Source organism: Prionailurus bengalensis, chromosome E2 (genome assembly GCF_016509475.1).
Source record: "Prionailurus bengalensis isolate Pbe53 chromosome E2, Fcat_Pben_1.1_paternal_pri, whole genome shotgun sequence".
Taxonomy (NCBI): Eukaryota; Metazoa; Chordata; class Mammalia; order Carnivora; family Felidae; genus Prionailurus; species Prionailurus bengalensis.
In genome coordinates this window covers 3,477,192-3,544,683 of record NC_057352.1, presented here as the reverse complement: position 1 = coordinate 3,544,683, position 67,492 = coordinate 3,477,192, and the positions used below count along the sequence as shown (strand labels likewise).

At 58.1% G+C, this 67,492-nt stretch overlaps 3 protein-coding genes across 16 annotated transcripts; 1 reads left to right on the top strand and 2 right to left on the bottom strand.

The window, feature by feature from the left end:
* Positions 1 to 8,468: 8,468 nt before the first annotated feature.
* Positions 8,469 to 21,053, bottom strand: RDH13 (retinol dehydrogenase 13). The gene is made up of 7 exons (XM_043598324.1): positions 20,839 to 21,053; positions 17,255 to 17,373; positions 15,554 to 15,709; positions 12,901 to 13,005; positions 11,760 to 11,972; positions 10,831 to 10,932; positions 8,469 to 9,567 (listed from the first exon to the last, which is right to left on the bottom strand). Exons 1-7 carry the CDS (start codon positions 20,901 to 20,903, stop codon positions 9,341 to 9,343), a joined length of 987 nt encoding a protein of 328 aa, XP_043454259.1. The 5' UTR covers positions 20,904 to 21,053; the 3' UTR covers positions 8,469 to 9,340.
* Positions 21,054 to 32,887: 11,834 nt separating this feature from the next.
* On the top strand, positions 32,888 to 44,078 carry EPS8L1 (EPS8 like 1). Of its 6 annotated transcripts, none has more exons than XM_043598319.1 (20): positions 32,888 to 32,985; positions 34,162 to 34,263; positions 35,436 to 35,476; positions 35,931 to 35,989; positions 36,565 to 36,726; positions 37,012 to 37,161; positions 37,751 to 37,833; positions 38,213 to 38,474; positions 38,738 to 38,864; positions 39,049 to 39,137; positions 39,245 to 39,319; positions 39,423 to 39,571; positions 40,140 to 40,281; positions 40,388 to 40,416; positions 42,242 to 42,368; positions 42,464 to 42,577; positions 42,742 to 42,841; positions 43,021 to 43,195; positions 43,551 to 43,683; positions 43,765 to 44,078. In XM_043598319.1, the coding sequence occupies exons 2-20, from the start codon at positions 34,247 to 34,249 to the stop codon at positions 43,849 to 43,851; spliced, it is 2,121 nt and encodes a 706-aa protein (XP_043454254.1). In that variant the 5' UTR covers positions 32,888 to 32,985; positions 34,162 to 34,246; the 3' UTR covers positions 43,852 to 44,078. The 6 variants fall into 6 exon arrangements, with proteins under 6 accessions (XP_043454254.1, XP_043454257.1, XP_043454252.1 ...); XM_043598322.1 differs by having other exon boundaries at positions 32,923 to 32,985; positions 34,207 to 34,263; XM_043598317.1 differs by lacking the exon at positions 32,888 to 32,985 and adding an exon at positions 33,000 to 33,118.
* A 2,173-nt stretch (positions 44,079 to 46,251) lies between these two features.
* PPP1R12C (protein phosphatase 1 regulatory subunit 12C) lies at positions 46,252 to 67,285 on the bottom strand. Of its 9 annotated transcripts, none has more exons than XM_043598310.1 (22): positions 66,950 to 67,285; positions 62,511 to 62,641; positions 62,303 to 62,421; positions 56,882 to 57,041; positions 53,724 to 53,868; positions 53,554 to 53,628; positions 52,250 to 52,323; positions 52,047 to 52,174; positions 51,511 to 51,584; positions 51,096 to 51,254; positions 50,939 to 51,006; positions 50,197 to 50,331; positions 49,858 to 49,948; positions 48,364 to 48,438; positions 48,225 to 48,285; positions 47,980 to 48,065; positions 47,838 to 47,878; positions 47,667 to 47,754; positions 47,402 to 47,506; positions 47,183 to 47,233; positions 46,978 to 47,028; positions 46,252 to 46,888 (listed from the first exon to the last, which is right to left on the bottom strand). In XM_043598310.1, exons 1-22 carry the CDS (start codon positions 67,268 to 67,270, stop codon positions 46,802 to 46,804), a joined length of 2,325 nt encoding a protein of 774 aa, XP_043454245.1. In that variant the 5' UTR covers positions 67,271 to 67,285; the 3' UTR covers positions 46,252 to 46,801. The 9 variants fall into 9 exon arrangements, 7 of the variants coding, with proteins under 7 accessions (XP_043454245.1, XP_043454247.1, XP_043454244.1 ...); XM_043598312.1 differs by having other exon boundaries at positions 47,980 to 48,062; XM_043598309.1 differs by having other exon boundaries at positions 47,402 to 47,878; positions 47,980 to 48,062.
* Between the last annotated feature and the right edge of the window lie 207 nt (positions 67,286 to 67,492).

Genomic DNA, 67,492 nt, shown 5'->3' with positions numbered 1-67,492 from the left:
GCATGGCTCCCTGTAGTCGCCTATCCTACTCTGAATTTGTAGAGCGCATGAACCCAGCTTCCTGAATTCCCACAGCTACGTCTTGTTGAAATTGTTGTTTTCTGCTTGGGTTTGTACTCCCTGGGTAGATGTCCAGAGGATACTTCTAGGCACAATGCATCAGCAATCATGTGGCTAGACTTGTTTGTTTCAGTCTTTTGGATACCACAGTCCTGTATCGTGTGTTAGTATTAGTCCTGTACAGCAATATCTCAGAGTTATTTTGTGTATTTATTCACCTTCCCTATTTTTTTTTTTTTGATGAACAGGCAAGATAGGTGATGGCTACTTCATCAAGAAGTAGAAGTCCTAAATATATTTTAATAGTCAATCTTTAAGCATGATTTCAGTTCCAAGGCAGATTTCTTCCTTTTTTATTGGGTCCTCTGTAGCGTAAATCTGAAGGTTAGGTTATTATCCATCTTTTAGAAATGAGGAAGTGGATGCACACTATTGAAAGATGTACTTTCGTGGAGCACCTGGCTGGCTCAGTTGGTACAGCATGTGGCTCTTGATCTTGGGGTTGTGAGTTCAAGCCCATGTTGGGTATTAGAGCTTACTTTTTTTAAAAAAATGTAATTTGGGGGGCGCCTGGGTGGCTCAGTCGGTTAAGGATCAGCACAGAGCCCGACGTGAGGCTTGACCTCATGAACTGTGAGATCATGACCTGAGCCGAAGAGCCACCCAGGGAACCCCTGTATCTGTATATTGAAGAGATATCATCAGGGAGATTCTGCTCTTCAGAGGTCCCTAATGGTGTAAGGGATGGGGACAATTAATGGAAAGACTGCCCCTAAACATGGTCACAGCTTTGTGCCCTCCCTCCACATTAGGGATGGGAGGTGAAGGTCAGTATGGAGGCACAAAAATTGAAGATAGTTTGTATATGAAAGAGAAACAGAGAGAAACAGAAAAAGAGCAAAGAGAGGGGAGATTGAAATTTCCTATGCCTGATACAGTAAAATTGTGAAGGGGGAATACAAAGCCCTTATGTTCCCTCAAGGGCACCAAGCCAAGTACTGGCTCCATAAAGTTGGCGAAATATAATTTTTTTTGAGAGAGAGAGGGCCCAAGTGAGCAAGGGGTAGAGAGAGAAGGAGAATCCCAGAAAGGCCACCAGAAAGAGAGAGAATCCCAGGAGGGCCAGAGGGAGAGGGAGGGAAAGAGAGAGTGAACGTGCGCGAGTGAGCGGGGCAGGGGTAGAGAGAGAGGGAGAGAGGGAGAGAGAGAGAGAGAGAGAGAGAGAGAGAGAATCCCGAGCAAGCTCCACACTGTCAGCACAGAGCCCGACTCAGGGCTTGAACCCGCAGAAACCAAGAGTCAGATGCTGAACCGACTGAGCCACCCAGGTGCCCCCAAACATACAAGTTTTCTAAAGAAATGCTCTAAGAAACAGGACAGACATTTCCCCCCGTATTTTCAGCAGGGAGACTTAAGCTCTTGATTGTAATCAGTTATAATTGCCTTCACGAGGTCAGATATCCCAGGCATCCCGAGGTTATGCTCCCAATTTGGTGCTAGACCAGCAGCCTCCGCGCCTCCCCCGGAAGCTCCCTGCTGGCTCCGAAGTTCGGCCTGGAGAGGTTAATGTCTACTGCTCCAGTCCCAGCACACACTTCCCCCTGGAGGGATTAATGGCTACTGCTCCGGTCCCACCACGCAATCTCCAGACCTTCACCCCTCTGCCGCTGGTAAGCACCATGCTCTTTTCTATCTCTATGAATCCGGCTTCTTTAGAAATGCATGTACGTGAAACCACACAGCGTTTGTCTTTGTGACTGGCTTCTTAGCATAGTGTTTTCAAGGTTCATCCGTGTTATAGCAGGTGTTAGTGCTGCCTTCCTTTTTGAGGCTGAATACCATTCCAGTGGACAGAGCAACTACGTTCCCTTTATCCCTTCATCTCTTGATGGACGCCGGATTGCTTCCACCCTTGGGCTGTTGTAAACCTGTGAAACAGGTGATGCAACAGTGGGGCAGTTCTTAGGTGCGTATCAACTGAGTTTTTGGGTTCTTGTTTCCTGGCTTATTTTGGTGGCTGTGTCTGATACATGTCTGCGCCTGTGTGTTTCTGTAAACAGGGCTGGCTCTCTGGGATGATTTGCACGGCTCCTGTTAAGCGTATGCCTAGCTGATGCTCTTGGTTGCTTCTGGAAAGATTTTTAGTACAAGCGCGCCCTCCGCTGTCAGTGTAGTAAAGTGCAGCTTTTTACTAGCTGGCTCGCGCTGGGAGGCGGAGAATGGGGAGAAAGGTGATGTCCTTGATTTGTTTTTCCCCTTTCTTCTTGAAAAGCCTGAGATCCCCCTTTCTCCTTTTCCCCTTCGATATGCTATGTCCAAAAGCTGCCTCTCTCTGCTTGTACCGCTCACAGACTGCAGTTGGTGCCCTGCGGTCAGTGCCCTGACCTGTCTGAATGCTTTTTTACTATTTGCACAACTTTCTCTTTCTAGCGGTGGTTTTCGCCCAATTTTGGGCCTGCCAATAAGCACCTGCCTCTGTCTTTTACACGGTTTTCCTCATTGTCTTTGTGGCATCCTCGTGATACAGCCAGGTGATGAGATTATGTGCAGGTATTTTTTTTTTTTTTTTTAAAGAATGTTATAGGGGCGCCTGGGTGGCTCAGTCGGTTGAGCGTCCGACTTCAGCTCAGGTCACGATCTCGCGGTCCGTGAGTTCGAGCCCCGCGTCCGGCTCTGGGCTGATGGCTCAGAGCCTGGAGCCTGTTTCCGATTCTGTGTCTCCCTCTCTCTGCCCCTCCCCCGTTCATGCTCTGTCTCTCTCTGTCCCAAAAATAAATAAACGTTAAAAAAAAATTAAAAAAAAAAGAATGTGATAGATCTTTGTGTAGTGATAAAGATCTTCAAGGTCTATTTCTTGCTAAATGAAAGGAGAAAATGCAAAAAGTACATGACAGGATCCCGCCATGGGTATGCATTATTTTCCTTTTATTTATTGAACTTAATTTTATTCTAGGAATACATTCACATTGTTCAAATATAGAAAGTATGAAACCAGAGAGCATGAGAGCTTGCTCACTGGAAATCGGTGAGGTTTTCCCTCTGGCTTTTACTTGGCATTGTTTTAAAGTGTAGGCATTCTCTTCTGTTCTCATGCTAAGATGTGGTTTGGGGCTGTTTTGTCATTCTGCATTGTTTTCATTTTTTCCACTTATTTTGAAACAAACTCACGGAAGAGGTGTTTTTTTTTTTAAGTTAATTTATTTTTTTTTAATTTTTAAAAAATATTTATTTTTGAGAGGGAGACAGAACACAAGCAGGGGAGGGGCAGAGAGAGACGGAGACACAGAATCCAAAGCAGGCTCCAGGCTCCGAGCTGTCAGCACAGAGCCCGACGTGGGGCTCGAACCCACGAACCGTGAGATTATGACCTGAGCCAAAGTCAGACACAACTGACTGAGCCACCCAGGCGCCCCTACATAAGAGTTTATAAATACAAGACAAAGAAAAAATTTGTTTGCTGAACCATCTGAGACTATGTTACAGACCTGATTCAACTCACCCAAATACTGACTGTATTTCCTGCAAAAAGGACATTCTCCTAGTTGACCACCTTCCAGTCCTCAAAACGGGAGTATTAATACTGACCTGCACTGTCTTTGGCCGTCATCGGGGAGACCCATCCATACTTATGCAATTGCCATAGTCTCCAGCTACCCAGAAAGCCTAAAATACTAGATAAAAATCTTCATCACAGGTGACTGACCCTGATGTCCACGGACTCTCCCCAACTTCTTACATGTACGATCCATCCGTCGTGAGCTGGGATCTGCCACAGTCCGGGAGAGACAGTAGAGCCAAGTCTTGAGGGGAACGGGCCTCCTCTCGGGAGACACCTGCGTAAGAAGGAACTGTGACAGGTGACAGGTGCTGGTGTCTCCTTCCCAGGGCATCTCGGGGGAATTTGGGGCTCCAGATTTTCAGGTTTGTCCCCACAAATGACTGAATCCCAGATCCCAGAGGGTCCCAAGGCTGCCTATTTCGCCTCCTTTGAAGCCCCGCACCGTCAGGCTGAGACCCTGGCCTGATTTCAGCGGGGTCGCCCCCTTCCAACTGCTCTAGAGGACTCTGGATTTCGTGGCACGCCTTCAACGGGAAATTGCCGCTCCGGGCCGGTCACTCTGTTCCTACGGTTCACGTCGCCATCAGGACAGACCGCCCCTTGCCATGTGCGTGGTTTCCATGAGGATCTGTCAAGTTCTAAAACCACCGAGTCCCCCGGCGCCTGCCTTTCACCCACACGCCCTCCCAATAATAGCACAGGTGACAGCAAGTGGCTGTGATGTGCCGAGGCTGGTGCTTAGATCCATGGTCGTGGTCATCCGCCGGCGGCTCCTCCCGTTCACAGCCCAGAAAGGGGTCCGCACGGGTCTGCACGAGGGGTTCTCGACTGGAGGTGACTTCCCGCCAGGGGACATCTGGCTGTTTGGGTGGTCACACCGGCAGGGGCGGCAGGGTACCACAGGCATCCTGGTGGGTAGAGACCAAGGATGCTGCTCAACATCCCACAGCGCCAGGCCCCAGGTGCCCCCCTGCCCCACAGCCAAGAATTATTCAGCCCCAAATGTTAACAGCACTGGTGTCGGGAAGCCTGCTTTTCGTCCATTACTTTCTTGGCATTCCCTGGGGGAAGGAGGGGTTTTAAGGGTTTTGAGATGAGCACATAAGCAGAGATGAACCCATTGGACAAAGAGAAGCTCTCCATTCTGTGCCACCGAACAGAACGCGAGAAAGAAGTGGTCCAAATGGGCATCTCGTGACCCCAAAGACACTGAACTAGTGTCCTCTGGCTGTCATTATAAATTAACCTCAACTCGGTGGCTTAAAATAACATCCAGAAGTCCAAAATGAAGGTGTCAGGAGGGCCGCGCAACCTTCAGAGCCTCGAGGGGCGTCTGTCCTGTGTCTCCTGTGGCAGCTTCTGGGGTCCTCCCACTCCCTGGTTTGAGGCTGATGGTTCCACCCACGGCCCTGTCTGCTCACGGCCTCCTCCTCTCTGCTCTGTGTCCCCTCCCCTTCCATCTCTTGTAAGGACACCTGTCGCTGGATTTAGGGCTCCCCGCCCCCCAGATAATCTAGAACGATCTCGGGATCCTTCACTTCATTTTGTCGGCAATGTAACTTTTTCCAAATCAGCTCAGATTTGGACAGATCGTTCAGGGGTTCACGCTTTGACGGGCTAGAGGCCCAACCTCGGGATGAGGTTGACTCTGTCGGTCAGATAGGCAGAAGGAAGCTTGGCTGCATCACTGGGCCCAAAGCCTGCCTTACTTCTGGACTTGTGCTGCTATGAAATAGTGTCCCTTCTTGCTTGTGACTGGGGTGAATATCAGCCCAGCTCACATGCTGCATGTCTGCTCTCATAGCAGGCATGGGCGGCCCACAGAGCCTGGCCGAATCCCCAAAGCCCGAACAGCAGTCTGAAGGGTTTGACACGGTCGTGGGTTTCTTTAAAACAACAAACAAAACAGGGGCGCCTGGGTGGCGCAGTCGGTTAAGCGTCCGACTTCAGCCAGGTCACGATCTCGCGGTCCGTGAGTTCGAGCCCCGCGTCGGGCTCTGAGCTGATGGCTCAGAGCCTGGAGCCTGTTTCCGATTCTGTGTCTCCTTCTCTCTCTGCCCCTCCCCCGTTCATGCTCTGTCTCTCTCTGTCCCCAAAATAAATAAACATTAAAAAAAAATTAAAAAAAATAAATTAATTAAATTTAAAAAAAACAACAAAACAAAAAAACATCCCCAAAGCATTACCCTCATGATTCGTTCTTAGTCTGCTTATTACGTTGCCACCATCCTCTCTGTGGACTTGTGTGGGTTTGAAGTTTTTCTAGGCCAGTTTTGATCATCTTTCATCTATCTGGGGGCTATGTTTAGAGTTATGAATCACCTCAAGGCTTTCAGTAAAGTAGCGGGGGTTACGTTATTTGTGAGTCAACGGCTGCGGTCCTTGTGGCTTCTCAGTTCCCGAAAGGAAGCGGATGTTGCTTGTGAGGGTTTGTGGCTAGAATCAACCCCGGGCCGAGTTGGACTTGTCTCCATAAGAGCTAGGTTCTTGTGGGAGCGGCCACCCCAGTGGGCTGGCCTTCATGCTCTTTCCATTTAGGCCTGTGGCCCCCTGCCACGAATGTGGGCTTCTGCATCAGACTGGATTCCAACTCTTCTTGCTAAGGCACTCCAGGGTTCATTGGCTGGTTGGCCGGTTGGTTTTAAGTCAACTCTACGCCCAAAGTGGAGCTCAAATTCACAACCCCAAGATCAGGAGCCTCACACTCTTCCAACCAATGCCAATTTTGCTTTAATAGAAACAGGAGGACTTGATGGGAAGTGTCAGGGAAGGTCATGGTCCTGGGAAAAGCCGAGGAAGCGGGTTTTGGAGAGGATGGGGCGCCAGGGAGAACGGTGGCTGCCCCAAATCCCGAGAACCTGTTACTTTACGTGGCAAAGGGGCATCGAGGGGGCAGATGGAATTGTTGCTCTTGAGCTGTTGTGAAGGAGAGGTGGTCCCGGATCACTGGGCAGGCCGAATAGCCTCACCAAGTTCCCTAAAAGCGGGGGAGAGGGAGAGCCAGAAAGATGACCGTGTGAGGACTTGGCCTGTCATTGCTGGCCCTGAAGGCGGAGGAAGGGCCACGAGGCGAGGAATGTGGGGGCCCCTAGAAGCAGGAAAAGGCAGGAAGCAGATCCTCCCCGTGAGCCTCCAGAAGGAATGCAGCCCTGGTGACATTTTGACCTTAGCCCAGAGACCCATTCTGGACAAACCTTATCGGTCTTGGTGTCAGCCCCATCGAGATCCAGATTCAGGGAGAGGGTCTGGTTGGTCTTGCTCGAATCACCTCCACGTGCCTGCTGCCCAGATACACAGAGATAAGGCAACCCGATTGAGAAACCCACCCAAACTGGGCAGCAGGGAGCCAGGAAGTCTGTGCAGGAGCTTCCGCTTGCCGAGCCGGTGGAGGCGCAGGGAGTGACGTCCCCAGAGATAGCACGGCTCCGTGCCCTTTGCCCTGTGGGGCTCTGCCCCCCCGGAGGCTGCCTCACCCCTGATCTACTCACAGAGAAGTCACAAACCCAAACTGAAGCACCTTCTATAACATACCTGGCCAGGACTCTTCAGAAGCGTCCCACTCAAGAAAGAGAAACACGGTTCAGTTTAAAGCGGATTAAGGAGACAGGACAAGTGATGTAACGTGTGATTCTGGATTGGCTACTGGGCCAGAAAAGAATTTCGGTGGTTTTCTTTTGCGCTGTAAAGGACATTACCAATGATAAAACTTCAACGTCTGTAGATTAGATATGAGATCCTAGCATCGTCAGTATTATTTTCTGGGTTTTGGTCATTGTACTGTGGTTATGTTAGCGAATACTGTCACCTCCGGGCAAATCCTACACATATATTTGGAGAGCCGGAGGTTTTGAGGTTACGCTCAGACTACCGGACTACCAGAAGTACTTTCCCTGAGACACACCAGAAGGGACTCTTAAATACCGAGAACAAACAGGGTTGCTGGAGGGGTGTTGGGGAAGGGGAGGATGGGCTGAATGTGCAAGGGGGCATTAAGACCACTGGTTGGGATGAGCACTGGGTGTTATATGTAAGTGATGAATCACTAAATTCTATTCCTGAAAATCATTACACTGTATGTCAACTAACTTGGATGTTAAATTTTTTTTAATGTTTATTTATTTTTGAGACAGAGAGAGACAGAGTGTGAGCGGGGGAGGGGTAGAGAGAGGAGGAGGCACAGAATCCGAAGCAGGTTCCAGGCTCTGAGCTGTCAGCACAGAACCAGACGTGGGGCTTGAACTTACAAACCGTGAGATCATGACCTGAGCCGAAGTCGGATGCTTAACCAACTGAGCCACCCAGGGGCCCAGGATGTAAATTTCTTAAAAATAAAAAAAAGAAGTATTTTCCCTGATCCCACAGGGAGAAATACACAGATTATATGAGGATACACACACACATATGTATGTATGTGGGGGGGGTGTATCCCTGTGGTGGACAGGCTTTTAGGGTAAATGCCCCCCACCAACATGATTCCCACCTCCTGGTGTTCACACCTGCTCCTGGATTGCTGCACTGAGGCCTCAGTTCCTCTCTGGCCATCCCGGCCACTGGGATGTCTGCACAGGACAGCTCACAGCTCCTCTCGGCGAGGCAGGGCGAAGGCCAGCACGACAGATGCCGATCAGTAGCCTGACCACAGAACCGGCTGTTCTGTCAGCTTGGCTGCATTCTTTTTGCTGGAAGTGAGTAGCTAGGTCCAGCCCTCTCTCAGAGGGTACGAAGGACATGAACAGGGGGAGGTGGGGATCGTTGGGGTCCATGCTGGAAGGTGCCAACCGGAGTCCGTTCATCCCAAACATACCCTTCAGCTGTTGTGGTCTGATGTGGTAACAGAAAGAAAACTAACTGTACTTCTAAGGCTTTGGGCCGTCTTTAATGCCTTTCCACTCCCTCCCTCGGCATCGTTGGCATCTGGGGCACAATCATGCGCTGTTCTGTGGACGTGGAACGGCATCCCTGGGCTCCCCACGTACCTCAAATGTCACATTTTTTTAATGTTAAAGTATTCGTATCTTGATTACCGAGCTTTTTGGTGCCAGCAAGGAACACACAGCTGCCACTCACCACGCCGGGCGATAACTCACCCACCACCATACCATCCTAGGAGGTAGTCAAGTTATTCTGCACATTCTACAGTGGGAGAAACCGAGGCTCGGAGAGGTGACTGCGGGTGTGCACGGTCCCGCAGGGAACCATGAACTTGATCCTGTCGGGCTGACAGCTTTCCCAGGGGTGTACAGTTCGGCACCGTGGCCGTCATTGGCTCTCCTGCCGCGGCCACAGCAGAGGGAGCGGACTCCTCCCTCCGCAGTTCCCAGAGACATGCACAAGGCAGGCGTCTGATGGCCCCGTGCCCCTGCCGGCCGATGGGCCAGGTGTGCACCTGCAGCCGGGTCCACTGTGCCTGAGAGGAGGCAAGAGCCACGAGGGATCCCTACCGGATGGTGTGGACGTAGCGGCCATTGGTCCTTGAGCAATACTGCCACCTAGGGGGCGCTGCGCGCACGACAGCCTTGGTCTTGAGGCTCACACGGCCAACACTGCCACCTAGAGGGTGGCGTAGGCGTGGCAGCCAGAATTCCTTGGCAAACACTGCCACCTAGAGGGTGCTGCAGACAGAGCAGCCAGCCTTGGTCTGGCTGCGGCATCCAGGTGATTCAGCCTCCCGCGTGCTTTTGACACCTGCTCCCAAAGGTTATTCTGGGAGGGGCTGTCCCCTCACTGAGGAGAGGAACCCCCGGACAGCTCCAAGCCCACCAGGCGGGCACTTTCAGCCCAAAGCCTCTGGGCTACCTCCTCATCCTCAGCTTCAGGGGCTGGAGGCTTCTCTTTGAATCCATCAAAGTACTTTCCAGAAACGCCCTCCAGTTCCTCTGCCACGGCCAGGTACGTGCTGGGCTGGGCTGCCAGCTGGGGGCTCTTGACCAGCAGCCAGAAGATGGGCCCTGCAAGGAGCCACGGGGCATTCAGTCCACACACGTTCTGGGAGGAGGACACAAACAGCCCAACGCCTCCACCACGATGCCCCAGGCCCACAGAGGCCAGAAGTCGGACCGCAGGCCCACACGGCCCACCTCCAGGCCTTTGCCTCCGAGGTTCCCTCCACCAGGGGTTCCCTTCCCCGGCACTGCCCAGCCACCTTTGGGCCAGAGACCAGCCCCAAAGCTGCCTCCCCCAGCAAGCCTCTCTAGCTTTCCCCAAGAACACGGGAGCTCTCCCTCCTCTCCTTGAGCTCTGAGTCCTTACCCTACCTCCTCTTGCTTAAAATAACTTTTATTTATGAAATGTCTCCAGCGCCAGCCTCAACTTAGAATCCTTGATATCCGGCACCCACCCACGAAATGTTTTTCAGGGCTAGTTCTAAAGTTCTAATTATTCAGCCTAAAGCTGGGTCAGACCCTCTGCCGGTTCTTTTAAGGGCCATCTCATCCTCACGACTATGAGGAGCGTGCTGTTATGGCCCTCGCTTTGTCGTTAAGGAAACAGGCTCCGGGAGGGGAGGATGCCTCCCTGGGTGGCAAAGCTCATTTGGGGTGAAGCTGGAGCCACCCCAGGCACAACCAGGAGTCTGCTCCATGGTCTCCTTCTCTGAGACCCGGTTTTCTCATCGAGCAGGATCTGGCCTGTTTCCTGGGGCTATTTCCAAGGATGGCAGGCTGGATCCACATGTACCAGTAACTCGTTCTCAGTACCCCGGAAGATACGAGGGAGGGGGCAGAGCCAAGCCACGGAGAGAGTCTCTGAGCATGAGATACACTCTGAAGGAGTAAAGAGCTCGCCCTTCACCAAGGTGGGTGGGCACCGTGCAATTAGTTGAAGGTGCAAACGGAACAAAAAGCTGGAGGAAGAGCCAATTCTGCCCTCTCTTTGCTTGAGCTGGGACATCCGTCTCCTGCCCTCAGACACCAGGGCCCCTGGCCTTCGGGCTGGGACTGACACCAGGGCTCCCCTGGTTGACAGGCCTCTGGGTTTGGACCGGGATACACCACCACCTCTCCTGGGCCTCCAGCAGACAGAGGGCAGATCACGGGGACTTCTCAGCCTCCGTAAATGCACGAGCCGATCCCTCACGACAGGTCTCTCCGAGCATCTGCATATATCCTATTCTGTTTCTCTGCAGGGTCTGACTGATACGCTGAAGGGAGCTGGGCCCCAGGCGGGGCGGGCAGGGGTTCGGCTAAGGGCCCGCAGGCCAGGAGGGGGCTTACCGAGCGTGAAGCTGGAGAAGGCAGAGCTGTGCATGCCCGTGTGTCTGCCCAGCTCCGTCCTGGCCACGCCGGGGTGCAGAGCGTTGACAGTCACACCCGTGCCTGATGGGAGAGGGAAGGAGAGGGACGAGGGGGTGAGCAGACACCAGGTTCACGCCCCACCTGGAAGGCTGATGCCGCCCGCCCTCAGCTCCAGGGCCATCCCATTCCGCGTCCTCCCCTTGAATCCACATCACCCCCCCCTTGCTCGGAAACTTCCACAGCAAGTGGTTTCATCTTGCAAAGCAGCTCTGTCACGTAACTGCCTAGAGCAGGGCCTCCCGAACCTGAACGTACGTGAAAATCCCCCGGAGGGCCTGAGAGCCCCCAGCTGCCGGGCTCCACCCCCCCACCCCCTGAGAAATCTGAGGCGGTGGCTCGGGGTGGGGCCTGAGAGGCTAGTTACAGCCAGCTCCTGGCTGAATGGGCGTGGCTGGTCCACGGATGCTCTCTGAGAAGCAAGGGCACAGGGCGGACCTTCCGACTTCGGCCCCCTGGACACTGAGGTCAGATCGTTCTTCATCCTGTCCGCGGCAGGAGGCTGGGCGGCTGCATGCCAGCAGCAACGCTCCCCCCACCTCCACTGCCCCAGCGGTCTTCAGATACTGCCGAATGTCTCCAGGGGTGCCGACTCACCCACGGTTGAGGACCGCTAGCCCAGAGCACCGAAGGCTTAGGCGCCGGTGCAGGATGAGCCGGGGAGGATGCCACGATGGATCAGTGACGTCTGCTTCGGGCGCCAGTGAACGTGGTGCCGTGCGTGTCCCGCCTCCACCTACTCTGTTCTGGGACCCGTGCTTGACCTCCCATGGGCCCAGCGTCACAGGAGGACTGTTCCAGGCGCAGAGCCAGAGGAAGAGAGAGGCCGGCGAGGCTCGCCACGCACATACCCTGCAGCCGCCGGCTCAGCTCCTTGGTAAACAGGACGACAGCCAGCTTGCTCTGGCAATAAGCCGCTTTAGTGTCGTACGTCCTCTTCTCCCAGTTCAAGTCATCAAAGTCCACGTGACCTGCGACGTGGGCCAAGGACGAGAGGTTGACGATCCGCGAAGGGGCCGAGGCTTTCAGTGTGTCCAGCAGCAAGTTCGTCAAGAGAAAGTGACCTGGATGCAGGACAACAAAAAGGCAATTTTCCCTGAATTCTTACCTGGCACATAGGACCGTACTGAGAACATTACCTTGTGTGACCCTCCCAGGAACCCGTGGCTCTGGACAGGGGCCAGATCCATCCCCCAGGGGACCTCTGGCAACACCTAGAGGTTGTGGTCGTCACAACTGCGGAGAGAAAAGGGAGGTGCTCTGGCCATCGGGTGGGTGGAGGCCAGCCAGGCACGCTCCTAAATAAACGTCCTGTAGCGAGCAGGGCGGCCCCGCAGGAAAGAAAGATCCAGCCCAACATCAAGCTCTGCACGAATCCTATGAGGTCGGTTGGGGGACGGACCGCCTTCCGTCTCCCCAAATCCTTCCTCCATTTCTCCTTCAGCGATAGAATTTTCGGCTCTGCCCAGGGCTGCCCGGTGAAGGACTACATTTCCCAGACTTCCTTGCACCGGCATCGGTCATGTGACTGGGCCCCAGCCAATAGGACACCGAGTGATAGTCACGTGAGTTATGACCCTCCAAGACCTCGGCATGTGGTCTTATTTGGAGAGAGGGGTCTTCGCAGAGGCAATCAAGTGAAAATGAGGTCATGAGGGTGGGCCCTAATCCAGTGACTGGCACCTGCCCAGTACCTAGTTCCTCCTCGCCCTTGCTAAGGGAACCCCTGTTGCATTCAGGGTGACAACAGGTGGACAGAGTAACTGAAGGGCAGACAGACTGGAGGACAGACAAGGGGTCAAAAGGCCGAGACGGACGACGGATCTGAAAGACTGGCGGAGCACCCGGCTGTCAGCAGGCAACTCCCTGAGCTGCCGGTGACCCCACAAGCGGCCGCCCAGCTGCCCTTGAGAGTGAGGAGGACCCACAGAGGATCCCATTCACATCCCAGGCCGACGTTGACCCCACACAGCCCGCACCCCGAGGCCTCACCCAGGTGGTTAACGCCAAACTGCATCTCGAAGCCGTCCTCGGTGGTCCAGTGGGGGCACCGCATCACAGCCGCGTTGTTGATCAGGATGTGCACGCGCTCTTTTTCTGGAGGACAGGGGTGAGGGCAAACGTGTCAGTCCCACGCCTGCGTGAAGCACGAGCGCAGCTGGGGGGACAGCACCCCCTGCCCTGGGCTGACCATTGTCCCCCAGACATTCACGCCCAGCCGGAGTCTGGGAACACAGCCTGATTTTGCAAAGAGTCTTTGCAAAAGTTATCTAGTTAAGATAAGGTCATCGTGGGGCCCTAAACCAACAGGACTCAGACAGCAACCCGCGGGGGGAATGTGCTGTGGGGACGGAGGCAGAGACTGAGCGATGCGCCTGCGAGGACCGAGGGCCACCTCCAGAAGCTGGAAGATGCAGGAGGTACTGTCCTGTCTCAGGAACAGTGCCGCCCTGCTGACACCTCGATCCTGGACTTCTGGCCTCCACAACCGTGAAGAGACTGTGATCTCAAACCAGTTTGCTATATTCTGAAAACAGACATGCCCCACCTGCAGCTCAGAGACGTTTTCTGAAAAGGGAAGAGGCCACATCTGCAGGGGCCTCGGGGCCTGAAACTGGGGGGTTACTCGTGGGAACTCCAGCTCAGCAGGCAGCCGATTCCCAGCCCTGCCTCTCCACAGGCACAAGCGGCCATCCCTCCCTGGGCCTGTTTCCTTGTCTGTAAAACGGGACGAATAACAGCACCCTCCTCCCTGTATCAGTCAGCTAGGGCCGCGTAACAACGGGCCACGGAAACATACTGCGTCCCAGCTCTGGAGGCGGGGAGTCCAGGATCATCGGGTCTCAGGATTGTCTCCTTTTGAGGACCGTGAGGGACAATCTGTTCCTGGGTCTCTCCCCTCCCGTAAACAACTGTCCACCTTCTGTCTCTTCCCTCAGCATCTGTCTGTTGTCCTCACCTCCCTCTCTACAAGGACTCCAGTCATACCAGAGTAGGGTCTACCCTGCTGCCCTCACTTTCACTTGGATACCTCCGTACAGACCCTGTCTCCAAATAAGGTCACATTCTGAGGTCCTGGGGGCTGTGATCCCAACACATCTTCTTTTGAGGGGACATAGTGGAACCCACAACACTCTCAAAGTGGTTTTTAGGTTCAGTAGAGACAACAGACTAGTTATCCAGCACCTTGTAAACAGAGCCTCTATTTCGTTCTTTATCTGATGGTGGATGGGGTAGCACAGAACTACCTGGAACCATCAGACGAGGGTTCAAATCCCCTGGCTCTACCCTGGCCAAGGCACACAGCTTTGCTCTGATTCATTTCCCCCTCTGTAAAAAGGGAAAACACTAGAACCTGCTGGGTAGAACAGGGGAGAAAAAGCACCACATGTATGACATGCTCCCATTATATCAAAAAGGCCCAGGGCAGGTATATATATCTGCTTGCTTTAGAAACGCACTAACAGGGGCACCTGGGGGGCTCAGTGGGTCGAGCGTCCGACTTCGGCTCAGGTCATGATCGCATGGTTTGTGGGTTCGAGCCCCACATCCAGCTCTGTGCTGACAGCTTGGAGCCTGGGGCCTGCCTTGGATTCTGTGTCTCCCTCTCTCAAAAATAAACATTAAAAATTAAAAAAAAAAAAAAAAGAAATGCACAAACAGTCTCCAGAAGGACACCCAAGAAGGGGTGCACTGAATATGTCTGAGGAAGAAGGTGTCTGGGAGCTAGCGGCAGGGAGATGGTTGGCTGTATCCCCGTTTGTACTTTCTGAACGTTTCCTCCCGTAAATGTCATTCCTGTTCCCAAACATAAGGACGTAAACCAGTTCTGAGGACATCGGGTGGGAAGCAAGACGAGAGAGTCACGAGTGTGATGCGGTGCAGAAAAATGCCAGCCTAGTCCCCGGATCTGCAGAAAGAAACACCCAGCAAAGAGAGCGTGAGGGCCGGGTACCCTGTGCTGTGCCCATCGTCGCGGCCGTGGCCCCACACAGGACCCCACGCAGAGCCTGGATCTGACTCCTCGCTACGTCCCGGGCGTCACCCGTCACCCCTGAGAGCCAAAGAGCGTCAGGAACCCGTGGAGAGTCGGCACCATTGCCCTTCACCAGGCTAACTCATCCCTCATCCCCCCGCACTTCCAACCTCATCTGGGCCTCTGCCTCTGGGGGATCTGATGCCGAAGGAGTTCGTTTTCCGACAGGGCAAGCTTCTCCTGTAAAGGACCAGACTGAACACTTTTGGCTCTGCAGGCCATACCGTCTGTCTCTACTGAACTCCGCCGTCGCGGGACTAACGCGGCCACCGATGATACATAAACTAACGGGCACGACTGTGTGCCAATAAAACTTTATTTACAGACACTGATATCTGACCTCCATACAATGTCCGCATATCCAGAAAGATCACTCTTTTGAGTTCTTCCAACCATTTACGTAAATGGTTGACACGTAAAATACGTTAACGTGACCAGAAGAGATAAAAAGCGTATCATCTTCTCCCGCAGACGTCTGGCCCTGTCCGAAAACACGGGCCACGGTCTACCAACACCCCACGGTAGCCCTAGGACTTGGCTGGTTTAAACTCACTCCTCAAAGCCTGGCCACCCCACCGCGCCCCTCAAGGCCGGCGTCCTCCCTCCTACCTTCGGTGATCTTCGCCGCGAACTCTCGGATGGACTTGAGGGAGGCCAAGTCCAGGTGCCGGGCGCTGACGTGGTGATTAAGGGTCTCCCTGCGAATGTCCCTTGCTGCTGCTTCGCACTTCTCCATGTCCCGACAGGCCAGAATGATGTTGCCTCCTGGAAGCCCAGGACAGGATCAAGAATATTTTTTTTTAATTTTTGTTTTTTTATGTTTATTTATTTTTGAAAGAGAGAGAGCATGAGTGGGGGAGGGGCAGAGAGAGGGAGACACAGAATCCGAAGCGGGTGCGGGCTCCGAGCTGTCAGCACAGAGCCCGACACAGGGATCGAACTCACGAACCTCAAGATCATGACCTGAGCCGAAGTCGGACGCTTAACCGACTGAGCCACCCAGGCACCCGAGATAAAGAATATTTTTTAAATCCTCCCCTCGGGGGACGCCTCAGTGGCTCGGTCGGTTAAGTGTACAACTCTTGATTTCAGCTCAGATGATGATCTCACGTCACGGTTCATGGGTTTGACCCCCCACATCGGACCCTATGCTGACACTTCAGAGCCTGCTCGGGATTCTCTCTCTCCCCATCTCTCTCTGCCCCTCCCCTGCGTGCACACATATTCCCTCTCAAAATAAATAAAGATTAAAAAAAAAAAAGGATAAGTGAGTAACCTGTGTGTTGTGTGGATTAAATCTCAATACGGCCATAAAAAAAAAAAAATTAGAAAAATGACAAGAACCAGGGATTGAAGAAGGACAAGCAGCCACGGTGCGGACCACGTGGATGTGTGTGGCTTACCTGCCCGCCACTGGGCCCCGCTGTCCCTCACATGCTCCACAAGGGAACTCGTGGGACGCGGATCCGTTCATCCTCTGCTGCCTCGGGACCTCAGGACCGCGGTGGGTGTGTCCACCCTCTCCTGGGGGGAGCACGTGCCCCCTCCTTGGGGAAACCCCAGGGCCGGGGGGGGCTGCCCATCACGGCCCCCACCGCTCTCACCTCAGGGGTGGACAGGGGTAGACCCCACTCCGGCCTGGCCCGCCAGGACCCATTCCCCAGCCACCCCAACCCGTCAAGCCCACAGAAAGTTTGCGATCTCCCGCAGCCCTCAAGCCTGCCCCGCCGCAGCCTTCCCGCCCCCACCAGTGGTGGCTCTGCTCCTCCAGCAGCTCAGACGCAAATCCTCGACTCCTCCTTTTCCGGTGCCTGACCTGACAGGATGTCCACTGACTGTAACTTGGAAGGAGACCTTCACGTGCTGAGCGGGGCAGTCCTCCCGCCCGGAAGTCCGCCAGGACCCCAGTCCGACCAGGAGAAAAACACTGACCGGACCCAGATCGAGGGGCCTTCTACAAAACGCCCGACCAGTAAGCCTGGAAGAGCCTGAAGCCAGATCCTCACCCCCAGCCTCTGACCCAGGCCCCAAGCCAGCCATCAGGACGGAGTCGACTACCGTAAGGGAGCGCAAGGCCGTCACCAAGAGAAAAGCCAACACCAGAAACTGCTGGGTGTCCACAGCCTCCTCAGAGACCCAGAGTCTCCCTCACCGCGTTCAGAGAGGAGAACCTTTCCGGCCTAAGCCGACATGACTCTGGACCTGGACAACCAGATGGCCTTAGCGTCCCCCAGGAACGCAAACCCTCCAGCACCAGACCTCACACCCCAAGCCTCGGGCAGAGAAGGCAGGTGCCCGCTGGGGCCTCACCTCTTTTGGCCAGCTCCAAGGCGGTCTGCTTCCCGATGCCCGTGTTGGCGCCGGTCACAATGACGGTCTTCCCGAGAATGGTGGCCTTGCTGGGACAGGACCCTCCGGCAACATAGTCTCTGAAAGCGAGAAGCCACGTGGTCAGTTCTGTCCATCTGCACCCTTTGCTGCAGGTGCCGACATGAGCTTGTGTTCCCCAAACCGAAAGACGGAAAGGACATCTGGTGACTGCATGGGGGCCACTGTGATGTCACAGGTAAAGAAAGGGCTCAGCAGGGCCAGGTGTGGGGGAGCCTCTACGACAATCAGTACTTCCTGAAGACCCGCTGTGTTCGTTTCCTGTGGCCGCTGGAACCAGTCACCACAAGCTCGGGGGGGGTTTAAACTCTGCTGGCGTGATCTATCTAGGGCTCTGCAGGCAGGCGTCCGAAACGGGTCTCACTGGGATAAGGGCAGGGTGTTGGCAGGGCTGTGTTCCTTCCAGAGGCTCTAGGGGAGAGGCCGGTCCATGCCTCTTCCAGCTTCTAGAGGTGCCCACTGGCTCCTGTCCCCAAAGTCAGCCGTACAGCGTCTTCACGTCCCTGACTCGGAAGGACCATTGTGATTGTGGTGGACCCACCTGGACAACCCCCCCATCTCAAGGTCCTTGACTCAATGGCATCTGCAGAGTCCCCTTTGACAGGTAAAGGACCATATTCCCAGGCTCTGAGCATTAGGACGTGCCCATCTTTGGGGGGCAGGGGGACCCTTATTCTTTACCCATGTCCCACAGAAGCCAAATACTGGAAACAACTGAATGTCACCAGTGGGGGACTGGCCAAACAATGCCATCTCCATATGAGAGAAGGGAGCTGTACAAGACGGAAACCACCAGCCACCTGGGGCTAAGTTTTTATTTAAATTAAAAATAAGGGCACCTCTGGGGCACCCGGGTGGCTCAATGGGTTGAGCGTCCATCCGACTTTGGCTCAGGTCATGATCTCATGGTTCGTGGGTTCGAGCCCCACGTCGGGCTCTGTGCTGACAGCTCAGAGCCTGGAGCCTGCTTCAGATTCTGTGTCTCCGTCTCTCTCTGCCCCTCCCCTGCTCGCGCCCTGTCTCTCAAAAATAAAGATTAAAGAACCTTAAAAAAAAAAAAAATAGGGGCACCAGGCTGGCTCAGTTGGAAAAGCAAGCGACTCTTGATCTTGGGGTCGTGAATTTAAGCCTCACGTTGGGTGTAGCAATTACTTAAACAAATAAACTTTTTAAAAATAATGAAGAATAGGGGCGCCTGGGTGGCTCAGTCGGTTAAGCAGCCGACTTCAGCTCAGGTCACGATCTCGTGGTCCGTGAGTTCGAGCCCCGTGTCGGGCTCTGGGCTGATGGCTCAGAGCCTGGAGCCTGCTTCAGATTCTGTGTCTCCCTCTCTCTCTGCCCCTCCTCCGTTCATGCTCTGTCTCTCTCTGTCTCAAAAATAAATAAAACGTTAAAAAAAAATTTTTTTTTAAATAATGAAGAATAGGGGCGCCTGGGTGGCGCAGTCGGTTAAGCGTCCGACTTCAGCCAGGTCACGATCTCGCAGTCCGGGAGTTCGAGCCCCGTGTCAGGCTCTGGGCTGATGGCTCAGAGCCTGGAGCCAGTTTCCGATTCTGTGTCTCCCTCTCTCTCTGCCCCTCCCCTGTTCATGCTCTGTCTCTCTCTGTCCCAAAAATAAATAAACTTTGAAAAAATATATATATAAATAATGAAGAATAAATAGCCATACTTTCCCCCCAGGGCACTCAGCTACCTTTCTTTCTTTCTGTCCCATGCTGTCACTTTATTATTATCACTATTTTTAGTTTTTTCAGGACTGAAAGACAATACTATAAAGAAAAATAAAAACAGCATGAATGAATTTTATTACAAGGAAGAATTATTTCCATTAAAAAAAAAAGCTATTTCCATTTTCTAGAACTTCCAAAACAGTTAATATTACAGAGCCACTGTTCAATGAATTATAAATAGCAAGATACATGGGGCGCCCGGGTGGCTCAGTTGGTTGCGTGTCCGACTTCGGCTCAGGTCATGATCTCACAGTTTGTGAGTTCGAGCCCTGCGTCGGGCTGTCTACTGACAGCTCGGAGCCTGGAACCTGCTTCAGATTCTTTGTCTCCCTCTCTCTCTGCCCCATCCCCACTCATGCTCTGTCTCTCTCCATCTTACAGATAAAACATTTAAGATATTTTAAATAAATAAATAACAAGATACAGGCCAAGTACATGAAAAAGGCTTTATCAGATCAGGAGTAACAACTTCAAAATGAAGCTGCATCATAGCCCCAGCAAATAAACCCAAAGGTAATTATTCAAAGGGATTTACAGTCTATGCTTCATTCCCTTAAAAAAAAAAAAAAAAAAAAAAAAGCATTTCAACATTCCAATCACTTTCAGGCCTCCCAGCCAATCTCTTGTATTGTGTAACTGTAATAAAATGATATATTGCTGGGGCGCCTGGGTGGCTCAGTCAGTTGAGCGTCCGACTCAATTTTGGCTCCGGTCCTGATCTCACGGTCTTGAGATCAAGCCCCTCCACTGGCTCTGTGCTGAGCATAGAGCCTGCTTAGGGTTCTCTCTCCTTCCCGCTGCCCCTCCCCTACTCCTGCACCTCTCCCTCTCAAAAATAAACAAACCTTTTTTTTTTTTTTTTTAATTAGATATTGCTGGGCACCTAGGTGGCTCGATCATTAAGCATCTGACTTCAGCTCATATCATGATCTCATAGTTTGTGAGTTTGAGTCTTGCCCGCATGGCATGGGCTCCAGGCCCTCTTGGGATGAACACGAGCCCCACTTTGGGTGAGCCCTGCTTCTCTCTCCTCTCTCTCTCTGCCCCTTGTTCACTTCGACCCCCTCTCTCTCCCTCTCTCTAAAAAAAAAGGAATTATATATTACTAATTCTTTTCAATTGCGGTAAGAACACTTAACGTGATTTCCACCCTCTTAACAAGTTCTTGAGTGTACAATATAACACCATATTGTTAATTACAGGCACGATGCAACTATACCTTAAGTGCTATCTATCATAACGAACAGCACAAATATAAAACATTTCCATCAGCGCCGAAAGCTCTCCGAAGCAGTGCTGCTATGGAATACTGGGTTGGCTGGGTTTTCTGTGGGGTTTTTTAGTGAGGTCGCCCAGGAGAGACCAGTATATATAATCCATGCAGTTCAATCTGGTCATGCACTGTGTTGGGCAATTCAGTTTGCGTCTCCGATTTCGGATAAGAGAGCTTAAGGTGGCACACATTTTCCTTGCACCGGGGCCAGCACATGACTACAGAGACCGTTCAATAAGTGTCCGCAGGACGGATTCAATAATCGATGACAAGTACGGAAGCAATTAGACCAGCAGGTTCACAAGGGCCCGGATCCGCCCCTTCCTCGGAGTGACCTTGGGCCATGACCTGCCCTCGGGGGCCTACCTAGGTTTGCCCCCCAACACTGTCTGGGGGCGGGCTGGTCGGGTGAGCTGGAGTTCTAGGCCGTCGGCCACCAAGCAACCTCTCCCCAGCCTTCCCCCCTCGCGGCTGCCGGCGGCCCACCAGCAGAGCGCACTCACCGGAGCAGCACGGCGCCACCCGCCACCGTGCCCAGCACGGAGAGCGGCAGGAGGTAGCGGTTCATGCCGGGTAGGAGCGGGGGTCGGACGCGGAGCCCCCCTCCCTACCCCAGACCAGCCGCTGGGTCGCCCCTGGGACCGCTCAGCCCGCGACCCACGTGGGGAAGGCCAGGCCGTCTGGGACTCAGGCTTCCGGGAAGAGGCGGGGGCGTCTCGGGGAGTGGGGCTTCCAGGGGCGGGGCTTCCAAGGCGGGACCTATGAGAATGGGCCCTGGCGCCGCTGCGGCTGGGAATGGTAGTTTCCGGGGCAGTGGGCGTGGCCGTGGCCTAGGGGCGGGGCATGAGGGGCGGGGCCAGTGCGCGGGTTCGATGAAGTCATATTCGCTCAGCTACCAGGCGCGGCGGGGTTCTACTGTAACACGAGGGTTACGATCCTGCTGCTGCGGTTTCTGCCACCGCTTCCAGGCTGTCCTCCTCTGTGTGTCTTTCAGATATGTCAGCCTGTTTCCCACCTAAAATGCGTGTTCACCAGTAGTACCTTCCTCATAGACATTATGAGAGAATTTGAGAACTTCAGTGCTTAGAAACTAGGATTTAGTACCTTGGGGGTTCCCAAACCCCTGGGGTCCTTGAGCAAAGAGTAGATCAAGGCGTGGACTCCTGGTCTGACCGAGGAGGGGGTAGGGACTGGATTCCCAGTTCTGAAGGAGAAGCGTCCGGGGATCAGAATTCCCCGGGTCTGAGGGAGGAGGTGGTGGGGGTCTGGACCCCTGGGTCTGAAGGAGGAGGGGCTGGGGGCCTGGACTCCTGGTTTGAGGGAGGTGGGGATGAGGGTCAGAACTCTTGGGTCTGAGGCAGGAGGGTCTAGGGATCTAGACTGCTGGGTCTGAGGGAAGAGGGGCTGGAGGCTTGGACCCCTGGATAACTTATTGTAAATTCATACTATGGGTCATTATTGCATAAAAAGAATGAACCGCTGGCAGTTGCCGCAACACGGATGAAGGACAAAAGCATCATTCTGAATGTAAGAAGCCAGACACCAGACTGCATGCAGTGTGACTGCAGTTAGAGGCATTCCAGGGAAGGCAAGACTATAGGGGAAGACAGGATCTGCGGGGCCAGGGGTGGAGGAAGTGATCACCAGAAAGGGAACTTCTTCCGGTTTTGGAAATAGTCTCTGTGGCAACCCTACTGGCGGTTATACGCATGACTACATACATTTGTGAAATGTTACCAGCACGTTCACTTAAAAATAGTGAATTTTATTGCATGTAAATCGTCCCACAATAAAGCTGACTGAAAGAAAAACTGAAATTTTTTTTACAATCTGGTTTTGGAAATTACTTGACCGCAAGTAACTCATTTGATTTACGATTAGATCGCGTTTGTCTGCAATCAACAGACATGCTTGAGAATTCTTAGGAGGTGAGAAAAATCTGGCTGATAAATTGTTTCCAAATGTCCCAAGAGATTTTTGAATATTGGATTGGATGACAAATCTGATGTAACATTTTGTAGGTATAGAATGAAATGTATTCACTTGGGTCTGTAGCTTTTGTAGTTTGGAGCTAATGATTTTTCCCCCTTGGGGTGATGTTGCTCATTTCTGTAGTGCCCTGAAAACTGTGAGTTCCATGTGCCCTCTTAGACATAGGGCACCCAAAGGGAACACAACAGCCCTGGGTCCAGGATCTGTGATTGGAGACTCAGCCTAGGAATGTGGAAAAAGTTCCCAGAGGAGGGGAAACCCAAATAGGGGTTTGAAGGATGCATAGGAGTTTGGCAAGTGAAACAAGTGAAGAGGGGCAACCAGACAGGTGTAACAGCGTATATAAAGTCTAAGAGTCATGAGGCAAGTTGTTTGGAGAGAGACGCACGTTTGGGACGACAGGAGGTTGGCTTGAAGGGAGAGGCAGCTGGCAAGAGATGTGGCTAAAGGGAAATTTTAAAAGAAAAAGTAAACAATAATACCAGCAACTATTTATTGAGTACCTACTATGTGTATTTAATCTACACAACCCACCAACGAATAGGTTTGTAAGGCAAGAATAGGGATGTGGCAAAGGTGGCTGAGTCTGGTGAAAAGCCTCTCCCCTTTCTGAGACTGTGGGAACTTGGGGCTCCTGGACCATGGAGGGAACAAGGCGTGGGAAAGGGGAAGGTGCCATTGAGGCTGTGCTAAGGAACCCCAGACCCTGACCTACACAGATCTTGCGTCAAATTCCTGCTCTCCTTCTTAGATGTGTGCCTCGAGCAGTGACTTTCCTTCTCCCAATTTCTGGCTCCTCTTACCCACCACATGGCAAAGAGTTCACATCCTTCATATATAAAGAGCTCTTATGAATCTGCAACAAGGAGAGGGGAGCATAGCCAAAGGGTATGATGGGCAGTTTGCAAAGAAGTAAAGTCAACACACACGCGAAACTACTCGGCCTTCCTAGGAAGCAAACAAATGCTCATTAGGAGAATTACAAAATGATATTTTCCACCTATCAGATTGGCAAGATCGAGACAATGCTCCTGTCCGGTGTTGGCAGGGATGTGGTTAAACACATAGTCACACCCGCTGACGGAAGTTTCAATTAGGACGACCTGCCCGAAAGCCGTTCAGCGATACATGGCACAAATGTGTGTGCATATCTCTGAGCCGGTCATTCCTCCCGTAGGAATTTGTGCTAAGGCAGAATTAGTCATTTGGAAAGAAAGATCCACAGGAAAATGTTCCTCACAGCCCTGTCTCTGTGTAGTAACAAAATGCCAGAGGCAAGTAAAAGCAACCTCAATGCCTGTCAGTAGTAGAGGCGTCCTGCTCTCTACTAGTCCTTATTCTGTATTCCTTTCCGCAATTATTTAATGAGCACCTACTGTGTCCCAGACATTGAACTACACCCTGGGGAAGCCAGCAACAAAACAGACAAGGTCTCTGCCCTCACAGACCTCCTGACGCTGACAGTGAAATTAATTCATCTGTATGTGGCTCCGGACAGACTCTGCCTTCAGCTTTAATGTTTAAGAACACCCATGACTTCCTGGGGGCGCCTGGGTGGCTCAGTCGGTCAAGCCTCCGACTTCGGCTCAGGTCATGATCTCATTGTGGAGCATGAGTTCGAGTCCTGCATCAGGCTCTGTGCTGACAGCTCAGAGCCTAGAGCCTGTCGGATTCTGTGTCTCCCTCTCTCTCTCTGCCCCTCCCTGTTCACTGTCTGTCTCTCTCTGTCTCTCTCAAAAATAAACATTAAAAAAAGAAGAAGAAACCCATGACTTACTTACTTAACCACCAGTATGGGGAGCTGAGAGGGCAGGCTGATTATCTCTCTCTCTCTGTTTTTAAGTTTATATACCAATGTACATATTTTTAGAGTTAAAAAAAAAAGTATAATATTCTGCGTAGGATCTTTGCCAGGCAAAGTGATGGCTGATTTTACTGTTTTTCACCTTCTGTTCATCTGTCTTTTCTCATTGTTCTTGGGTAATGGTTTCTTCCTTGTGAAAGCATCCCATGTGGAGTAATGGGAGGGCAGTGGCTAAGAGCATGGGCACAGCAATCCACGTGGCCAGTGATGGATGAGTAGATGAACAAAATCTGGTATACACATGCAGTATTATCTGGCCATGAAGACACTATGCTACGTGCAGTAAGCCAGTCACAAAAACCCAAATGCCATATGATTCCACTTAGGTGAGGTCCCTAGAGGAGACAAAATCATAGAGGCAGAAAGTAGGACAGTGGATGCGGGAGGCTGGGAAGTCGAGGGAAATGGGGAGTCTGTGTATAGTGGGTGCAGAATTTTGGTTTTGCAAGATGAGAAGAGTTCTGGAGACGGATGGCGGGATGGTTGCACAGCAGCGTGAATGTACTTAATGCCCCTGAACTATGCACTTAAAAATGGTTAAGATAGTAACTTTTATGTCATGTGTATTTTTCCATAATTAAAAAAAAAAAAAGAGGAGGTCCCAAGAGGAGGAGAGAGAAGATGAGCACTGTGTGTTCAGATGCTGGTGCTCTCAAATTTCTTTGGTTTTTGTTGTTGTTGTTGTTGTTGTTTGGTTTTTTGGTTTTGGTTTTTGAGAGGGGGGAGGGGCAGAGACGAGACAGGGGGAAAGAGAGAGAATCCCACCAAGCAGGCTCATGTTGTCAGCACAGAGCTCGATGCAGGGTTTGAACTCGTGGACTGTGAGCTCATGGCATGAGCCGAAGTTGGATGCTTAACCAACTGAGCCACCCAGGCATCCCTGGTTCTCTCAGCTCTGAATACAGCATTTCCTGTCTGAGCCTTTTTCTCCTCTTATGTAAACTGGGCTCCTAATAGCATCTACCTCAAAGGTAGGGTTTTCTGCAAAGGACAAATAATAAATAATTTCATCCTCATGGGCCGTATGGTCCCTATTGCAACTATTCTGCCATTATAGCAGGAAAGCCACCATAGACAAGGTGCACGCAAATGAGCATAGCTGTGTTCTAATAAAACTTTATTTACAGAAACAAGCAGTGGGCCATGGTTTCCCAGCTCATTAGAGTCTGGAAGGATGACATCAAGTAAATCACAAGGACCTAACACACAGTAAGTGCCAGAACATTGCTGCCTGCTAATGTTGTTATTACACAGAAAATAATACATGCAAATTCCTTCCCCTGAGGACCTCCCACCTGGTTCCCAGACACACCCACGGTGTTTAGAAACTCTCTTTGGGGGATCGTTGTTGAGGTTTGTAAATTCTTGATAAGCATTGGGTGCTGTCCCAGGTGCTGAGAGACTTCTCCCACAAAGCCCTTTGCTTTCCCTATGGGGGCGGGGTGGCCCAAATTCATCCTCTCTCTCAATCTCTGTCTCCTGTTTTTAGGAAATACATGTAAAGTTTTTAGGGGTATAAGGACATCAGGGCTGCAAATCATTTTTAAATAGTTCAGAAAAAGCGTGGGAGAGAAAGAGAAGGAGAGAGAGAGACAGGAGAAGGATAAAGCAAAAATGTTTATGTTCACTGTTAATGTCTGGGGAGTAGCTGCTAACAGGTACAGGGTTTTATCTGGGGCAATACAATGGTTTTTTTTTTTCAGTCTTTATTTATTTTTAAGAGAGAGAGAGAGACCACAAGCAGGAGAGGGGCAGAGGGAGAGGGAGAGAGAGAATCCCAGGCAGACTTTGCACTGTTAGCACAGCACCCAACATGGGGCTTGATCTCGCAAACCACGGAGATTGACCCGAGCCAAAAGCAAGAGTTGCACTTTAACCGACTGAGCCACCCAGATGCCCCAAGGAGCAATAAAATATTTTGGAACTAGATGGAGGTGATGGTGGCCCCACACTGAGAAAGCACTAAATGCTACTGGGTTGTTCACTTTAAGATGGTTAATTTTATGTCAATTAAAAAAAAAGAAACTTGGTCAAAACACTTGTATAGCACCCTCAGTCTCTCTGGTCCTTACAGTGACCCTGGGAACCCACGATCTACCCTCATCATCCCTCTGTCTTCACGTTCCACCCCTCTGCCCTCACCCGCTCCGCCCCAGATATGCTGACCTTGCTGATGCACACCAGACAAGCCCCTGCCTCAGGACCTTTGCACTGGCTGTTGCCCCTGCCTGGAAACCCTTCCCCTGGCATCTCCACACCTCACTCCCTCCCTTGAGTGAGGACCTCAGCGAGGCCTTCCCCAACCACACTATGACTTTTCAGTAGTATCCCCAGAGCACCTCCTGGGCCCTCCCCGGCCCCCTTCCCTGCCTTATTTTCCTTCACGGTACTATCACCACTGACATTCTAAACCGGTGACTTTTTATTTTGTTTTCCACCAGAATATAAACTCCACAAGGCAGGTTTGGGGCTGTTGAGTTCCCTGGTCCCTAGAATGGCTCCTGGTGTAGATGCTTGATAAACATTTGTTGGAGGAATGAATGAATGTCTCTGATACACGAGCGGTCACTGGGGGCTCCGAGCGAGGGGGGGGGGGGGCGCTGAGGCTGTTGGTTGCTTTGGATGTCAGAACAGGCACTGGAATGTAGAGCCAGCTGCCGAGCTGTTCCTGGTTCCCGCGTGTCACCTGGGTCATTCAGCTATAGGTTCATCGCTCCTCTCTTTTTCGTGGAGGCTGAGCCTTGAGCCCTGTTCTAAGCATTTTGTCCTCAAACCTCACTCCCCACTGGCCTTTACGGCAGGTACTAGGACTCAACGCTTGTTTTTCAGGAGGAAACCCAAATAGACTGCGAATCACCTGCCCCACCCCGGGATCTAAACTCAAATTGTCTGAGTCCCTTCCTGGTCGCTGCCCACCCCCACCCCCAGGCCAAGCCCCCTCCCGCCAGCCTGGGAGCCAAGCTCCCCCCCCTCCTCCCCACCGTTTCAGGAGACTGACCCGCCCTCCATCCTTCCCAAAGAATAAACAGCCCCACCACCAGCCTCCCTCCCCCACCCTCCTTCTCCGCGGGGCCCAGGCGGGTTCTCAGACCCACCCTGTGTGCCACACCAGGGTGGACCCATCTCAGGGGATGTGCAGGGAAAAACCTAGCCCCTCGCTCTGCACACTTAGGGCAGCCCCGAGTTGGTGTCACCTCCCCAACCAGACCCGGGCTTGGGGCAACCCCATCCGTGGTGGAGTTTGGCCACCCTCTCGTTTGCTGCTGTCACGGTCGTCCATGACCAGGACTCCACTGTCACACGCTCTGGCCAGACGCACCCCCTACAGACCTGACCCGCCAGCCTCCCCAGGGTATTCCCTCTGCACATTCCTGACTCATTCTCGAAATTCAGGTCAAAGCCCAGCTGCCTCTTCCTCCAGGAGGCCATCCCTGACTGCCCCCCCCCACCCATAAAGTGACCACACCTGCCTGCCCGAAGTCACTCCATCTCCTCACCTTTGTTTTCTTTCCTCCACGGCACTTCCCACGATCTGAGAGTCTGTTCACGTGTGTGCCTCCCTGTTTATCTCCTGTCTCCCGCCACGCCCACTGACACAAGGGCAGGGGCTTTGTCTGGCCAGCACTCAGAACTCTCTTGGCACAAAGTAGGTCCTTAAGTATTTGCTACTCCGTGACTCTGGCACATTGCGTCTACCAGTGTCAACACTGAGAATGTCATCCCTTGCCGCACTGTCTTAGGAAAACTCCTATTCATCCTTCAGAACCCCGTGCAGCCATCAGTTAACCAGGAAAGGCTTCTTTCACTGGCTCACACATCCACTATGAGGCTGAAATAAGGGCCCCCTCAGGGGACACGCAGAGCCCTGTGCCACCTTCACTAGTGCACGTGACAGCACAGTCTCATCCCCCAATTAGACTCTCCTCTTCAGGGCGGAGAGTGGGGCACAGATTGGGTCTCAGGAACCATTCACCGAACGAATAAGTCAATTAACACATATGTAAATAAATACAGCTCCCACCTTATTTATAGCTGCCAAAAACCTGCTGTCACCTCACATTTCCTGTGACTTTGTCCCCCCAAGAACGCTCTGTCCTAGGAATTCATCCGCAAACCCTACAGTTGGGGCGTGGAGGTGGGCAAGTGTGTAAGGAGGAGAGGTTGAGGAGACAGATGGGGTGCTTTTAGATATGACGCTGGGGGAGCTTAGCTGATCAAGCCCCAGTGGGGAATTCTGTGTGGTGCCTGGGCCCCCCCGCCCCCACAACCCAGAGAATCAATCCAGTCCCCAGTGACGGAGCTACCCCGGTTTGGGGACACCAGCAAACTCTGACCCACATAGTCTTTGCAGCTCACTTCACAAAAGGCGCTGACCCTGGGGACGGGCGAGGGTTTGGAACGGGTTCCTAGTGACTGGTTTCCTTGGTGAGTCTCCAGGGTTCACTGCCTCCGCCCAGGGCTTACTGAGTCAGACTGCGCAGGGGTGGGAGCCTCCACTGGTATTTGGAAGTCACTTGCTCTGGTTTGAAGAGAGGGAGGGGCCTCCTTTGCGGCCGGAGAAGGAGGAAGGAGGCGCTGGACCCAGAACTAGGGTGGAGGCTCTGGTTTCGGTCTCAACTTCTCACCTGCTGCTCCAGACCTCAGAGCACCTGGAGGCAGGGACTGGGGCACCTGTGCTGAGCCCTGCCCTCCTCCCTCAGACCCCAGCCCCTCCTCCCTCAGACCAGGAATCCAGACCCCCAGCCCCCATCCTCCATCAAACCCAGCAGTCCAGACCCCCAGTCCCTCCTCCCTCAGACCAAGGAGTCCAGACCCCCAGTCCCTCCTCCCTCAGACCCAGGGGTCCAGACCCCCAGCCCCTCCTCCCTCAGACCCAGGGGTCCAGACCCCCAGTCCCTCCTCCCTCAGACCCAGGGGTCCAGACCCCCAGCCCCTCCTCCCTCAGACCCAGGGGTCCAGACCCCCAGCCCCCTCCTCCCTCAGACCCAGGAGCCCAGGCCCCCAGCCGCCTCCTCCCTCAGACCCAGGAGCCCAGACCCCCAGCCCCCTCCTCCCTCAGACCCAGGAGTCCAGACCCCCAGCCCCCTCCTCCCTCAGACCCAGGGGTCCAGACCCCCAGTCCCTCCTCCCTCAGACCCAGGGGTCCAGACCCCCAGTCCCTCCTCCCTCAGACCCAGGGGTCCAGACCCCCAGCCCCTCCTCCCTCAGACCCAGGGGTCCAGACCCCCAGTCCCTCCTCCCTCAGACCCAGGGGTCCAGACCCCCAGCCCCTCCTCCCTCAGACCCAGGGGTCCAGACCCCCAGCCCCTCCTCCCTCAGACCCAGGGGTCCAGACCCCCAGCCCCTCCTCCCTCAGACCCAGGGGTCCAGACCCCCAGCCCCTCCTCCCTCAGACCCAGGGGTCCAGACCCCCAGTCCCTCCTCCCTCAGACCCAGGGGTCCAGACCCCCAGCCCCTCCTCCCTCAGACCCAGGGGTCCAGACCCCCAGTCCCTCCTCCCTCAGACCCAGGGGTCCAGACCCCCAGTCCCTCCTCCCTCAGACCCAGGTGTCCTGGCCCCCAGTCCCCTCCTCCCTCAGACCCAGGAGTCCAGACTCCCACTCCCTCTTCCCTCAGACCCCGAAGTCATAGTCCCCCTAGAACCTCCTCCCTCAGACCCAGGAGTCCTGGCCCCCAGCCCCTCCTCCCTCAGACCCTGCAGCCTTGGCCCCTGACTCTCAGGCAAGGCCTCTGTGAAGACACTCTTCTCTACCTGCACCTGCACGTGAAGAAAGGACCTGGACTTAGATCTGCGTTTGTGTCACATGGCCCAGGGCCACTGTGACCTTGGGCTAGTGGCCTCCCCACTCTGAGCCTCTGTGTTCTCTGCTAGTGGGCACCAGTCCCAGCCCCGCCTGCCTCGCAGAGGGTAAGGGGCCTGCTCCTGTCCGTGGACCCCAACCCAGGGAGGACCAAGCTCAGAAAGTATCTGTGGCATGGATGTGACAGGGACCCGGAGTGACAGAAGCTGGAGACAGAAGCACGGGACCCTCCTGCCTCCCCCTGCAGCACCCTTGGGAGCCGCACAGAGCACACCCTCCCCTCCCCTCCGCCTCTCAGGCCTGGAACACTCTTCCCTCACCCTCCCGGCCACCTCGGGCTGCCAAACTCGCCCTTCAGGTTCAGCTCTGCCTGCCCCTCCTCCTCCAGGAAGCCTGCCCTGACCCTCTTAGCCGCCTCCCTTCCCAGCACACGTGGGAAGAAAGGCCACCACTGACACCCAACCTCGCATCTCTCTTGGCCGGGCGCGCTGAGAGGGCTCTCCCTTAACGCCGCCAGTGTTGCGATCCCCATGTTACAGCTGGCCGGACTGGGGCACAGAGAGGTTGAGGGATTTGCTTAGCGTCCCACAGCTAGCAAGGGGCAGAGTCACGACGCGGCTGCGCAGGGAAGCTAGCACCAGAGGATTCAGGGTGTAGATTGTAGGGCCCGGGTTCCGCCCGTCCCCACCAGGTACCTGCTGTGTGACCGTAGACAAATTCCCTAAAGGTGTGTGTCCGCACTTCCTCAGGTGTAGACGGGAGATAATGGAACCCGTTTCCTAGGATGTTGTGGGGATCACACACACACACACACACAGTACTCAGAAGAAGACCTAAGCACACCCGCATCACGTAGGAAGTAATAAGTATTATCAACTCTATTTCGTGGCAAAGTCAGAACTCGAACCCCCACCCGCCCCGGCTCTTTGCCATCACCCCGCAGGATTGTCTCCCCTTCCCTCTATTCCTTCATCCTCCCCCAACCCAGGACAAAGGGGTGCTTCCTGTGGTTTCCAGCCTCGCTCAGCGTGGACTGTGGGGTCAACACGGGCCGGACGAAACAGTGAAGCATCGTCCACACGAATGCACCGAAAGCCAGTATCACTCCAGCACTGAATGTGTGCTAGACCCTGTTCTAATGTGCGGCAGACGGAGCATGGGGCTGAACGTACAGAAGTCTCTGCCCTCCGGTCACTGGGGGGCTCAGTCGGTTAAATGTCCAACTTGGGCTCAGGTCAGGATCTCACAGTTCCTGAGTTCCATCCCCGTGCAGGGCTCTGCGCTGACCTTGACGAGCCTGCGGGGGATTCTGTTTCTCCCTCTCTCTGCTCCTTCCTGGCTTGTGCTCGCTCTCTCTCTCTCTCTCTCTCTCTCGCTCTCTCTCTCTCTCTCAAAATAAATAAAAAATACATAAAGATAGGAAAATAAAAAATGCATAAAGAAAGGAGTCCTGGCCGCCAGCTCCCTCCTCCCTCAGACCCAGGTGTCCTGGCCCCAGCCCCCTCCTCCCTCAGACCCAGCAGTCCAGACCCCCAGTCCCTCCTCCCTCAGACCCGGGTGTCCTGGCCCCCAATCCCCTCCTCCCTCAGACCCAGGAGTCCAGACTCCCACCCCCTCTTCCCTCAGACCCAGAAGTCATAGTCCCCTAGAACCTCCTCCCTCAGACCCAGGAGTCCTGGCCCCCAGCCAGGATTCCTCACGATGCTTACATTCTAACAGGGGGGACATAAAATGAACGGGTAATACAGTGTGTTACAAGGTGATAAACGCTCTGGAGAGAATTTAGGGAGCAGGGAGAGACCACAATTTTAAATAGGGTGGCCAGGCTTCTCAGAGAAGGTGACACTCAAGCAAAGAGCTGAAGGAGGTGAGGGAACAAGCCAGGAGGATATCTGAGGGAAGAGGCATTCCAGGCAGAGGGCAGAGCAAGCGCAAAGGCCCTGGGGCAGGACTGGCTCTCAGGGCTCGAGGCGCAGCAGGGAGCCCAGTGTGCCGGAACCCGGAACCCGAGTGATGGAGGGAGAGAGGAGGTTTGAAGGATGTTCGTTAAGACTTTGCAGACCTCAGCTCTTATCCCAGAAACGGGGAGCCCCTGAAGGGGGCAGAGCAGGGAGTGCTGTGAGCTGACCTAGGTTTCTGGGGCTCCCTGCAGGGAGACTAGACGAGGGGAGGAAGGGAGCAGGGGCCTGTCGGGAGGCCGCTGCAGGTGCAGGTGCAGGACATTGGCAGGGACCAGGTGAAGGTCACACTGATAATGGGCAAGGCTAAAAGGGGGCTTGCCCGCCCCTCCTCCTGCTCTCCCAGCTTTGGCGTTTGCTGCTCCCGTCCTCTCCCTGCAAGTGTGACCTGGGGTGAGTCTCTTCACCCTCGGTGTCCTCAGTTTCCTCCTCTGTGAGGCAGAGACCCCCGGCCCTCACCTCACTGGGTTTGGGGGAGAAACGACAGGTATGGCTTGGGTAGCAAGGCCCATGGCACAGGGGAAGTTCTCTAAGGGAGATTTCAAGCCTCAGGAGCTTGTTAACGTCAGTGAAGTATTTGGGGCTGGGCCGGGCGCCGAGTGGGTTTGAGTCTCACCAGAGGGGGTTATTGGGGGGAGTTTCTCGGGGAAGAGGCCAAGGGAGGGGTGGGGGCCCAGGGCTCCGCGGAGGCAGGAACCCTGAACAGGAGGTGGGCCCAGGGCAGGCACAGACCCCGGCCCCGGGTTCGAATCCCAGCCCTTCCACTCTGACCGCCCCTCTCTGAACCGCCAGCAGGTGAAATCAGAGCTCTGCCCTCCCACAGGCGGCAGGAGAATCGGAAAGGGTATTGGAGGCAGAGCCCTCGGTTCTGAGGTTCTGACGTGTGAACGGGTGTGACATCAGATGACTGTTGTTGTCCCTGTTCTAGGGTTGTTATGACAGAGCCGGTCCCGGGTCCTGGCTCCCCGGAGGCCGGTCCTGTCCCCCCCACCCCAGCCCGGGTCCCTCCGCCAGCCCCGCCCAGGTGTGTGCCAGGTGAGTGCTCAGGTATGCGGAGGCGGGGTGGCCGGCGGGAGCAGGAAGGACGGGCCGTTGGGAACCCAGAGGAGAGCAGAGAGCCAGCTGGGCCCCTCGTCGCAGCCACTGCCTGGCAGAGCCTGCCCGGCAGGTGAGGAGGGGGCCTAGCCGGGAGGGGCTGGAGGTGGGGACTCCTGCGTCTGGGGGGGGGGGGGCAGGAGCAGGGGGCCAGGACTCCCGGGTCCAGACACCACGAAGCCCTTCAGTCCTGACGAGGTAAGGGACCGGCCCCGTAGCCCGAGGTCATAGTGGCTGAGGAAACACATGAACGGGTCTGGCTCTAGGAGGAGACTTGGAATCAAAATCCTTTGGTCCTTACAGTCGAGAAGCTCTAAGCCCGAACCCCTGGGCCCCTAAGGAGATCAGGCTGGGAGACAGGATCGCTGGAGAGAGGAAGGAAAATGGGGTACACATAGATTAGGGAGCCGAACACATGGATCCCTGACAGATTTGGGGGGGCAGGGTACTAGGTGTGAGGGAGGAGGGTCTGGGGGTCTGGACCTCTGGGTCTGAGGGAGGAGGGGGGTGGGGGCAGGACTCCTGGGTCTGAGGGAGGAGGGGGCTGGGGGTCTGGACTCCTGGGTCTGAGGGAGGAGGGGGCTGGAGCCAGGACACCTGGGTCTGAGGGAGGAGGGACTGGGGTCAGGACTCCTGGGTCTGAGGGAGGAGGGACTGGGGGTCTGGACCTCTGGGTCTGAGGGAGGAGGGGGCTGGGGGTCTGGACTCCTGGGGCTGAGGGAGGAGGGGGCTGGGGGCAGGACACCTGGGTCTGAGGGAGGAGGGACTGGGGTCAGGACTCCTGGGTCTGAGGGAGGAGGGACTGGGGGTCTGGACCTCTGGGTCTGAGGGAGGAGGGGGCTGGGGGTCTGGACTCCTGGTCTGAGGGAGGAGGGGCTGGGGCCCAGACTCTGGGTCTGAGGGAGGAGGGGCTGGGGGCAGGACTTCTGGGTATGAGGGAGGAGGGGACTGGGGGTCTGGACCTCTGGGTCTGAGGGAGGAGGGGACTGGGGGCCAGGACTCCTGGGTCTGAGGGAGGAGGGGCTGGGGGCAGGACTTCTCCCTGGGTCTGAGGGAGAAGGCCACTGGGAGCCTGGACCCCTGGGTCTGAAGGAGGTGGTTGGGCCAAAATCCTAGGTACTGCAGGCCAGGTCAGGCCCTCACTTCTTTGCTGGCTCCCAGGGCACCTCCAGGTGGCAGGAGCCCCCCTATTCTCCATACCATGAGCACCACCACAGGGTAAGTGTCCCCAGCCCCTTCTGGCCACCTTCTTACCCACGCCCCCAGGTAGCATGGACAGCAGCCCAGGCCTGGACGGCCCCCTTCCCTGCTCGGCCTATAGTTACAGCCACTGGCCCAGAGCAGACACGCCCGGGTTCAAATCCAGCTGCCAACACTCAGGAGGTGTGACCCCGGCCCAAGGGCCTCACCTCTTGGAGGCTCCGTTCCTCCTCTGTGAAACAGGGACAATTTTGAGGGCTTGACAGGAAAATGAAGGTAACGGGACTTAGCAGATCATCTGACCAAGAGTAGGTTCTCAGCTCATGGCAACTGCTGTTGCCGTTATCTTGTTATTAAATATTGACCTTTTGCCGAAAAAATCCGGGCTGCTTATAACGAAGGCTCAAGTCTCCTGGAGTGAGCAGGGAAAACAACAAAGGGAGACCCATGGGAATAGCGGCATGGGAGATGGGCGGTAGTGAGCTCTCCAGCACAGAGGTAATCAAATTGTGGGGCGATCTGACCAACAGAACAGGATGAGGAGCAGAGCTTTGACTTGAAAGTGTTCCTCGTTCCTGCTGAGCCCTGAGTTTCCGTTACTTCTGTGCACTTCTTCTTGGAGAAGGTGACCTAGGAGGAGGAGGTCAGGGGCAGGAGACAGAAGGATCAGGCTGGGAAGAGCCTGGCCCAGGGGGACGGAGAACATAAGTCTGTCTACCGCAAATACTAATGCTATTGTAAAAACGCCCATTTATTGAGCAACTACTGTGGGCTGCCCTTTGCATCGTGAAAAGTAACCGTCACTGAGGCCGTGAGGGCCCTCGACTCTGAGCAAATCCACCCACAGCTCTACCAGACGGAGGCTATAGACGGACTCACTCCTATCTCAGAAAGGGACACCGAGGCAGGAGAGATGAAGTCTCCCACCCAGGGTCCTGTGGCAAGGCGGTAGTTGACAGGGCGTTCAAAGCCAGGTCTGCGTGACGGCGAAGACCACACTCTCCACCACCTCCCAGCACCACTCCCGGCCTTACCCGCCTGAAACCGAGCTCTGGCCCTGCCCTCCCCTGCCCCTCCTTGGTTCCCCATTGCTCTCACAATGAAGTCTTTCCCGCTCTGCTTGGCATTCAAAACCCCCATGATCTGCTCCCAATTCGCACGGCCCCTCTCACACTTTTCTCCCGAACCAGCCCAGAAGCTGCCCCCAAACCAAGTGCCAAGTCTATCTATGGTGAGTTTGGGAGCCAGAAAACCCCAGGCTGAAACTGGGTCTGAGGGAGGAGGGGCTGGGGCTCTGGACTCCTGGGCCGGAGCGGGGAGGGGGCTGGGGTCCGTACTGCGGGGTCTGAGGGAGGAGGTGGGTGTGGAATCAGGATCCCTTGGTCTGAGAGAGGAGGGGCTGGAGGTCTGGAGTCCCAGGTCTGAGGAAGGAGGGGCTGGGGAGTCAGGATCCATGCGAGGGAGGAGGGGCGGGGGGTCAGGATCCCTGCCTCCTGGAGAGGAGGGGCTGGGTCTTCTGGGTCTGAGGGAGGATGGGCTGGAGGTCTGGAGTCCCAGGTCTGAGGGAGGAGGGGCTGGGGGGTCAGGATCCTGCCTCCCAGGGAGGAGGGGCTGGGTCTTCTGGGTCTGAGGGAGGAGGGGCCAGGGGCTGGGGCTTCTGGGTTTATCCTCCTTCTCCCCCACAGAGCAGAGGAAGCGATATTCCACTGTGGTTCTGGCAGACGTTTCCCAGTATCCAGTCAATGTGAGTCTGGGGTCTGCATTGCCGCGGGGAGCCTTAGGGGAGGAAAGGCAGGCAGGCCTGGGAAGATGGTGGTGTCGAAGGCGGTCGGGCCTCCAACAGCAAGAAGCTGCAAGCTCAGTTGGCCCATCTGCAAGGCGGGGCTGCTTCTGCCCGCCTGCCCTCAGCGGTGGGAATCCGGCAGAGGCAGTCAATTCCACTTGAATCTGCCAAGGTCCTCCTCCAGACCGACTGTTAGGCCGGACAGGCAGGCCCCAGGGACAAATGCTACATCAACCTGTGTGCGTAGGGGCCAAAGTGTGCCAGGTGCTCTCTTGGAGGCAGGGGTGCTTAGAAGGGACTAGATCCAATCCCTGCCTTCAAGAAGTCTCCAGTCTCGCTGGCAAGACACACGCAGGCGCCAGTCGCTCTGATGAAAACAAAACAAAGGGTCCCATAGGTGGAGCCGGTGACAGGACGCTTTCTGGAGGAGGTGTGGTTACTGTCAGGCTGGAAGGCGGGGGCAGGAGATTCTGAGCCCACCTGGCACCCTCCTGGGGCCCTCCTGGGACTCCCTGCTTTCTCCGCACCCCTGCCAGCACCTGGTGACGTTCTGCCTGGGCGAGGAGGATGGCGTGCACACCGTGGAGGATGCCTCGCGGAGGCTGGCGGTCATGGACAACCAAGGCCGCGTCTGGGCCCAAGAGATGCTGCTGCGCGTGTCTCCGGACCGTGTCACGCTGCTTGACCCCATGTCCAAGGTGTCAGGGGACACGTGGGTGGAAGGGGCAGAGGCATGGAGAGCTTGACTCTAGGGACGTCCGAGTGTGACTCTTGGCCCCCATGCGTCCTTCCTCTGGGAACTTTGGCAAGAGCACTCTGCCCTTCGTTTTTGGAGCGTCACTGGCCTCCTCTGTTAAATCAGAGCTGTGATACTGCAGCCCCGCAGGGTCGCCTGGGCCGTGCTGGGGTCCCAGCTGGCACTGCTGTCACCATTTGGGATCCTCGGATCCGAGCCTCCGTTTACCCGCTGTCCCGCCCCGCAGGAGGAGCTGGAGTCGTACCCGCTGGGTGCCATCGTGCGCTGCGACGTGGTGACGCTGCCTGGCCGGAGTCGCTCGCTGCTGCTGCTGGTGTGCCAGGAGCCTGAGCGCACGCAGCCCGACGTGCACTTCTTCCAGGGCTTGCGTCTCGGGGTGAGCGGGCCGGGGTCCGGGGAGCCACCTCAACGCAGGGCTGGGACCCTGCGGACGCCAGGGGGCGGAGCCGGAAGTGGGAGGAATCCAAAGCTGAGGTGGTGATGGGGCGGGGCCTCTGTGCGGGGCGGGCCTGGGTCAGTGGAGGGGGCGTGGCCTGGGCCAGTGGAGGGGGCGTGGCCTGGAGAGAGGCGCTGGAAGGGATGGGGGGTTTGAGGGCAGGTGGGACCGGGACGAAGTAGAATGGAGACTGAAACTAAGGGCAGGGAGGGAACCTGACAGCACCTGGGGGAGGGTGGATGGGAGCAGCCAGAACTCGGGGCGAGTATGGCCTAGGGGCAGGAAACCCCAGCACCCCGGCTCCGGGATTGGGGACGTGGTTTAGGGCAGGGGAAGAAGTAGCAGAGCGCGGGCGGGCGTGGGCACCGCGTGTGGGCGTGGGCACCGCGTGTGGGCGCGGGCACCGCGTGTGGGCGCCGACGTGGAGGGACTCCGGCACCCAGCCAAGGAATCGACTGAACCGGACCGCGGCTGGGACGAGGGGTAGGTGGGGTGAAGGCCTGGCCTGACCTGACAGCATGATTGGCAGGCGGAGCTCATCCGAGAGGACATCCAGGGGGCTCTACACGACTACCGGTCAGGCCGCGGGGAGTGCAGGCCCGCGGCGCTCAGGTAAGAAAGAGGGCTGGGCGGGGAGCGAGGGGAGAAGCGAGGACGGGTGGGGTCTCAGTCTCGGCATCCGACAAATGGGCTGCCACCGCTCGCCCACAAGAGAACGAGTTTGGAAGCCTGTCGAACAGAGCGTGGTTCGGGTCTTGCCAACCCCCCGCAGACACGTGTACCCCCTCTCCAAGAGTACTTTTCCTAGTGCTGGTCCTCCGTTTCTCCTCCCTCAGGCCTCAGTTTCCCTCTGCACAGGTGCTCGCCCCTCTCCTTGTCTCCAATTTCTCCGCGCCACCTGCAGCCTAGGTTGGACTCGGTTCTGAGCCCCGCTGTCTCCCCCGCCCTGGCCCCGGGTGGACCCAGGCTCTTTCCCCTCGTCCCTCCGCAGGGCTACGCAAGAGGAGCTGCAGCGCCGCCCCTCGCCGGCCGCCGAGACCCCTCCCCCGCAGCGCCGCCCGTCAATCCGCGCGGTCATCAGCACGGTAGAGGCGGGCCGGGGGCGACCCCAGGCGGAGCCCATCCCGGAGGCGGAAGAGTCGCTGAGGCCGCGGCCTGGCCTGGCGGGGACCTCAGGCAGCGCTGCCCCGGCCTCCCCTGACCTGGGGCCCCGCGGCCCAGACCTGGCCAGTCTGCAGGCGGAGCGGGAAGTGGTGCGTGGGGCAGGGCTAGGGCGTGGGGGCGGACCGGCTGTGGATGTGTCCCGCCTCCCGGGAGGGGGGTGGTGTCAGACTTCTGGGGGTGTGGCCGGGGCCGGCGGTGACCGATCTAGGGGGACAGGGACAGGCATCCCAGGGCTCGGCCTGGCCTGGGAGGATGTCAGGGCGCTCGGCCTAAGTAAGGGCTTTGCCTGGGGTGATGAGGGGCCTGGACTCCGCATCCCCGAGTCCCACGCGTCCCCTGTTCTGTCCCCCAGGACATCCTGAACCACGTGTTCGACGACGTGGAGAGTTTCGTGTCGAAGCTGCAGAAGTCTGCGGAGGCGGCCCGGGTGCTGGAACACAGGGAGCGCGGCCGCAGGACCCGGCGCCGGGCGCCTGGGGGTGAGGGGCGCCCCCTAGTGGGATCCGGAGCATCCAGTCCATCCGAAATACCGTCCCTCTCCCTACGGCCTCCCCCTGCCCCCTGTCCCCTGTCCCCTGTCCCCTGTCCCTACCCCCCGCCCAGGTTTGATGCCCCATCACCGGGGATCCCACTGGGCCCCTGCCTCCCCCCACCCCCCTGCAGAGGGTCTCCTGACGCTGCGGGCCAAGCCGCCCTCCGAGGCCGAGTACACGGACGTGCTTCAGAAAATCAAGTACGCCTTCAGCCTGCTGGTGAGAACGGGTCCAGCCTGGGCCAGCGGGGGCGGGGGGGGGGGGCCAGGGGCACGGCGAGCCTGCCACGTCCGAGCTCTGAACCCGGCACCTGCCCCGTCCCTCAGGCCCGGCTGCGTGGCAACATCGCCAACCCCTCGTCCCCTGAGCTGCTGCACTTCCTGTTCGGACCCCTGCAGTTGGTGAGGCACCCCATCCTTAGGTACCCCCTGTGGCAGGAGGAATCGGGGTTCCACTTCCGGAGGGGGGGAGGTGATGGCGTGCTCACTCCTGCACCCCCGGCAGATTGTGGACACATCGGGAGGCCCCCAATTCGCAAGTGGAGTGCGGCGGCCGCACCTGACGTCCGAGGCGGTGGCGCTGCTGCGGGACAACCTCACCCCACGGGAAAATGCGCTCTGGACCTCTCTGGGGGACGCGTGGACCCGCCCGGGGTGAGGGGCGCCGCGACGGAGGGGCGGGGCCGGCAGGGAAGGGTAGTTGCTGGGCTTAGCTAGAGGTTGACCAAAGCAATTGAATGAACCCAGGACCTATGCCGGGACCCGGCTGGAGGAAAGGCCAGAAACTCCTGTGAAGGAGAGGCCTAAAACTGACCAAAAGACCGGGATTGGAGGAGTGGGGTGGGTTGTACCGGAGGGCTACGGCTTCGGGAAGGACTAGCCTGTAGGTTGGGGAAGGCGGTAAGAGCAGAGCCGGAGGAGACTTGGGGGAAAAGAGGCGGGATGTGCTTAGAATCAGAAGGAAGATTCAGAGGCTGGGCGCAGCGTTAGAGTGGAATCCGTGTGTTTGCAGATACAGTGGATGCCGGGGGCGGGGCTTGGGCAGGGCTTAGGTGCAGGGGCGGGACTTCGATGCCGGGGAGAGGCTTGGGGCGGGGGCGGGGCTGGGCAAAGGGGGGCCAGGTAGGATAGAGCCAGGCCGACAGGAGGGGGAAACCTTACTGAGGTTAATAGGGCTGGAGGCTACCCCAGGAGCCCTGAGCCCCGAGCCCCTCGGCCACAGGCTGGAGCTGCCCCCAGAGGAAGGATCCCCGTACAGCCCTGAGTTCTCCAGCGGCTGGGAGCCCCCGGCCACTGACCCGCAGGGCCGCGCCTGGGGGGACCCAGTCGAGAAACAGCAGCAGCACGAGCGGCGGCGCCGGCAGGTGAGCACCGGACACCCACCCCCGCCTCCCCTGCCCAGGTGACACAGCGGGGCCGGGACCGGGCAGTCTGGCCCTACCTGAGCTACTGCTCTCCTCTCCCCTGCAGCAAAGTGCCCCCCAGGTCGCTGTCAATGGGTGAGTGCCGCCCCCAAGGTGGGACAGGTGGGGTCGAGGAGGGGTGCACCCTGGGGGCTCCTGGCACTGACTCCGTTCCTTTTTTCCGTCTTTCCTTCTGTCTTTCCGGCTCATCACAGGTGGGTGAGGTGGTGAGGAGGGAGAGGGGCCCGGGCTGGGAGGGAGGGGGCGCAGATCCCAGGGCTGGAGGGAGGAGGGGGTTGGGAGTGGGTAAAGTCTGAGAGGCTGTGAGAAGGCAGTAACTTCCCAGGGCCTGGGGAGCTCCCTGTCTGGGTCCCTAAGAGGATAGAGCCCCAGGTGTTGGAGGCAGAGACTGGGGAATTGGGCCTTTGGGGTTGGCAGAAGAGCCCGACTTTGGTGCTTGGGGCCTTGGAGACCCAGCCAAGCCCTGGGCCTTCAAGGGTCACGGGGCACGTTTCTGGGAAAGTTGGGAAGTGGTAGTATTTCCAGGCCCCTGAAAGAGGTGAAGACGGAAGCTGGACCCTCACTCTCCCAAGGCTCTAAAGCCCTTGTCTCGTTTCCTGCTGGAAGTGTTATACTGAGAGCCTTTAAGGGTTAAAAAGTTGGGGAAATTGAAGTTTGAGACCTGGACTCCTGAGTTTCTGGGGGAGGAAATATCGGGGGGGGGGGGCTGAGTTCATGATTCCAAAAAGCAATGGGGGCACAGACTCTAGGGTCCTGGGGCATAAGGGGCATAGATGACCCAGGACTCCAGGGTCCTCGCGCAAGTCGGGGGGCAGATGTGAGGAAGCTTCATGGGATAAGAAGACGGCAAAGCTGCAGGAGCAGAAGGGGGGTCTGGGTGAGGGCCCCGGCAGAGGGTCTCAGCAGGGACAGCGTGCTGGGAGCTGCCAGCCCCACACAGGGGGCGCCGCGGCCCTGAAGACCCCCCCTCTCCTTTGCACAGGTAGGCCTGATCCGGGCTGAGGTCCTTCTTCCTGGGGCATCGGAGCCCAAATCTTGCTCCCTGCCACCCCGGCTGCCTGGTCTTGCAGAACTCCCCCCTGCTTCTGACTCTTTGGGCTTGACGCCCCCAGCTTTCACCTTCCCTTCTCTGAGCCTCCCTTCTCTGCAGGGAGAACGAGAAGAATAATCCCTTCCTGGAAGAGAGAGAAGTCTGTGAGGTTATACAGGCTAGCAGTTAAGAGCTCAAGGCCCTGGTAGAGCTCGGGTTCATATCCAGCTGCGTGCCCAGGAGACCAGAATTACTCGGGGCATGGACTGCGGGGCCAGGGTGGCAGCGCCTCTTTCTTGCTCTGTGACCTTTACCTCATCGTGCCACCTCGTGTCCCTGTTCCCCGACTTCCTCACCTGTAAAATAGCTGACGACAGGGTCTGCAGTGGGGGAGAGGGGTTCCAAATTCGTGGTTACACCGAGGGCTGTGTTAAAAATCAGATTAGCCAATCTATGTAAGAGACTGAGCAGAGGCTGGCACCTAGTCAGTGCTATATAACCACTGTTTGTATCCTAACTATGGGCTACCCGAAGCATGAGCCCATTACGTATAGGTGCTTAGTGAACAGCTGGCTCTAGCTGTGTGATCTGGGGCAAGTGATTTTCTCCCCCTGAGCCTTAGATGTCCTCATCTGTAAAAGGGAGGTGACATCACTGCCTGTAGTTTGTGCGGCAGCACGGTGGCCGGGCACATAAGGAGCGAACTGCATTCAAGTTGTTACTCCGATTTCAAATCTCTATTAACAGTATTAACCTGGCCCCCTGCGTTGACCTCTGCTTGGCTCTAACCCCAGCTCACACCAACCCCCTACTGCCCAGAGCAGGGAGACTGGCTGCCTCCTTATCCCCAACCTGTGTTGTTCTCCACAGTCACCAAGACCCTGAGCCAGAGGCTGAGTCCCAGCTGGAGCCTGAGGGAAAGTGGGTCCTATGTAACTATGACTTCCAGGCCCGCAACAGCAGTGAGCTCTCTGTCCAGCAGCGGGATGTGTTGGAGGTTAGAGGGGTGGGGGGGTGGGGCCAAGGGACGGCAGGGGGCCCAGCTGTAGCTGCAGACACAGGCTGTGAACCATCCTCTCCTACCCCCCTCAGGTCCTGGATGACCAGCGTAAGTGGTGGAAGGTTCGGGACCAGCGAGGGCAGGAGGGATATGTACCGTATAATATCCTGACACCCCACCCGGGGCCTCGGGCAAGCCGCAGCCTGGTGAGTCTGGGCAGATTTTTGGGGACGATCAGGTGTCAAGGGCACTGACAGAGGAAGTAGCTGGAGGTGGGGGTGGGGGGATGCAGAAATTTACCTCCAAAAGGCGGAGGAGCTGGGACTAGGTCCTGTCTTTGATCCCAGTGCTCCTCTGGCTCCCTCTCCAGGAGAATAGCACTCCTCCTCCCCCACGGGCCCGGGCTCCTGCCTCCTCTCGCCCCACCTGGGACAGCTGTGATAGCCTCAACTTGGACCCCCTAGAGAAGGGTGAGTGGTGCAGGCACCTTCGGGGAGCCGTCCTTGTCCTCGCTTTCCAGTCAGGGGAACCAAGGTTCGGAAAGACCAAATGGACTTCGAGCCCATCATGAGGACGCTGGAGGTCTCCCTTCTGGCCCCAGGACCCTTCGTCCTGAGTCCGCCGTCTCTCCCGGTTTCCCCGCCTGCAGAGAAATTCTCCCAGATGCTGTGTGTCAACGAAGAGCTGCAGGCGCGCTTGGCCCAGGGCCGCTCAGGCCCCAGCCGCGCAGCCCCGGGTCCCCGCGTCCCGGAGCCGCAGCTCAGCCCGCACTCGGACGCCTCGGAGGTCCGCGCCTGGCTGCAGGCCAAGGGATTTAGTGCTGGGTGAGTGACTGGGGTCGGCCGGGGAGCCGGAGGCGTGGTCGCAAGAGGGGGAGTCTTGGGAGTGGCCTAAAGCGAGGGTCGCTCTGGTGGCAGTGAACGGCAGTGTGACTGGCACGTTACTGCGGGCTTGGATTAGGCGCGCCCGGAGACCCCGCCTCCGCGGGAAAGCTGGGCACGCGCGCCCCGCCCCCTCCCACAGCGCACTGTGACTGGGGGGCGGGAGCCTTCAGCTCAGAGCAAGAATGCTGTTCCGATTGGACAAACGGCGGGACAGAAGTGACGTGATTGGCGGGGCTGAAGGGCTTGGCGCTGTGATTGGCTGGCGGGCCTGACCGCTCTCCCTCCGCTCGCCCAGGACCGTGGACGCGCTGGGCGTGCTGACCGGCGCGCAGCTTTTCTCACTGCAGAAGGAGGAGCTGCGAGCCGTGAGCCCGGAGGAGGGGGCGCGCGTGTACAGCCAGGTCACCGTGCAGCGTGCGCTGCTGGAGGTGAGCGGACGCTCCCGGGCCGACCGGGGAGGGCACCCAGGGCTCGGAGACCAGGTGTCTGATTTCCACCCCGCCCTCCAGGACAAAGAGAAAGTGTCAGAGTTGGAGGCGGTGATGGAGAAGCAAAAGAAGAAGGTGGAAGGCGACATGGAAACTGAGGTTATCTGACCCTTCCCGGCTCCCCTGCTCAGTTTTTCGAGGAAGCCCCGTGGCAGAACGGACTCTGCAGACTGCTGCCACCCATGGAAGTAGACCCCTCCCGAAGGCCCCAGACCTGTTCCGGTGGAGCCTCCTGAGTGAGCGGACTGGCCGTGAGTGGGAGGGAAGGGCCATACTCGGGGTCCCCGCGCATTGGGATATGCTGCCCAGTCTATAAACAGCCTCCTTGTAGCAGACATTTTCAAACTGCTGTCCCTTCTCTACCGGGCCACGAGGGGTCCAAGAGCCTCTCTCACCCCCGCTGCAGCCTCAGGAGGACAAGGAATCTGCAGGTCCCCACCTTTTCTGGTTTCTTTCTCTGAATCCCTCTCCTCCCTTCCCACCCCCCACTCACGTCCCCACCCGACATGCTTTCTCCTCACCTCTCAGCCACCAGTCTGTCCTCTAGGTCACTCCAGAGGGACCTTCTGAACGGCCAACATCCCAGGCTTCCCTTGCTCAAACTCCTTTCCTGACTCCCCACGGCCCTCTTAGCCCTAGAGCCGAGCATCTGAGGTTTGATCCCTACCCACTCTCCTCATCCCCCCATGCCCTCCTCCAAATGCCCCCAAGCTCCCTCAAACACCGGGGTCCTGCGCTTGCTTTCTGCGGGCTGGAAGGGATCTTCCGCTTGGTGAACAGCTTTCCTGGCCCAGCTCCAATACCCACTTCAGGGAAGCCTGCCCCATCCCCGGCATCCATGTCACTTTGTCCCCCACTAAGTGCCAGGGACCCAGCCACAAAGTGGCTGCCTCCTGAATATGCCACAGGCCTCCTGGTCACCCTTCTCCTGGGAGAGGACATCCTCAACGGAGGCTGTCCCCTTGTTCCCTCTGACCGGCAGTAACTTCCTCACGTCCAGACAGTGAGCAAGGCTGGTTCGGGACTGGTTTTCTTTCATCCCACCCGCATTCAGACTGGTTGTCCCCCAAGCTTTAGGAACAAGTCCCTTTCCTCCTGTGGCCCCAGAATGCCCACCTCTACCCCTGGAGCTGAGTGGCTTCCTCAGCCACACTCTGCCTTCCAAAATCAGATGAGACCAGACACAGTGGGGGCAGGCAGGAGCTCCGACCCTGGCCCCACTTTGCCCGCCTCATGCCTCACCCCTCTCCTGCCTCCCCCAGATCCAGGCTCCAGCTCGGCAGCTGCGGGCCTGGGGCTGGTCACACTCCCAGCTCCCCTCTGCCTGCCTCCAGGCTTCTATGTGCTTCCCACCCTGACCCCCTCGGCCCCACTGGGTGTGTAAATGTCCTCTAACCTCCTGCCTCCTCTCCCAGCCCTGGTTTCTGACAGAAACCGGAGACGCGAGTGGCATCCCCAACCTGCGTGCCCCACATTCCCACGGCACCCACGGCCTGCCCGCCAGGGCCACACAACCCCTCGTCAGGAGCGAGGCAGGCCTGAGCCCTATCCCAACACCAGCCAACCTGTCAGGACGTGCAGGCTGCCGTCGCCTCCGCCACTCCCACAATCTCACTGTGGCTCACCAGCTCTAACCACCCTCCCTTCCAGCACTTATGCCAGCAGCCCCATAAGCTGGTCTCCCTCCTTCTGTCCCTCACTGCCCTCCCCCAGACTGTTGTCAACGCAGCTGCCAAAGGGACCCGTGAAAACCTAGGTCCCACCTCAGTTCAAGTCCTTCCCAGGGCTGGCCGTTACCGTTCCAACCTCATGCCCTACTATCTCTGACCACACTTGCACCCCACAGACTTTGTACCTGCTGCCCTCTTCATCCAGAAAACTCTTCCTTTAAATGCCTACATGGCTCACTCCTTGACGCCTTCAGGTATCTTCCTGTGCCAGCTTTTCGATGGGGCCTGCACAGAAGACACCGTGTATGTTCTCCTGTGCTCACACCCCTGCCTCCCTATGCCCTTCCCCTGCTTCTCCATGGCACCACCGCCTGGGATTTGCCTGCCTCATGCCTCACCCCCTCAACTGTACCCGGTCTTTCCCATTTCATTCACGACTGTATCACCAACAGGTAGGACGGGGCTCGGAGGATGGCAGAATGCCCCATCCTCCTACTCAGCACCAGCCAATCGTTACCACGCAGGGCTGAAAAGTTCATACTATCACATTCCTATTTCTCCAGAAAAGTCAAAACCATAGGTTTTTCTTCTCATGAATTACCCCCAATTTGAAATGTCGGCAATTCAAATTTGTTTCAAAAACACGGCTGGTAAGACCCAGGCTCCTTTGGGACCAGGTCCGCCCTGGTGTGGGGCCACTGCCCCAGCCGGCCGCTCCTGGAACCCCTTCCCAGCCCGTGAGCACTCACCGACCCATCGCTCATGATCCTGTGGTCTGGCCACTGACAAGGGAGGAACACAGAAGTGGTGCCCCACCTCGAGCCGGGGACACGGTCACTGAGTGGCAACTTCACGACTTTTATTTGTGGTGCCTGTGCTTTGTCCGAAAATATCTTCTCCCCCTGCCCCTGACAGTGGGCGGGGCGGGGGCAGCAAAAAATAGAGATCCCTCCCTATTGCACATGGGCCCTACATAGAGGCCCACCTGGCCCAGGCTGGCGGGACTCTTGGCACATTCTCGGATCCCTGTTCAGGAGCGGGAGGGGTGACTGGGGTGGCATCACACGGGAGGGGGTACCTCCGGATGGCCACTCCGGTCCTGGCACTTCCTGGTCCGCGGTTCCTCCGTGGTCCCACCTCCAGTCCCGGGCCCCCCTCAACCACGTCCCCCTACCTGGCTCGGCCTCTGACCTCCATCCTGGCCTCGGGTGGCCCCCCTCGGCTCCTGGGGATTCTGCTCCCCTCCCAGTCTGGAGGCCCCGAAGGGAGGCTATGGCTTCTCAGAGACCCCCTGGGAGCCCTGTCACTCGTGCTCACACAGGGGAAGGGGTGCGTGTGGCAGAAGCAGCTGTATAAATACGGGTACGGGGAAAGGTCCTCCGCCAGAGTCACTTAGAAAGTTTGCTGATGACGCGGATCAGGGCTGCGTTCTCATCCTTGAGCCTCTGGTTGTCAGCCCGGAGGTCGGACAGGGCCTGGGGGATGGGATGGGGAGGTCAGCTGGGTGGCCCTGGGTCACCCGGGGTCTGCCTAGAACCCGTCCACGGCGCCCCCTTAGGCTCACCTTCAGCTCCTCCTCCAGCTCGGCCGCCTTCCTCTCCAGGGCCCTGCGCTCCTGGCATAAACAGGAGGGGTGAGGCCCAGGGCCTGGGGGCGGGGTTGCTGGCTAGGGGCCAAGTAAGGCTGAGAAGAGTGGGGAGAGGGCAGAGGACCCTCTTCAGACCCCCATGGGACACCCACATGGCCCCACCCCAGCTGCCCCTACTCACGAATCTCTCCAGCTCCAGGAGGGCGGGCCTCTCTGCAAAGCGCTCCTGCCTCTGGGGACAAGAGAGCCCAAGGCTCAGAGAAGTGGCCAAGCCACAAAGACCAGGACTGGGACCCCAGCCTGGGAAGGGGGCTGCGGTCCAGCCTCCCCGCCGGCCCCCCCGCCCGGAGCAGGCCCACTGGGGCCACTGCGACCCGGCTCCCAGGTCGGGGCATCTCACCTGCGTGGCGCGCTCCAACTCCACCTTGAGCTGCGCCAGGCGGAGCGTGGTCTCAGTCAGGGCCTCGCGAAGCCGCTCGTTCTCGCTGCGCAGCTCTGCGTACAGCTGGGGGGAACCGGACAGGGAGCACGGGTCAGTCCTGCCGGCCCACGTGGGGAAGGGTGGAGAGCAGGGATACACAAGCAGAACCACAGAGAGAGAGCTGCAGGGCAGGTGGATAAAGGCCGACCGCGGGGGCAGATCGAGGGTGGGTGGTGTCGCAAACCTTCCTGAAGCCTCCATCGGGCTCGTCTGATTCTGGCTGGGAGTCACGCTGCCGCTGACCGCGAGGTGAAGGGCCGCCCTCGGAAGTGCTGGGGTGGAGGCAGGCAGGGCGTCAGCGGGGCTCCCTGCGGCCCTACAGAAGAGCCCAGACCCTTCCCTGCCCACCCTGTACCTGGACTCTGGGCTGCGGTCGGCCGGCTCCGCCTCCTCCCCCTGCGGGCGGAGGTGGGGTTCAGCCTGATGCCGGGAAGGGAGTCTGGCCCACCACCCTACCTCCAAGGCCCACCCGTAGCCCAGCTCGCCCCGCCCCTCACCTCCGCAGGCCCCCTCCACTCTTTGCCGACTTTGCGGTGCTCCCTGGCAGCCTGTGGTCCCTGACCCTGCCCGTCAGGCGCCTCTGCTGGGGGGGAGGGGCAGGAATCAGCCCAGAAACCTGGGGAGCGGCCCCTCTCTGCGGTGTCAGGGTCCCTAGGCCCGACCCCTCGGGAAAACAGACTGCAGCGGGAGAGATGGGGAGGCCAGGGGGCAGGAGGTCGACCTCCCAGAAACCAGACCTCACCTCTCAAGGCAGGGCCATCAGAGTTCTCCACCCCCGGGACTCGGGGCCTCCGAGAGGGGTCCTGTCCGAGAAGGGCAGGGAGGTCAGAGGGCAAGGGCATCTTGGACCACCCACCACCTGGTCACCTGACCCCTCTCACCAGGCACGATTTCTCTGGCTCTGGAGTCTTCCCTGCTGCCTTCTCTGCTTCCTTCAGGTCGGTGAGAGTCACACCCTGGGAGAGCGAGAGCGGTCAGGGGTCCCAGAGGTCAGGGCCCAGGCTGCCCAGGATGCAAGTGTAGGCTCCCAGCCCCTCCTCTCTCAAACCCAGGAGTCCTGGCCCCCAGCCCTTCCTCCCTCAGACCCAGGAGTCCTGCCCCCAGCCCCTCCTCCCACAGACCCAGGAGTTCTGGCCCCCAGGCCCTCCTTCCTCAGACCCAGGAGTCCAGACCCCCAGGCCCTCCTCCCTCAGACCCAGAAGTCCTGCCCCCAGCCCCTCCTCCCTCAGACCCAGGAGTCCTGGCCCCCAGCCCTTCCTCCCTCAGACCCAGGAGTCCAGGCCTCCAGCCCCCTCCTCCCTCAGACCCAGAAGTCCTGCCCCCCAGCCCCTCCTCCCTCAGACCCAGGAGTCCTGGCCCCCAGCCCCTCCTCCCTCAGACCCAGGAGTCCTGCCCCCAGGCCCTCCTCCCTCAGACCCAGGAGTCCTGGCCCCCAGCCCCTCCTCCCGCAGACCCAGGAGTCCTGGCCCCCAACCCTTCCTCCCTCAGTCCCAGGAGTCCTGGCCCCCAGGCCCTCCTCCCTCAGACCCAGGAGTTCTGGCCCCCAGGACCTCCTCCCTCAGACCCAGGAGTCCTGGCCCCCAGCCCTTTCTCCCTCAGACCCAGGAGTCCTGCCCCCAGGCCCTCCTCCCTCAGACCCAGGAGTCCTGGCCCCCAGCCCCTCCTCCCGCAGACCCAGGAGTTCTGGCCCCCAGGACCTCCTTCCTCAGACCCAGGAGTCCAGACCCCCAGCCCCCTCCTCCCTCAGACCCAGAAGTCCTGGCCCTCAGCCCCTCCTCCCTCAGACCCAGGAGTCCTGGCCCCCAGCCCTTCCTCCCTCAGACCCAGGAGTCCTGGCCCCCAGCCCCTCCTCCCTCAGACCCAGGAGTCCTGCCCCCCAGCCCCTCCTCCCTCAGACCCAGGAGTCCTGGCCCCCAGCCCCTCCTCCCTCAGACCCAGGAGTCCTGCCCCCAGGCCCTCCTCCCTCAGACCCAGGAGTCCTGGCCCCCAGCCCTTCCTCCCTCAGAACCAGGAGTCCAGGCCCCCAGGACCTCCTCCTTCAGACCCAGGAGTCCAGGCCTCCAGCCCCCTCCTCCCTCAGACCCAGAAGTCCTGCCCCCAGCCCCTCCTCCCTCAGACCCAGGAGTCCTGGCCCCCAACCCTTCCTCCCTCAGACCCAGGAGTCCTGGCCCCCAGGCCCTCCTCCCTCAGACCCAGGAGTTCTGGCCCCCAGGACCTCCTCCCTCAGACCTGGAAGAGTCCACTACCCCAGCCCTCCTCCCTCAGACCCAGGAGTTCTGGCCCCCAGGACCTCCTCCCTCAGACCCAGAAGTCCTGCCCCCAGCCCCTCCTCCCTCAGACCTGGAGGAGCCCAGCCCCCCCGCCCACCCCCACACCTGTGTGGACCTCCGAGACTGACGCATGAGCCGAGAGCGAGCCTTCCGCTGAGATTCAGACTCCTCATCCCGCACAGGCATCTGGTAGGACCTGAGTGAAAGGTTCCCAACCTCAGTAAGGGTTCCTTTGGGTCCTGTTCCCGTCCCACGGCTAACACTTTCCAGGGAAGGAAAGTTCTGCCAGAGAACATCAACTCCCAGCAGACCCTGGGACAACCTCCCCCTTGGGAGCACTGCCCGAGGCCCTGGGGCTTCCTGGGCAACGCAGTGTCTCCCTGCTGGAGAGAAAGAGGCTCCTTCCCCCCACCCCCGCCTTCCCCCCCCCCCCAGCCTCTTTACCTCCGCCGGTCCCGGGAGTCGGCTGGGGGCGCCGTGGGGGCCGCAGGGACATTTGGCTTCACTGGGGATTCGGGCCCCGGAATTCTGGAGGGAGGAGTGGGATCATCCGAGGGAGGACGCCTGGAGATCTCAGGCCTGTGAAGTCATTCATTCAGCAAATATCGTTACTCAAGCTCAAGTTACGCGGCAGGTGCTGGATATGCCACACTGAGCCACAAAAAGAATGATCTCTGCCCCAGTGAGTCAAACGTGTGCGGCAGAGACGCAGAACCAACAAGCGCGAGAGGAGCCCATCACAGAACAGGCCAGAAGGCTAAAGTGCCTGGGAGGAAAGCGCGAGCCTGACAGCAGGTGGGAGGGTGTGTGTGTCCGGACACTGTGGCAGCATGGGCGCGAGGTCCGAGCAGGGCCTCACAGACAAGGTGACACTCACACACAGACCCGAGGAAGGGAGGAGGCAAGCCGGGGTGGGGGTGGTGCAAAGGCCCTGGGGCAGCTGTGTGACTGTGTCAAAAGGGACGGGGTGGGAGGTGGGGACGGAGGCAACAGGAGGCCACCGCGACCTTGGAAGCTTAGCTGTGAGCTTTTATTTGACGCGCCACGAGGAAAACTGAGGCAAAGAGCGGTCGGTCGGGGCAGAGACCCCAGAGGGCAAAAGCACTTGCTCGGGATCAAGCTGACAAGGTTGGGACCCGACCTGCCTCCCACCCGGAAAGGCTCAGGCCCCCTGGCTGGCACTCACAGGGCACAGGGCTCCGGCACCTTACGGGAGGGGGTGGGCGTAACTCTGGCGAGGCGGGGCTCCTCAGCCTGTGGGAAGAGAAGACCAGAGGAGGACACTCTCCTCACCGAGGCGGGCCTGGCCCCGGCCCCCGGCCCCCGCCCCTCACCCCACTCACCTGCGGGGAGGTCCCTTCCAGCCGAGAGGACGAGGCTGAGCGCTGCAACCCAGCCCCAGGGGTGCCCTCGGCCCCCCGCCTGTCTGTGGGACCCAGGGCACCAGAGCTTCCCGTCTTCTGGAGGCCAAAGCGCCTGGAGAGGGGGGCCTCTTCTGGGGGCTGGAGAAGAGAACGGTCTCAGGGAGAAAGGATCCTTCTCGGCCACTTCAAGGGTTGCCCCCAGAAGGACCACAACAAACCACTATTCCCATCAGCCCCCTGGGCAGATGCAGCCAGAAAAAAAGCAATCAGTTGTTCTGGAAGATTCTGGAAACTGTCATCTTCACCTTACATACCCTGAAAAGAGGTCTACAGATTCATGACATCTCTCCCCTCCCTCCCCAAATAGTATGACCTCTAGAGCATCCAAACTCACCATGGGGCTCTGAGGACTAGCGGGTGGTGGAGAAGACACTCCGTTGAGAGTTCTGGATTCTGTGGAGGGTGGCTCTACGGTGCGGGAAAACGGAGATGCCAGGTGCCTCTCAGAACCAGCCCCTCCTCCCTCAGGCCCAGGAGTCCAGGCCCCCAGCCCCTCCTCCCTCAGACCCAGGAGTCCAGGCCCCCAGCCCCTCCTCCCTCAGACCCAGGAGTCCAGACCCCACAGCCCCTCCTCCCTCAGACCCAGGAGTCCAGACTCCCAGTCCCCTCCTCCCTCAGACCCAGGAGTCCAGACCCCCAGTCCCCTCCTCCCTCAGACCCAGGAGTCCAGACCCCCAGTCCCCTCCTCCGTCAGACCCAGGAGCCCAGGCCCCCAGCCCCCTCCTCCTTCAGACCCAGGAGTCTGGCCCTCAGCGCCTCCTCCCTCAGACCCAGGATCCTGAACCCCAGCCCCTTCCTCCCTCAGACCCAGGAGTCCTGCCCCCCCCGCCCCTCCTTCATAGATCCAGAAACCCAGACCCTGCCCCGCACCTGTGGGGCCTTCTTCTCCCTCATCCTCGTCATGTATGGGGGGCCCCCCTGCCCCCCCAGGCCGGCGTTCCTTGGACAGATCTTGGAGAGAAATCTTCTCTCGGCTGCTCAGACGACACACAGAGCTCCTGGTGGGAAGGGGAGGGCATGGGGTTCCAGTCCCTGGGACCCTCCACCTGCCCACCCAGGCGCCTGTCCACTACCTTCGGTGTTTGCCGCTGGAAGGCACCTGGGGCTCCTGGCTTCTGCTCTGAGAAGCTTCCTTTTGGTTACGCAGCTGCAAGGGGACAAAGGAGGGGACAGAGGAGGCTGCTGGGAGGGCCCCACATGGCCCGCTGCCCCCACGTCCAGGGCCAGCACGCACGGCTGTGCAGGTCTGGGTGGAGGAGGTGCCACCCACGGGGAGGGCCGCTCCCAGCGGACACGGGGGCTCTGCGGGCCCCTGCACACGGCTGTGTGGCATCTGGGTCCTCCTCACGGCTGCCTCCTGGCCTCCCCGCTCCGGTGTCCTCCCCTCCCAGGGTGTCCCGCTCACCGGGGACATTGTCATCCCTGCCACCTCCCTAGGGCGGCCCGCCCAGCCTTGGCACAGAGGTTCCTCCACCAGGTGAGCCCGTCATCCCCGCCCCTCCTGAGAGGCAGGGCCGCCTTCCCCCGCCGCAGGCTGAGAGCGCACCCATACCTGTGCTCCCTCCTCGCCGAGGGCTGACCCTGCCTCACCCTCCACGAAGCCCTAGGCGGCCCCACTACCCTCACCCTGCTCCTCAGCCTAGCGTTCAAGGCCCTTCAGGTGCCCCCCCCCCCCCCCGCCCAAGGCCTCCCTGCCTCACACTCCCCTCCGGGCCCCACCCATTTTCCCACCCCCTAGCCTTTGCACATGCTGTGCCCTCAAACCCGAGCGCATGCCCTGAGTCTGAGAAGCTGTCCACACAGCCAGAACTATGACCTTTCCTCTCAACGTCACCACGACCGACCTTTAAACAGAGGGATCTGTGTGCATCTACCCCCCCACTCACTGGAAGCTCCAGGCAGAGTGCCCGGCCCCCAGGAGGCCTCAGGAGATGCTTCTTGCTCCCAGTCGGCTTACAGTCCGCCAAGCAGGGTTCCAAACGTTCTCGTGCAGTAACACGTATACTCCCCGTAGCATAACAGATACTCTGCGTGACTCCTCATAAAGGTGCACACACCGTTATCCCCACATTACAGGTGAGGAAACTGAGGCCCAGAGAGGTTAAGTGACCAGCCCAATCTCACAGAGCAAACGCATGCCAGAGCCGGGATTCAGAGCCCAGAGCCCATGCCGTCCAGCCCTTCACTCTGCCTTTTTCCAGCAACAAGGCCTGGCCCAGTGCTGGCTGGGTGGCATTCCGGGGCTGATGAGGCCCAGCCTCCTCCTGACCCCTCTTCCTGACTCTGACTGTCGCCAGCTGGGCAGGAGCAGGTCCCCTGCCAGGGGGCACTGGGGTAGCAGGGAGCCGACGGGAGAGAGGGAGCCCCCGAGACTCACATCCTCCTGCTTCCGGGCCAGTTCCTCCAACAGACTCAGCACCTCCTCGTCAGCCAGGTCGCAGGGACGTTGGCCCTGGCGGCGGAGGAAGAGAAGGGGCAGAGGACGATGGAGGGGAGGGGGCCTCCCGCCCCTCAGCCCCACCGGCCCGGGAGCAGCCCGGCCCTCACCGCGTGGGTCAGCGAGTCCATGCCCCCACCGTGCTCGGCCAGCAGGCGGCAGGCGTCCTCCACGCCCCAGTGGGCCGCGGCGTGCAGGGGGGTCCAGCCGTCCCCGTCCCGGAGCTCTGGGTCGTAGCCAGCCTGAAGGAGCAGCCTGGGTGCGGGGAGGCTCGGAGTCAAGGACCGAGATGTGGGTTCTGCCCAAGGCTGCCGTCGCCGGCTGGCCGCGCTGGGGCCCGGTCGGGACAGGCAGGTGGCGAGGGCCTCTTTGTGGAGCCCCTCCCCCGGCCCAGTGGGTGGCTTCAGGAACCCTGCCCCTTGTACCGGGCAACTCTCTTGACTGTCACCCCTGGGTGTGGGACACACAGCCCCAGAGCCTGTGAAAGGGCTGAGGCCCCACAAGGGGCAGCCCTGGGGCAGTGATGTTCTAGGAACCCGCCAGCTCAGGGAGGTGGCCCTCAGCCAAGGCGATGCTGCCCGCCAGGCGACATCTGGCAGTGTCTGGAGACGGTCCGGGAGGTCACAGCTGAGGGGTGGGTGCCAGGGATGTTCCTAACACCCTACGGCGCAGAGGACGGCCCCACGGCAAAGACTGACGTGGTCCAAAACCCCGCTAGTGGCGAGGCCGAGGAGCCCCGGCTTGGAGGACGAGCACAGGATCTGGGGGGCAGGCAGGGTTAGAAGCCCAGGCGGGTCCCGCACGCGCAGCTGGCGGCACACAGCCTGCCTCTGCAGGACTGGCATCGGGTTCCGTGCCCGTGGGAACAAGCGAACACGAGGTGGGAGGTGCACAGAGTTCATGAGACTTTTCAAATAGAAGGGCCTCTGTGGGGCCCTGCTGACCTCTTCGCTCACTCCCCAGAGCTCACTCGCTGCAGCCACCGGGGCGCCTGCACATGGTCCCCAGGGGTCCCCAGGCTGGAGTTCATGCAGCCCCCCTCCCACTCCTCCCACCGCCCTCTTTATGCCTTTCTAGGCCCACGGTTCTCAACTAGGGGGGGCACCTGGCCATGTCCGCACATGTTTGGTCGTCCTGAGTTGGGGGGGGGGGGGGCGCTCCTGGCCTCCAGGCAAGAGCCCAGGGATACTGCTCAGCACCTTACAACGAACGGGCACACCCCTCCCCGGTCACCAGTGTGCACTCAGGCCCACATCACGTGGTCTGCTGCCCTGGTCACTTGTCTGCCTCCCCGGCGAGGCTGGGGGCTGCACGTGGGCCCAGACACGTCTCGTGTGCCAGCCACCCCGGACCTAAAAGACGGCCCGGCCTTCGGCAGGTGCTCGGTAAGTAAGTGCCGAGCGCCACCTCTCTGGGCCTCTACCCTGCCCTTCGTCGGTGATGAGGGGAACGTTGGTTACATCCTCCTACAAACGCAGCTGTCCTGAGGGCGGTGATAAAATGGGAGTCGCTGAGCCTTCCCGCGGCCAAAGCACTTCGTTCCTGTGCCAGACAGTGAGCCACCCCCAGACCCCGACTCTCCCCCCACTTAGTAACCATGCCCAACTCTCAGCTGGACACACTGTCACCTGGCTCACGAGGGATCTGCCGGGCTCCCTGGTGGGAGCCCCGGGCAGGCGAGTAACTGGGATGGTGGAAACGCCAAGAAAACGCCAGGTGGTCTGGCAAATGGGACATCAGTGTTCAGCGTGCGGGTCACTTCAGGATTGTTCTTTTAAAAGGAGTCAACGGGGGTGTCTGGGTGGCTCAGTCAGTTAAGCGTCTGACTCTTGATTTCAGCCCAGGTCAGGACCTCACAGTCCGTGAGCTCAACAGTGCAGAGCCTGCTTGGGATTCTCTCTTTTTCCCTCTCTCTCAAAATAATAAACTTTAAAAAATAATCAAGTAAAAATAAAGGGAATCAACATTTGCTCCTTTTGTCCTCTCCTCCTCCGGGCTGTGTGGGATGCAGATGCAACGGCAGGAGGCGAAGCAGCCACCTGAGACTCAGCGGTGGAAGCCACGGGCAGAAGAGGACAGGGCTGGGCACATGACTGGGCCTGACCATTTACATCCCAGGCCCCTTGCCACTGGGATTAGCTCTGGGATGGGCAGGTGCCCAAGGCGGCCCAGTGAGCATCAGGCCAGGACTTTTGCTACAAGAATGGGGGACGAGGCATTCTACTTTCACAGCAGGCAAGCAACTAGGTCATGAGCCTGGAGCCACTAGGGGCCGTCTCTAGCACCTCACTGGAAAACCTGCCTAAAAACCCAACACAGAGGTGAGCAGAGCTGAGGGATTCATCTCTACTCCACTTCCAGACTGAAAATAAAGGATAAATCACAAAGAGAGAGGACTCAGAGAGGAGAGAATCTGAGGATGAGAATCGGAACCAACCACCCCAACATAAGAGGGTGAGGCAGCCAAACACGGACGGCAGCAAGGGAACACATGCTGTAGCGATTTAAAATACATATGCGCTAGATAACTTGGCCTTCAAATACAGAAATAAACACCGCGGGCACTACAAGGATAAACAGGCAAAATCCACAAGCATCGTAGGAAATTTCAGGGGCACCCGGCTGGCCCACTCAGTGGAGCATGTGACTCTTGATCTCAGGGTTGCAAATTCAAGCCCTGCGTTGGGTGTAGAAATTACTTACACATAAAATCTTAACGACGAAAACAAAAAAAAAGTATGTCTCTCGCAGTAACTGACAGAGTAGGCAGAGAGAAAAACACCCACTAAGAACATAGGAGGCTGAAATAGCGTGACTACAAAGGTGATCTGATAACCTACACGGAACTCTGTACTTCACAGCATGGTTCTTTTCCAGCTGACACATACCGGGGTATAAAGCAAACCTCAGAGAATTCCGAAAATCCGATGGAAGCATATGGATTCTCTGACCACAGTGCCATCAAGGCAGGAAATGGGCATCGAAACAATGACTGGAAAAATCCCACGCATCTGAAATTAAGGACATCCTTCTAAATAATCCAGAGGTCAAAGAAGAGAGATTACAAGCCGGAGAATGTTTTAAACTTACGGACAACGAAAAGCCTACACATCGGGACTTGTGGACACGGCAAAGGCTGTATTTAGAGACAAATACTCCGTCCACATACATAAATTAGAAAACCCACAGGAAGGTGGAAGACAGCGAGAAGGAACAGATCAGCCCAGCACAAAGAGCAGGGAAGAGTGGGGACACCAGCCCCGCTCACCTCATCACTTCGATGTAGCCCTTAGCGGCTGCCACGTGCAGGGCAGAGGCCCCCGTGCGGGGGTGCCGGGCCTCGGGCATCGCGCCCCCGTTCAGCCAGCATCTCGTGTCACGAAGAAGCAGTTCCTCCTCGGCCCGTTTGGCCGCCTCCACGTCCACACCTGGGAAGACGAGAAGGGGCAGTGGTAGGACTCACACCCGGAGCCCCAGAGGCACGGGGTCCCCCTCGTTCCACATGCTCCTCCGGGACGCAGGGGACCCGGACTTCCCAACGGGGCCTCCGAGGCACTGCTGGGAGAACGGGGATCGCAGGCCCTTCTCCCATTTCAACCTAAGTATCACCTTTATCGTTACTCTTAAGTATAAACCCAGCACCTGATTACGTCAAACCCTCCCTAGCACCACCAGTAAAATCCTGAGCCCACGTCTTCACGCACTCTGTCGGGACCCTTTCTATCACCCTGAGTAGGATAAACCAGGCAAAGGGCCACCAGACCAAGGGGCCGCATTACTGGGGCAACAGCCTCTTTCCTAGCCAGCTGCGGATCCCTGTTCACAGCTGTGCCGTCACCTAGAGCAATCAGAAGAGAGCCAAGCACGCGGCCTCGTCGGTCAGTTTCTGTACATCTTTCAGTTTCTTGCAAAGCTGTTCTGCATTTGGGATGCCAAGGGCAAGTTAGGACTTCACGTGTAAGTGGATTTTGGATCAGAACAGGCAGCCTTGCTGAGGCTGTATTAGTCATCTGGTGACCATCACCGAGAATCTGTATGTTGCCTGCCCCCTATTGAGACAGGAGCCAGAAAGGGTCTCTTCCAGCCAACGTTCGATCTCTCTCCTGGAAAGTTTATTGGGGTCTGTTGCTGCTCCAACTGTGAGATTTCTCACACCAAAGCGCTGGCTTGGAGCTGAGCCGTCCTGCCCCATAGCTGTCGGCCACGTGCAGCTACTGAGCGCCTGAACTGTAGCTGCTCCAAACCGAAACGTGTCACGAACACAAATACACGCTGGATTTCGATGTGTGGGCGGGAAAAAGTGTGCGGCACGGGGTGCCTGGGTGGCTCAGTCCGCTGAGCACCCAACTCTTGATGTCAGCTCAGGTCATGATCTCACGGTTCGTGAATCCGAGCCCCAGCTGGGGCTCTGTGCTGACAGAGTGGAGCCTGCCTGGATTCTCTCTCCCCCTCTCTCTCTGCCCCTCCCCCACGCGAGTGCACTCTCTCTCCCTCAAAATTAATAAACTTAAAATACAAAAGCGCACAGCAACCCATGAATGGTTTTCTTTATGTTGATTAATGTTGACATGATAACGTCTTGGGCACACTCAGTTAAGTAAAATACGTTACTAAGTTACTCTCACCTGCTTCTTCTTACTCTTTTAAGTGCACCCACTTAAAAATTTTCCATTACGCTGCGGCTTACACTGGCTTTCCGCTGGGCAGCACGGGCAAAGGACCCCCGTGGCGCCACCACTTGGGCTTAAAAACTTAAAACACGACAGAGGCCGCAAAAACCCCCCGTGTGCCCCCCACCCATCTCATCTTGCTTTCGTGACGCTGCGTCCTGTTGCACCCTGTTGCACCCTCACTACACACACACACACACACACACACTGGGAGTCTGCCCTAAGCCTGCCCCGGGGGTCCCAGAGGGCTAGCCGCCCGGAACCGGCTGCGCCACCTGCTGGCACCCGGGGAAAGCACGACTAAACTCCAAGGGGATCACCTCTGGCTGCCGTCTGGCAGCTGTCCAAGGAATGTTTGGCTGGTCGGAGCCCACCTGGTGGGCCCAGCTTGGGGCGGAGAGGCCGGGACAGTGCTGGGGACTCAGGGACACCCTCCCCCCCACCGCCGCACACAACTTCCTTAAAGGGAATCACCTTCAATCCTACTACAGATGCGTGTGCCTTCCTTAGGCAGCGAAGGGTGGGGTTTGCTGACCTTTTTCCAACCACTGCTAGTGTCTCTGGCATGGTCACACACATCCTTCTGCACTCTGCTTTTTGCCGAGATTTGCGTTTGTTGATGGAGCTCTCGATCAGGGTTGGCAAACCTGTCTGGTTTTTGCCTGTTGTTCTACTGATGGTAAAACACAATACCTCATACCCATTAAGCAGGCATTCCCTGTACCTCCCTCCCCAGCCCCTGGCAACCATCAGTCTACTTCCTGTCATTAAGCTTTGCCTGTTCCGGAAGGCCCCCCCCCCCCCCCCCCCGGTGTTTGTGAATAAAGCTTTATTGGAACGCGGCCACGCCCACCACGGACACAGGGCCCCTGGCTGTGCTGGGGAGGGCGGTCGCAGGGCCCCCACCCCCACCCCCTGCCGGCTGCAGCGTGACAGCACCTCCCACAAAGTCTCGTCCTTCACAGAAGCTGCCAGCCCACCTACAGATTAGTGATTTACCCAACCTCCTCTGCTGGAGCCCCCAGCCTCTCCCGCTGCCAACAACCGCCCCCGCCCCCATGAAGATTCCTGTCCGAGGGCGGGAGGGCCTCCGTCCGGTGGCCTAGCAGCAGAACCGCTAGATGCCCCCTTCCCGCCCAGTTCTGTGTCCCTGCAGCCCGTCCTGCAGCTGGGCTGGGGGCAGCTCTACAGCGCGGATGGGCGGCCACATGGCCTGGCCTAACCACCCATCCATGTCGCCCCAGCTAGGGCTGGCTCAGGCGGAGGGTGGCGCTCAGGTGGCTGAGGAAATCTAGTCCTAGATCAGCCGAAGAATCAGCCAGCACTATTAGCAGCGGCGCTTCATACCCGGTTGAGAGAATCTGCCTGAGAATGAAGTCCGTGCAGGGGCGCCTGGGGGGCTCAGGTCATGACCTCATAGCTCAAGGGGTTCGAACCCCACGTAGGGCTCTGTACTGACATCTGAGAGTCTGAAGCCTGCTTTGGATTCTGTCTCCCTCTCTGCTCCTCCCCCACTCATGCTCTGTCTCTCAAAAATAAATACAAATTAAAAAAAAAAAAAAAAAGAAAAGAAAAGAATGAAGTCAATGCAGAGTTCAGTACAGTGATACTTTCGAGTTGGTGCCCCTGGATCAAACCATGCCTGAAGTCTGTGCAATTCCTGGACTTCAGTTACATGGCCCATAAATTGCCTTTTCATTTTAAACTGTGGTAAAAATAGACATCAAATTTACCATCTTAACCCCTTTTAACTGCAGTTCTGTGGCATTAAGTATATTCACGTGGCCAGGCAGCCTCCACCATCCGTCTCCAGAACACTTCATCTTGCACAACTGAAACCCCGTCCCCATCAAACAGCATCGCCCCGCTTCCCCCTCCCCAGCCCCTGCGCCCACCCCTCTACCTTCTGCCTCTACGAATTTGACCATTTTAGTCCCGTTCCTCATAGAGTTAGAATCACACGGAGTTTGTACCCTTTGTGCCAGACTCTCTCACTGAGCACACTGTCCTCAGGGTTCACTCACACTGTAGCACGTGTCCGAACCTCTTGCCTCTTTAAGGCTGAATAACAGTATTCCATCGTAGCACATGCCACACATTGTTCATCCATTTCTCGGCTGGTGGACACTTGGGCTGCTTCCACCTCTGTGCTACTGTGAGAAACGGCCGCTTCAAACACGCTGCACAAACCGCCTCTTGGGCTGGGCCCTGAGCCCGGCTGCAAGGGGTTCCCACAGAAGCGGCCCGCCAAGCCTCACCCGACAGATGACTTTTTAATCACAAAGGGAGGCGGACTCCATGGTACAGCCACCTGGCCAGTGCCCCTCCGTGAAGTTCAAGGCTAACAGCAACACGACAGGCAGACAGACAGCACCTGTCTCCCGAACAACGCACTAAGAAGTTCCTGCCACGAACGCAGACCTCGATCTCCTGGAGAAGAGGCAGGCGGGTCCAGGCCGAGGGACACGCTGTGTACAGAAGGCAGGGTGAGGAGGGCAAGGGGAGACCAAGGGCAGGGCAGGGCCACAGGAGGCGCAGAGGGGAGACTACAATGTGCCACAGGTAACAGCGCAGCACCAAGGCCAAGGTTCCGATGCCCACAGAGGAGTAACAACGTGACATCCTGTGTCCTTGTTCTAGGAGACACAGGCTCCCACGTCAGGGCCAGGGTTACAGTGTCTGCTTCGTGTTCTTGAGATGGCTGGGAACAGAGAGGGAGGCAGCTGGGGAGGGAGAAAGAAAAGGAAGGGAGGGGGTGGGGGAAGAGTGCTATTTATGTATAGTGGGGGGAGGGGGGAGGCAGGACGAATGCAGATGGGCCAAAATGTTAAAAACTGACGAATCTATACCGTATGACCCCATTTATACAAAACGTTCCAAAACGTGTAGGGACAGGAAGCAGATGAATGGTGTCTCAGGGCTGAGTGGGAGTGGGGTGCTGGTTGAGGGCTCCGGTTTCTTTGGTGCGACCGAAGCCCTCTGAGTCCATGTGGTGAGGCAGGCACAACACTGTGAAACGCTAAGAAACCAGCGGACCGCACGCTTTCGAAGAGAACCGAATGGGCTACGAATCACATCTCCACAAAGCTGCTAAAACCACCGGCCAAGCTCAGGGAGGGTCATGTGGCCGCCCCCCTAAGGCTGTCCCAACCTTTGTCCACATCTGAAGTTTTTCAGGGTGAGAAGTCAGAGAGGAGAGAAGCAGCTCAGCTCTGCCTTAGTGCCCGCCCCCCACGTCTGCCATGACCCCAGACGTCCACCTGCACGCGGCTCTCTGACCTTACCAGCAGTCAGCCTGCCCAAGCCAAGCCTGGGGATCTGGGCATCACCTTCCACACCCCAGGGCCTGCTCTTCAGCAGCCTCGCTGAACGAGCCACGGGGCCTCCAGACCCCCAGGCCCTGTGCCCACACCTTTTCGGCGGCTCCCTCGCTGAACCTAGACCAGCACCCCACGGCCCGTGCCCTCCAGGTCAGTCAGGCCACAGCCTTCCTCGCACACCCCACGCATCAGCTGGTTCTAGGTGGCTGCTTTGGGGAGTATGTTTGGACATGAGCTCCTCTGAGAACTTGCTAGAAGCAATACACGTTCTCCCTAGAAATATGAACATGGCCACACACAGAGTTTCGGGGGTCCTGGGCCCCATGTTAAGGACCCTGCGGTTCAGTGACCGTGCACACGGGGAGAACAGTCCCCCTCAGGGAACACTTCCGAGAGGACAATCTCACCTGAGAGACCCCGGGACAAGCCCCCCGCACCTCATTTCCTCACTCACTCCTGGGGTAAAATGACAATTTGGGTCAACGTCAGGTTGGGCTCTTATCCGTGTCCAGCGGTGGCACATGCACTTTACACGATCACTCAATGTTCCAAGCAACCCGAGGATGGGGACCCGCATGCCCACCTCACAGGGAAGGAACCCGAAGCAGACAGGGTCAGAGAGCCCTGGGAAAAGCAGGGCTGGCCTCCGAGCCCCAGCAGTCTGTTCCCCGTGCCCGCAGGCAGCACCCAGGCGCCCACCTCGGTAGGCAATCTCCGCCTTCAGCAGCCCCTCCATGGCGTCCGACTCGGCCAAGTCCAGGGGCAAGTCCCCATCGCTGTTGACGGCGGCAATGTCAGCCCCGTGGCTCAGGAGGTACCTGGGGGGGGCGGTGGAGGGGTCCAGGTTAGGGCCGCGGGGTCTGAGCTCCGGTCCCCATGCGATCCCACTTACCCTCCCCCGCCTCACCTGGCGATGTCCAGGTAACCACAGGAGGCAGCCACATGCAGGGGCGTCCAGCCCTCGTTGTCCGCCTGGTTCACCGTGGCACCCTGCTCCACCAGGAAGCGCACCACCTCCAGGTTCTCATCAATGCAGGCCTGGGGCGCAGGGGACACAGCTGTCAGCCCTCACCTCACCCAGGCACCACACGCCCAGCAAGGCAGGACTCCCGAGGGGCCGTGAGACAGACCCCGGGAACACGGAGTCAGACATTCAAGGGAAAAAACCAGATGACCCTGGGACAGACCCCAGAAGGCACCAGCCCTGCTCCTGGAGGCCCATTCAGCTACCCAGCTATTTAAGACCTCTTGGCTTCCCAAAGGTTAGGTCAGCTGGGCCTCTGGAGCTCAGTGGAGCCCATGAGAACAGGACACCCAGATCCTTGCAAATACGAACTGGATAAAGGGAGGGGGCTTTTCTCCAGCGTGGGAAGTCCTGGATGTTAGATACGATGTACCCCAGTCATCACCAACAGGACAAGGCTTCCAATGACGAAGACCTCCTCCTCCCTCAGACCATGGAGTTCTGCGCCCCCTGCCCTCTTCCCTTAGACCCTAGAGGCCAGGCCCCCAGCCCCCTCCTCCCTCAGACCCTGCAGTATTGACCCCAGCCCCCTCCTCCCTCAGACCCAGGGATCCAGGCTCCCAGCCCCTCCTGCCTCAGGCCCAGGAACCAGGTCCCCAGCCCCCTCTTCCCTCAGACCCAGGGATCCAGGCTCCCAGCCCCTCCTGCCTCAGGCCCAGGAACCAGGTCCCCAGCCCCCTCCTCCCTCAGACCCAGGGATCCAGGCTCCCAGCCCCTCCTCCCTCAGGCCCAGGAACCAGATCCCCAGCCCCTTCCTCCCTCAGACCCAGGGATCCAGGCTCCCAGCCCCTCCTGCCTCAGGCCCAGGAACCAGGTCCCCAGCCCCCTCCTCCCTCAGACCCAGGGATCCAGGCTCCCAGCCCCTCCTCCCTCAGGCCCAGGAACCAGATCCCCAGCCCCCTCCTCCCTCAGACCCAGGGATCCAGGCTCCCAGCCCCTCCTCCCTCAGGCCCAGGAACCAGATCCCCAGCCCCCTCCTCCCTCAGACCATGGAGTTCTGAGCCCCCTGCCCTCTTCCCTTAGACCCTAGAGGCCAGGCCCCCAGCCCCCTCCTCCCTCAGGCCCAGGGATCCAGGCTCCCAGCCCCTCCTCCCTCAAGCCCAGGAACCAGGTCCCCAGCCCCCTCCTCCCTCAGACCCAGGGATCCAGGCTCCCAGCCCCTCCTCCCTCAGGCCCAGGAACCAGATCCCCAGCCCCCTCCTCCCTCAGGCCAAGCAGATGCTCCCCAGGATGCTGACCATGGCCCTGACTCCCACCCTGAGGGGACTGGCCTGGCCCCTGGGGCCCAAAGCTGTGCACGGGGTACTGTGCCAAGGGATCTCCACCTGGGAAGACCTTCCCTAACCCTCCTGCTGTCAAGGCTCTGTACTGCAGAGGAAGAAATCCATCTCAAGGAGACAGCAGCCCTTGCCTGAATAGGGACAGCAAGGGGACAGAGAAGGGATTTAGCCCAGGGCACATGAAAACCCGGGTGGGCGCTGGGACCTGAGCAGGGTCCAGGCAAGGGGTGGGCCTGGCTTCCTGGGTCCCTGGGCTAAATTAACTCCCCAATTCCCTCACCTCTCCAAAACCCGGCCATCTGGAGAAGGGGGGAGGCAGTGAGGGCCAAGAGCATGAAGTCATGGAAACTCAGGCTGGGGGGGGGGGGGGGCACACGTGCCCTGGGAACGGGATGAACTGGGCTTGGTTTATTTCCACCCAGTTGTCATGGTGATGGGGGGGGTCGAGGAGGGAGATGGGCCTTTCCCTTTCAAGGACCTGGCCGGGCACAGGAATCCATGTGAAAGATGCCCGAGGCCTGGGCACCAGGGATCCAGGAATCCAGACAACAGCAACCTCCCCCACCAGGAGTCTAAGCCGCTCCCTCCACCCAGACTTAGTCCCCGCTTCCACCCTCCCTATTCAGATCTAAGAACTGTGGCTTCTAGTCCCTCCTATGCCAGACCCCAGACCTAGCTGCTAATTCACAAGGCAATTTTGACGAGTGGGGGGAATATACCAGCTTTATCATGGGGTTAACAAGCCCACCTGAGGTAGGTGCCGGGGTGTGAGAACTCCTGGGCACACACAAGGGCAGGGGGCTGTCGCCTGGGGACCCACTCCAGGGAGGACTCAGAAAGGAAACCACAGCCCCAGGACGCACCCAGACAAGGTGACCAACTGTCCCAGTTTGTTTGGGACGGGGGCTGCCTGAGACCTGGGACTTTCACTGCTAAAACCAGGCCAGTCTAGAGCAAACCACTCTGCGTTGGTCACCCCACAACAGACCTGACCCAAACCCCAGGTCGCCCGCCTGCTGGCCATGTGACCTGAGGCAGGAACTTCCCCTCTCTGAACCTCCAAAGCCCTAATCCTTCAGGCTTCCTGCAAAGCCCCGGAAAGTGGGTTTACCAAGGGCTTGCCTGAGTGGGAAAGGGATTTCACCTGAAAAGGCAGCCTGATAGGCAAGGCCTAGGGGGATGCCAAAGAAGGGGGCTCAGCCTGGAGAGCAGGGCCAAGAGCCCCTGAGGAAAAGTCCAGGAGAGCCCAGGCCTGGACGGTGGCAGAGGAAGGGAAACAGAAGCCTGAGGCCCCTCTCCCCTGGGCTTGCCCAGTACTCTGACACCTTACAAGGCTCAGGGAAGCAGGCCCCTCCTCTGGGTGGCAGAAAGCATCCTCGCTAGCACCAGGGACTCTGTAGGGGACAGGCCTGGGGGTCAGAGGAGAGAAAAAGAGGACAGGTAGCAGTTAGACCAGGCAGCAGCCTGCTGCATCCTGAAGGGTTTTCCACACATCTGACCTCCCTCCTTCATCAGAGCCCTGCCACGGAGGGACCGACTACTAGCCCTGTTGTACAGATGAGGAAACTGAGGCACAGAGAGAAAGGACGCTAACTTGAGGCAACAATGCTAAGGACCTGCGACTTGAACCCAGGACCATACTGATTTTCCTGAACTGCTCCTCTCCTCTTCCTGGGAGACCTGAGAAGTGGGCCTCTTCAAACATCCCTGCCTCCCCAGTCAAGCTTTCCACAGGGTCTTTTCTGGTTCCATCAATGACCAAACTCTATGGGTTCTGGCGGGAGGAGAGGGCTGAGGACTGGACCAGTATCAGGAGACAAGGAGGGAGATGATGGTCTCAGGGATGAGACAGAGGGTGGTGGCTCTTCTGTGGCCAGTCCTATCCCTGGTGGTCCCACTGTGGGAGGATAGATAAATGCATCCAGAACCAAAGAGGGTCCTGCGGCATAAGGTGGTCCTGGTTCTGGGACACACAAACACTGGAGGAGACAATCAGGGAGTCCTGGAAAGGCATGGGGGCCAGGTTATGGACGGAGACCAGCAGGGCTGTAGTACCCTTGGGAAGCTGACATACCCAGAGCCAGACAGATCACAGTCTCTAGGAGAGAAGCTGCCAGATGCCCAGGAGAAGGCATCCGGGCAGAGAGAGCAAGATGACCAAGGATAGAGAGGCAGATGCATTGAAGCCCCCCAGGAAAAGGGCAAGGTTACAGGCACAGCCAAAGGAAGGGGCGGGAGGCAGAGAAGGTGCCTGGAGAAGGAGAAACGTCCCTGACACGAGGCCTACGGTGGAGGAAAGAGGAGGCACAGCCTCCAGAAAGAGAATGAAGACGGTCTGCGGGTGGAGACAGCAGGAGGTGCCCCAGACAAGGAAACGAGGTGGTACAAAGCCTAGAAAAACCTGAGCCAAGAAAGAGCATCCTTATACAGCAACAGACGGTACTGCCTAAGGGCGAGAAGGACTAATCGGAAAGCAGCAGCACGGAAGATATGCCCCTAGCCAAACAGGTAGTCCGGGCCAGGGGCCAGGGGAGGAAGCCCCACAGGCGCAGGCGCGTGCCTGCACAGGACGATGCTTGCTGCTCAGCGAAAGCGACACCTGCCTGGAAAGGGGAAACAGTGGGCTGGAGGACGCAGAAGTATTGCTAGAAGAAGTGCACAGCCTCGGGCAAGGTGGCAGCATTAGATGGCACAGGAGAGGAGACACAGAGACTACTGAAGGGTGCTCAGGGTCGGGAGAAGGCAGCGCGAAGTGACAACGACCGGGACCAGTGGCATGGACCAGACCGAGGCCGTCAGCAGTGGCTCGGGTCCAGACTGAGGGCGGCGCAGGGCGGCAGAGACCAGGGCCGGTTGAAGAGGCTCAAGACTGGAAACAGGGAGTTGCAGGTGGGTGGCAAGGGCCAGGGGGTCGGAGAGGGCAGCAGCACAGGACGGCGCGCACCGAGACTGACGACCGTGAGTGACTCAGGGCCCGGAGGACGCTGGAAGAGGCTCGGACCCTGGGCGGACCAGGTCCGGGGAGGGGCCGGGGGCGCTGACCTGGTGCAGGGCGCTGATGCCGTCGGCGTTGGTGGAATCGAGCACCGCGCGGGCGGGAGGCGGGGCGGCGGGGTCGAGCTCGGCGCCGGGGCCGGGGTCCGCGGCGCGCAACATCAGGCGCGCCTCGTCCAGGTCGCCGCCCGCGCAGGCCGCCAGGAACTCGGCGGCGCGCTCGAAGCGCACGGTGCGGGCGCGCCGCTCCCCGGGGCCCGGCTCGGCGCCCGCCCGCGCCCCCCACTGCCGCAGCTGCTCCCGCCGCCGCTCGCGGGCCGCGGCCGCCGCTGCCCCGGGGCCCGCCCCCGGGCCGTCCTCGCCCGACATCGCGCCGCCCGCCCGCCGGTAAGCGAGCGAGCGACCGCCGAGCGCCTAGCCCCGAGCCGCCGCCGCCACCGCCGCCACCGCCGCCCGCCCGCCGGGGGCCGCCGGGAACTGCCGCTGGCCCCGAGCCGCCCGAGGATCTGCCTGCCCCCGCCCGGTGCGTCGACGTCACACGCCGCCCCGGGGCGCGCTGGGAAATGGAGTCCGTGAGCCGAAGTTGCTAAT

Bases quoted from the DNA above. Each gene is read 5' to 3' on its own strand.
- EPS8L1 (XM_043598317.1), top strand. From the start codon at position 33,000: ATGCGGAGGCGGGGTGGCCGGCGGGAGCAGGAAGGACGGGCCGTTGGG. The intron at 37,834-38,212 runs GTAAGAAAGAGG...GTCCCTCCGCAG, and splicing joins TGCAGGCCCGCGGCGCTCAG to GGCTACGCAAGAGGAGCTGC. The intron at 39,138-39,244 runs GTGAGAACGGGT...CCCGTCCCTCAG, and splicing joins AGTACGCCTTCAGCCTGCTG to GCCCGGCTGCGTGGCAACAT.
- RDH13 (XM_043598324.1), bottom strand. From the start codon at position 20,903: ATGAACCGCTACCTCCTGCCGCTCTCCGTGCTGGGCACGGTGGCGGGT. The intron at 15,710-17,254 runs GTGAGGCCCCAG...CTGGGCTTCCAG, and splicing joins CTTGGAGCTGGCCAAAAGAG to GAGGCAACATCATTCTGGCC. The intron at 13,006-15,553 runs GTAGGAGGGAGG...CCTGTCCTCCAG, and splicing joins CGCGGCGAAGATCACCGAAG to AAAAAGAGCGCGTGCACATC.
- PPP1R12C (XM_043598309.1), bottom strand. From the start codon at position 67,270: ATGTCGGGCGAGGACGGCCCGGGGGCGGGCCCCGGGGCAGCGGCGGCC. The intron at 62,642-66,949 runs GTCAGCGCCCCC...CCTGCGCCCCAG, and splicing joins GCATCAGCGCCCTGCACCAG to GCCTGCATTGATGAGAACCT. The intron at 51,007-51,095 runs GTGAGTGGGGTG...CTCTTCCCACAG, and splicing joins TGGAAGGGACCTCCCCGCAG to GCTGAGGAGCCCCGCCTCGC.